Source organism: Oreochromis aureus, linkage group 7, assembly GCF_013358895.1.
Source record: "Oreochromis aureus strain Israel breed Guangdong linkage group 7, ZZ_aureus, whole genome shotgun sequence".
In the NCBI taxonomy this organism is placed as follows: Eukaryota; Metazoa; Chordata; class Actinopteri; order Cichliformes; family Cichlidae; genus Oreochromis; species Oreochromis aureus.
In genome coordinates this window covers 10202329-10263276 of record NC_052948.1, presented here as the reverse complement: position 1 = coordinate 10263276, position 60948 = coordinate 10202329, and the positions used below count along the sequence as shown (strand labels likewise).

At 38.6% G+C, this 60948-nt stretch overlaps 1 protein-coding gene across 1 annotated transcript; it reads left to right on the top strand.

The window, feature by feature from the left end:
- Positions 1 to 3801: 3801 nt before the first annotated feature.
- Positions 3802 to 33006, top strand: sema3d (sema domain, immunoglobulin domain (Ig), short basic domain, secreted, (semaphorin) 3D). The gene is made up of 18 exons (XM_031737260.2): positions 3802 to 4113; positions 10225 to 10482; positions 13096 to 13256; positions 15983 to 16045; positions 16174 to 16293; positions 16389 to 16482; positions 16831 to 16959; positions 18740 to 18876; positions 20808 to 20922; positions 21166 to 21235; positions 21320 to 21464; positions 21981 to 22203; positions 22423 to 22511; positions 22703 to 22744; positions 24142 to 24299; positions 26708 to 26772; positions 27287 to 27426; positions 30998 to 33006. Exons 2-18 carry the CDS (start codon positions 10260 to 10262, stop codon positions 31460 to 31462), a joined length of 2439 nt encoding a protein of 812 aa, XP_031593120.1. The 5' UTR covers positions 3802 to 4113; positions 10225 to 10259; the 3' UTR covers positions 31463 to 33006.
- Positions 33007 to 60948: the final 27942 nt, after the last annotated feature.

Genomic DNA, 60948 nt, shown 5'->3' with positions numbered 1-60948 from the left:
GTATCGTTAGCTATCTGAATGTTTGCCATAGTGTTTGTGTCCACCCATCCACAAATCATTGACACAGAAGTAGTAAGTAAGCCTCTTTGTATATGTAGAAGAGTAATAGACATGAATGGGAATGATACAGATTACCATTCACAAACAACTTTCATTTAAAGAAGCCTTAGCCTTATATGAATATTGTATACCAGCGGTCCCCAACCCCCGGGCCTCGGACCGGTACCGGTCCGTGAGTCGTTTGGTACCGGGCCGCGAGAGTTGAGGCTCAGGTGTGAAATGTATGTTTTTCAGGGTTTTTATCGGTTTTCAGCGTTATTTTGTTATCGTTTTTATCGTTAATTCGGTTTTCCTGGGTCTTTTCAAGTGTGTTATGAATAAATCATCTTTTTTTCCAGTACCGGTACTAGTTTTATTTTGTTGTATTTATCCGCGACACCTTAAAGGCCGGTCCGTGAAAATATTGTCGGGCATAAACCGGTCCGTGAGGCAAAAAAGGTTGGGGACCGCTGTTGTATACCATCTCTGGGGATCAGTTTGAGTCTGATGTGCTTCTGTATAGTTCAATTTTCTTAGGCTATTCAAATCCTTACATTGCTTGTTGACATGTCTAGTTGAGATCTAATTAATGATCCTTATCCCTAATCATCAATAAGTAACAATAGTTGACAATTAACTCTGCTCGAGTTGTTTAAGAGCACCACAAGCCTGGTGGCAGTTTTGTAATCAAGATTAGTTAATCAGTTCAGGTCTATTGGAACTAAATCTTGGAGGCCTCCGTGTGTGTCCGAAGTAAAATAGGAGCTGCCTGTGTTTACAGGCCTGAATAACTGCCCTATTGCTGTAGATCTTCACGATTAGTGTTAGAAATTACTCACAGATTGCATTACATTCTGCACTCTGACAAACACTGTGTGTGTGACTGTGCACACGACCCTCTCGCCAACTAATACCACAAGCATGCAAGAAAAAGCCATTTCCTTTTCTAAAAACAAGTAAGGATTGTGAACCTACTAATGGAACTTTAATGTCACAGTTTATAAGACTTTTAGCACTCTCACCTCATTTGACTTACCAAAGAACTTAGCCTTCCATCTTACACCAACAGCTTCTTTTTGTGCTTTAGCAAAACCTTTAAGAAACAATAAAAATATATAACCCAACACTAAAATGGGACATATTAGCCATGTACATATCCCAAACACACACTTTCCCAATGAAAGTGTTTCCACTTTTAAAGAATGGTGATTTTGCATTCTTGTAGACACATTTATGCAAATTGTTCTTCAAATAACATTCTTTCTCCTCCATTGCCCACAAGCTTCTGTTTACATTTTGGCAATAGATTATTTTTCAGGATAATGTACACTGTTCAGTGACGAGATCTGATGAGATGGCTGCAGCTTTCCACCTCATCTGGATTGAACATCTGATGCCCCATTAAGAAGGATCAATTAGAAGTGAAACCTTTATACATAACTTCTTATCCTGTAGACTTAAGTGCAACACTCTATAATCAGAATTATAGTTATTGCTGAAGTTTTTTTTGGTATTACTTGTAGACTGTTGTTGTGTGGCGCAGCCTCCATTTTCCTGGGACAAGAGTCCCAGTGTAAGCTAAAATAGGCTAGCTCCAGCTTGTATAAAGTGCTCTACTCATAATATTAATTGGAACATGTATAACGCTCTGGGCTGTTTTTTCTTTGTTTCTTTTAAATAACTCAGCCAGTTTCTAGGAAACTTTCCCACAGTTTGTTAAACTGTCCACTAAAATCATGTTCTGGTACTGAAATCACTGTCAGCATCCCTCAGATTTTAATTTGTTTGAACATTGTTTAAAATCCCACAAAGGGTCTCGAGTTACTTAACATATGTGCTTCTGTTGCTAATGGGTTAAGCTGACAATCGTGCACCACAAAGTCTCCAATTTGAATCTGAGCAGGTATTATTGTTGTCTCTCTCCTGCAATTTGAGCAATTTCTATACTATGGTTAAATAACAGGATATAATGGTCCAGTCCGTGATAAATAAACAAACAAACATTTGGGTGTTTTTGGGGACAAATATATGTGCTTCGAGTTTGTGAAATGTAGTAATGTATTCCAGTATGAGGCTAAACTCTTATGTCGCTCAACCCAAATCCCAGGGAAAATCCCAAGGAAATCAATCAATTTGTGCAAGTATTTTACTCGATGCAGGCACACACAGTTGTTTCAATCACTTCACACATTAACTTACATTAATTTCCCAATCATTTACCCTAACCATACCATGTCATTTAACCACATCTCGTCATATAACATATGTTCCAAACATTTTCCTGACCTAAAAAACAAAAACAAGTTTACATTACAAGTACACACACACACACACACAATCACAAACATACACACACACACACGTTCGACAAAGCTCTCTGGAGAATGGGCAGGGATCAAATGAACATTGGACAGCGTGCACCCTTATGTCGTCAGTACAAGTCATCACTAACTGCTTTCCGCTTGTGTATGTGTATTTGCGTGAGTGTGCGCAAGAGAATGATATCCTGAGGAAGATCACACCCTGACACTAAACCTCCCAACAGTGCGGGCGGATACTCTTTTCACCTGTTGACCTTTAACCTAATCCTCTTGGGTAACCGGGACCCAGTCGAATTTGTTGAAGATACACACCCACCACTGGAAAAGTGATATAATCATTACAACCAAAAATCAATAACAAGCATTTTCATCTAAGTTTATGGGTGGGACAACCTGCAACTCTCTTTTCTTGGTCCAACATTACAGCTCTGTTCTTAAATAAATTCATTTTTTGTGCATGTTTGGCTCTAACCCTTCCACAACTCACACGAAGTGCAGATTTGGATTGACTCACGTCTGTGTGTACATAAATAGAGAGTGCCAAAGAAATCCATGTTTACTTCAAAATCAACTCCTCCATTCGTTGCACAGTCTTTCGTGACACGGCCAAGATCTGCTGCCTGAATCAACATTCAGCTCTTGGTTCTTTCTGCTTGTTAGTAGATCAGGGAAACCCAGAGTACACACAAGTCTACAAAAATGATCCGCATAGACTTTGACTGGACACAAATCCCCATATATATCAAAACACTGACAGTTTAATCATTTCCCAAGGGGAATACGACATATTTTCGGGATTAAATCGATGTGAGTTACTCCAATTTACTTGAAAACAATGTAAAATTAAACAATTAAACAAAGATAGGTCCTAAAAAGAGATAATCATCTATTAACTGGAATGTCATTGGTTTGATCCCCACCTCCTACTGTACAGTTTGTAGGTGGACGTGTACTTAGCAAAATACTGAAACCAGGCTTGCCCCCAATGTATTCACTGGTGTGACAGATAAATTGATGCATGCTTAAAAAAAACACGGGTGAGGGCATTTTTGTAGAGTGAAGCACTGAGTGGTCAATAAGAAGAGAAAAGCACTACAGAAAAATGTGAGGCAGTCCTCAGTGGTTAGGTCAGTCCAATGAGCTGACTGCAACTAATATTTTCAGTCATATTTTTGCCACTAATAATTATAAAATACCACATGATAATCACTAACATGTTTTACAGCAACACGAGCTGTGATTGGTGAGTCATGGGTATGAATGCTTTTCAGATCAGTTTTAAGCCATTTTTGATCATGCTAGTACATACCCGTTATCAAGGCCCATCGTAACTTTAATACTCTGAGCACTTTCGGAGGGATGAAACTGAAGCTGTGGAGCGCCCAAAGGACGGCGATACAGATGCTGAGGGCCCCTCCCCTCCAGCAGCAGCAGCAGCATAACTGGGAGTTTGCCGTCTGTCTTTCCCGGGGCGTACTGCCACAGACTACCCAGTCACCCAAAATACACACACGCAGTGCACCAAGAGTTCAAGAGCGCTTTTCAGTTTAACTAACATTACAGGGAGTGGAAATATCTGCAGGAAGACCTCATTTTATCCATCCACTTTCCTTTCGGTCGGGTTGAGGTTGTGCCAAGTGTCATACTTTTGGTCGTTTTTTTTTTTTTTGTTTGCAACGGACAACTTTCTGAGACACTGCTATTCATGTGGTGCACTTGCACGCGAGAAGAGACGAAGTCAGCGAGCGAGCAGGTGAGGAACACACCATAATAATAACGAGGGTAATAATCTACACCAAGTTATAACCGTGTGTCAGGTGGACCACAGTAGAGTTTAAATTAATAATTTAACACTGCAGAGTTTTAAAGAGGGTATACCGTTTTATGTGTATCTGTACATTTTATTAAGCTGGATTTACAAACTTAAACGTATTAATCGATATTTAAGTTTATTAATTGTTTTCTTTTCTTTTGATAGACCGTTTAAAGTACAGAGACTGTATATGGATATATGAGAAGTTGGTAAGAGGGAAAATTTTTGGTTTCTTTGCACAGTGTTTGGGGAGGGGGTCTGAGTGTGTGGGACTTCTAAATGCCCTCAAACTGAATGTGACTATATGGACTTAAGCCAAGTACATTTCCACTGTCTGAATTAATCATACATACAGTAAAATGTTGAAGTGGACACATTTGCCTCATTGAGGTCATTTATTTGTGTTTGTGTATGTTAGTGGTTTACAGTCCAGCAGAGAAGAAAACAAGTAGTGATGTAGTTCTTTTGACTCACTGGTCCACTCTCCCCATATTTTGTTTTTAAAGGTTTACCTAACTTTGCACTGGGATCTGGTGGTTCTGAGAGAGGCAAACAAGGGAGGGAGGGAGGGGAGTTTGCACTTGTGTGGATGCATTGATTTCTCTGGCAGTGTTTCAGGGGTTTCGATCAGCATGACTGAGGTAAATAAATGACTTCTGCCTTGGGCGACAGAAAGACAAGACAGAAAATCTTGTCTGATTTTCTCCTTTAAACAGTGTCCAAACATTGCGTCATTGAGATGCTGTCAGGCATACCTAACACATACACACTGCTGTATACACACACATCCCCATGTTTACTTGGCCGGGAATGGGGAAGGCTCAAGACTGCTGCGGCTGTGATGGAAACCTTCTATGTGAGAAAATAAGTTACTATGTTGGACTGGTTAAGGGGGTGTATTCCATTGTTTGCTATGCCAATCAATGCCCTTCCCATGCCGTGCTACAGTTGAGCCTCCTGTGTGCGCTAATTCATTCCAGTCCTATGTGGCATGTCTGGACCAATCCAACATTTCTCTAAAACAATCACAGCATCAATATTGAGCTGTGTTTTAAATGGCCTACAGCAACACTTCTGAGCTCTGTCAGAAGTCGGTGCAGTCTCATGCTGAGGCTTTTTCCTGGACAGTGATGAAAACTAAAACCTGAAAGGGGTCTTTCGCAAAACTCAACAGGTTTTGGGTGGAAAGTGTTATTAAAACATACTTGTATGCTGCACACTATTCTGACCTAATATGCTCATGTTTGCAAAATCCCTCAGTGCTGACAGACAAAGCAACTGGGAAGACACATTTACTGCAGTGATGTTAGTATGTTTAGAGTGTCTACAACAGCTAGGTGCCAGTGACTTGCAGACAGACTGACGGGCTCGGTTTGGCTGTCTTTCTGCGGCCTCTCTGTGTCCCCACTTTGTAAATGAACTGTGCTTAGGCTCATATGGAGATAAACTGCATAACAGAGTCTTTCCAGCACTTACAAAGAACAATACGGTTACTTCTCAAGTGTGTAGATGACAGTTTGGTCTTGAGAAGAGTTGTTGCGTAGTCTAGATGGGTGTACCCCTATATCCTCAGGCCATGAGGATACAAGTGGGTGCACTTACAAATGTCAGTCACTGTTTTCATGCCCTATATTGCTCCCATCTGCCTCCCTCAGGATAGTATTAGCTTACACGCACACATTTGTTCATACATGCAGGCACTCATACAGATTCTGAGTGGCTTTCCGGCGTCATGACCTGTCCTGAGTGAGTAGAGTTACTTGTTTTGTTGTCAATTATCAGCAAAACTACCTGTACGTTTATCTTCATCCAACCGTCTCAGTTACATGGACTGTTCTCTCTTTTACATATTCCCTGGCTTTGTTTTCACCTCATGTTTTTTAATTGCCATTTTCTCTGTTGACGAGTTAAACCATAGATCAAGTATCACTCCTTGCTGCTTCCTCCCAGCTTTCCATTAACCCTTGTGTGTGACAGGAGACCTGAGCTGGCTCTGTGACAACTGCATGTGGTTGTGAGGAGCTGTGAACCTTGTCTTCTATTGTTGAAGACCAACAGTAAACAATAAGTGAGTCTTTAATAACAGGTGCTGGAGCATATTATCTGGCTTTGGTGTATTTGGTTTCCATACCAGCAGCCTCCAGGAGTGTTCCCTTTCCAGTGTTTTGAGATACAGACAAAATGTAGACAGACAGGACCTCAGGGTTGGAATTTAATCCATCTTCTTTGGTATTCCCCACAGACGTACTCTTCACTTCCAGAACGGAAGGAATTCAACTGGAATGTCCTCTTGTAGGCATTTCCATTCACAGATTTCATGCATAGTGGTTTAGAGCAAAGTGTAATTGTCAAGTGGTGCTTTTTACTTGCATATGGTGCTTTAAATGGGTTTATATGGTTTAAATTAAGGCCTGAATCATTTACTCTGGGAAATCCTCACTTAAATCCATTGACCAGGGCAGTAGAATCAACTGTCTGGAGTCCATAGAGTCTAATTTTGTGTAGTTATGTGAGAGATTTGGTAATCAAACATTTTAGAAGTTATACGATATAATTAAAGGTAACAGTTTCAGGAAATCCAGGCTTTCCTACTAGTAAGGGATCAACCCTATTCTGTTGCATGGAGAAATATTTGGCATCTTTACCAAGCATGGTTTGCACTGTGTATTCCTTCATTATTTGGGACTAATTTACTACAGTGTTTTCAACTTCAAAGCCCATCTCTGTCTCCATTGCCATGTTTTGGATGATTAAATGTTGCATGTAAGGCGATATTTTGGCAATTTATTTTGCATTCAATTTCTGGAGCGATATCTAATTTCCCAGGAGATGCACATGCTGCGCTGTTAGATATTAGGTTTCAGTCAGATAATGTGGGATCACGTTAGTGATTAAAATGCTAAATGAATCACAGGTTGTGGCCTTGATGTCTACTTAATAAAATGAGTAAACAAATTACACAAAAAACTTGCACATTTATACTATGAAAGTTCCCCAAAAGCTTTAATTTATAAGCATGTATTCTAGCTTGGGGGGGTTGATCTGTATCCAGAATAATGTTAACAATTATTGACAGCTTGTGGACACAGATCTGCTACTGTTATTTTCATTTGGTCATAAAGTCTAACATAAAAATAAAAGAAATGACATCTTATTTAAAACACGAAGCGTAAGGCTGATTCCTGTCTTTTTGGAACATTGATGTATTTCCCTAATTACTTCCATCTATACCTGGAGTTATAGTTAGTAAACCCACTTTAAAATGTAATGTTTCTTCCATATTCTTTGTAGTTTGTATTTTTAGCATTTTTCCTGTGAGACATTAGCTCACACACAGGGGGCGGTTGCATGCTTGCTTAAATGCAAGGCTAAAGAAAAGATGATTGACTCTTGCCAAGAAAAACAATTAATGTCTTGAGAACTAGAAACAATTACCTATGTTGTTCTGCTAGGTCAGTGCCTGTGGTCAGGGAATAAAGACAAATAGCTGTGCTAATGCACTCTGTCCTGTAGAGATGGAGGAGTTAGATAATAGTGTACTCTACAGGGCACCTGGGTGTTGCTAAATGCCTCATTAGGGGTGGTCTTGGTGCAAGCATGCCCATAGCCAGAGCACTTCTTCACCATCTGCTCTTTTCTCATGACTGCTGGCAACTTCTGTTGTGCATTCACTTGAGCTAGTTTCTCTTTACAGTTCTTGTATAGCATGTCAGCTTCTAGATTCACTGATAATACTAACTGAGTAGATGTTTTATGGCATGTAAAGACTGTATTGTTTAAACCGAAACAGAAGAGTCAGTATATTTAAAGGTGCTTTGTGTTGGTGAGAGATCAGAAGCCAGGAGCACTTGGCTGCTAGCTTTAAATCTGTCACCATCTCTATCAGGATTATTTCTCCTGACACCCTGCACTGTGTGCTGGCCATGCTGCCAAAGACAACAAGGACTCTAGTCACCAGGAAATAGGGGTGTTAGCTTAACTCACATGGCACAAGAAGGTTGTTTCCCCCATTACTCACATCTCTTGCACACTTTTTCCCTTATTTCTCTTTTCATTTCCGTTATTGACACTTTCAAAGTACTGACTTACGCTGGTATTCCTCCTCCGGTGTGTGTCATCTATTACTCAAGAAGTTGAGGTTGTTTTTTTTTTTTTTTTTTTTTTTTTTTTTTAGTTTTTCTTCCAAGACTTGTACTTTTCTTTTCCTGGGGGTCATTCTTCTAGCGGGGTGCTGCACATGCCTGGGCTGCCGAGAGATGTGGGCACTCAAGCTGTGAAGAGAGATGCATTACTGAAGTGCTTCTCACTTGAGTGAAATTGTGTCACTGCTCTCCTGAAAATACTGTAGGGAGGATAAGCTCCACCATCAGCACTATCAGTGTCGCTCACAAAGTGCAAAGACTACATGGATTTTAACCTCCTAACTTTCTCACTCTCTTTGCTGATTGCCCATCCATCACGCAGAGCTCTATATCTGTATTTCTAACCCTGAAGGTGTGAACACGTCTCAATTTGTCATCCTAAATAAACACCAGTCTGTTTATCAGAGTCTAATCCTCTTCGTTTTAAAGCTATGGGGCACTTGGAAGGGTGCCGCTTACCCCTGTTTCTGCACAAAGAGCTACAGTTTTAAACATCAGATGACTGAAGAAAGAAATCAAATAAACTTAACTGAGTTGTAGTTGAACACCTAATATCTGTTTCACATTTTACCCTGCAGTACAAATCGATGGGCAAAGACCCGGGTCAGTATATTTACTCAGGATATCACCTTTTTTTTTTCAGGTGCTGCTTACACATTATCAAATGGCTATTCTCTGTATGTGGTGGACTTTTAAGGAGCATACATGCTGCCAACATTAGAGATATAGGAGTGTGAATGTCATATCTAATCTAGCTTTAGCTTGACATTGTTTATGTTGTCACTTGACAGGTTGATGTGTGCTTTCTGAAATTGGGTGGAAGGAAAGTAATGATGGCGGCAAAAGGTCTCAAGGGGAGGCATTCTTTCAATGCATTCATTAATTTCTCCATCAATAGTCTGGTTAATTAGTATCCTAATGGCTGTGGAATCTGCAGGAATGCAGGTTAAAAACAGGGACGATACTCAGTCTGTGCTTAGAAGATGCAGTGAATGCATCAACGGTGTAATAAAGGGCACAGATTTCATGAAGCTGCAATGTGTGTAAAAAACATTTTGTATGATTCTACACTCTTTTTGAGGTGGTAAAGTTAATCTGAATATTATCTTGTATTGTATGAATTGTGCTGACAAGCAACTTTAATTTTAAGAAGGAAAATTAGTATCACGGTTCACTGACAAATCTTCATATACTAGTTCCACTGCTTCCCTTTTTAGGTGTCCGAATACCACTGAAAAAATATTAATTTATTAAAACACAGATTTTCAGAATATAACAAGTAATTAGTTAATTTTTAGTTCTTGCCTTTTTTCCTCCCTACTTCTTTTTTAACTTAAAAGATTAACAGTCTGTGCTCCTGCTACTTATTCTAAACCACACATTTATTTAAAAGCACAGCTTTTCAATCCTAGTCAGACAGCTAACTTTTCAGAATGTGAACTAATGTCTGGGCATTTTTAATTGATTGTGACGTCCTAAACAGGGCATGGCCCATTTTTTACATGGTATAAAGGAGGAAGTGACAGGGTCATCAACCAATCCTTAAACTACTGGCAAGTATCATTAAGGCAAAGAATTAAGTTGAGTTATCCATGTGAAAAGGATATAGGAGGAGAGAGAAAAGCGGAGACGTGCCTGATGAAAAGTAGTAGAATGCAACTGTTTTGTTAGTCTGACCTTTGTTTGGGGCAAACAGATTTAAAGGCGAAACAAAAGGAGAGCCGGTGACAAGCAACAGCTGATGTAGGATGGGCAAAGGAAGGGGACATGCCTGTAGGGCTCCATGGCGAAACAGCAACAGAAGTTTGTGTATATACCCCCTCTCTGGAGTTAGATGAGACTGCTTGCATCCTCATACACTTATGATTGCTCCTCCCTAGCTTGACTCTTTACACTGCTCTCCCTCCAGGGTTGCAGAGAAGCACAAAGTGAAAACACTACAAGATGACTCCACACAGTATGAAGAAAGAGGACTCTGGCAATCAGAGCTGGAATGAGGTTGGGGCTATGTTCTGCTTGTCTGGCAGTAATTATGGAGGCAAAGGGAAGAGGTTTATGGCACTATTCCATCCAGGGGTCACACTGTTTGGACTGATTTTGTTGGCCATCCTCCCTGTTGGAGCAAGCATCAAACAGAGTGTCCCCAGGGTCAAACTCAGCCATAAAGGTAAGAACTAAATATTGCTGATGTTTGTTTTAATTCAAACAATATTGCTGTTTGACATAGGATTTTATCTTTTCATTTTTTCTTTCTTGTCATACATCTTTCCATCTTTTAGTGTGCATCTTTTTTGTCTTACTTGAATGTGACTTGAAGAGAAGAGAATTTTGTAAAGTTTATGTAAATGATCTGTAGCACATAAACGTGAAGCAGAGTGAAAGGTTTCTCACTTACTGATCCATCAGTCTGCTGCGTGGATACTATCTGATCTTATAAATGTGCTCTGTGTCCATGTATGTGGCTTTGCATAAACCAAGTGTGTTTGCTTTGTGCCACCAAAAGTTAGGAAGTTAGATTATTGCATTCCTTAAACCTGAGTGCAAACTTTACTTCAAAGTCTTCATCCCTCATGCTGTGTATCAGCTACAAGGAACCACACAAATTAACTTAACTTTTGTTCCATAAAATTGAATCCCCACTGTGACCTGAAAGCGAACTCACTCTGACTTCAACCTCCAAAAGCTTTTGGTCTTTTGGTCAAGGCTTCTAAAACCAACTATGGCTGGAAATAGATACATATGCATGTCCTATGTGTCCAACAAAAACATATGCAAGTAGCTGCAGGAATAAGGATTACTGTGGACACTGTTTTTTCAGCAGTTAGCCTAGTATTTAGCTCTACGGTTTGTCTCATTTTATGTTTCTTCCATGCCAGTAAAGTAAAGTACTTTATCATGTTATGTACTCTGATTGCCTTTAATTTGACTACGTACTACTTTAATCTTCTCAAAAGTGAATGGCTATTTGACAGCAATATCCATATTTGGTTCTCTCAGTGAGAATCACTGAGGCAAAGACAAATCTGTCAAAAACAACAAAAGCTTAACCAAGTGCATGCATCCTGCTCCTCTTGTCATCATTTCATTAGTGGACACTGTTCAAAAGCAACACCACCCAGCAGTGAATTCACTTCCAGCATCTCATCAGCTTTACTTAAGCCCAAATACAGATTCAATGACTAAAGGGTGAAATTATAAAAAGTAAAAATCCCTCATTGAGGGAGTACCTCTAAACCAACTGCTTTAAAATGAAAACCCAAGAACTTTAGTTTTCATTTAGTGAACATTTAACATTAGCTTCTAATCAATTTGACTGTCTGACCTAAAATATGATAGTGTCTGCCATGCCCCTCTGAATATTCTGAAACCAGAGGCATCCTACATTGCATATTCATTCCTGAGACTGTAATTGTTTCACCATAATCAAGTTCTGGTGGAGTTACAAGTGAGAACAGAAATGACCAGATGGATCATTCAATAAATGAACGTGTTACCCTGGTAGCTACAAAGTCTTTGATTTCAAATGGGAATTGAGCAGGATAATTGTCTGGATAAATCATAGCAAGCATATGGGTGTGATGTGCCCTGCATCCTGCACACCCCTACCCTTCACCATATGAAGTATTTTTAGCAGTGACAATGTGTCTGATGCAGTTGACCTCCTGCTGTGTGCTACATGTGAGAAAGGGCAGGTTCAGGCATTGCTTACAGCTCTAAAGAGGTATCTAAGTCTAAAGCTTGATGATGTCTTACTCAAATAACTGTGTGCATGACAGCAACATTGAGTTCCAATAATTAAGCTAATCAAGAGGTTTTCATGGTGTTTAGGGCTCTCCTCTTTGAAGAAATGTGTGGAGACTATGCTAAGCTTCAATAGGCTCATAGTGCTGTGTGTTTACAGAACAGATTACTGCTCACCACACCAAGGGCTAGCAGGCCTAATCTCTTTGTGAGTTTTAGTCTGTTTGGGGCATGATATGTGTGTAGGAGGGAGATACATCAGCACGTGGGGGTTCAGTATGTGTGTGCAAGAGAGAGAGCTTGAGTAAAGGGGGGGTATTAAGGGAGATGGTGTGGTGAGCAGGGGTCCCAAAAGTTCAAATATTGAAGGTTGGTAACCTCTCCAATCATTCTTACCAAGAGGGTAATCACAGTGTCAATCCTTTCAGAGTGACTCCCACAGGACTCCTCTGCACTGAGCCAGTGTTTACTCAAGGCATGTGGCAAGTGTGGTGCGCTGAAAAGAGCCTCGTGATAGAAGAGAGTTCCTCTGATGGAGATCAAAGACACAATACTGAGCTAAAAATGTCGACCATATTCAGCTTTCAGAAACCTATGGACCTTACAAGCTGCGAGTCCAGATCTAAAGCAAGCAAACTGTATATATAATTTCATATAAAAACAGTACATGTACTGCATAAAAATGTACAAGTGAATAGCCAAATTGTACTATTGTGTAATGGATGAACAACAGGTATTCCTGTCTAAAAGTCTACCTCCTGAGATACTATGCTATCTAAATTGAAAAAAAAAACTTATTTATGAGCATGTGTAGCTAAACAGGATTAGACAACTTCAAGTCGAGCCTTTTTTCATCTCAGTGACTGTCTTTGGGATTATACTGGTTTTAAACTGCAGAGAATAAATTACGTCCCACAGTGTAATCCTGCTAAAATGTGTTTTTTCACTGTAATTTAATTTGAGTCAGGATACTGCATTTTACATGTCACTGGGGATATTTGTTAATGTGTTTGTCTGTGTCTTTCTCATACTGGGACAGAACTGCTGCAGGTGGGCAGTGTATCTCTGTTTTTGAGTCCCTCCAATGGCCTTCATTCGCAGTCGCTGCTGTTGGATGAAGAGAGGGGTCGTCTTCTGTTGGGAGCCAGGGACCACATCTACTTGCTTGACCCTGACAATCTGGCTGAATCACCTACAAAGGTATATGTATATGTATGCATGTGTAAATAAAATATGGCATAAAGAATACTCCAGGTTCAGACGTGAAAAGACAAGATACTGTAATAAGTAAAGAACAGTGCTTATTTTTGCAGTTGTTCACGCCATTTGTTATAATGTAGACATTTATTTAGGTACACGTCAATATATTTACAGGGGTATTAAGTAGAGCCAGAATTATATATGAGGAGGGTCAACATATTTATAGATATTAGCTGTTTGCCGATATATCTGTATTAGCATTTATAATAGACAAAAAATGAAAATTATAAAAATAAAGAAGAGACCAGATACACGACCTTCGTAATGAGTGGTGATGTTGCATAGTGTGTCCATCAGAGGGCACTCTTCAACTTCCTGTTTGAAATGCCACAAACAAACAACAAAAAAGCAGAGTTGGGTGGAGGATAAAAGAGTAAATTATCGAGGACCACTTGTAAAACTAAAACAAGATTACTTCAGTATTGGTTTAAAAACCCTATAGTACTTGAAGAAATGTAACTTTAAAGCTTTCACACACGTTAACTGACCTGTTAGTGTTAATGTGAACAATGCATTATGGAACATTTAGCTGCTACCTGTTTGGCCATTAAGTGGGGCGATAAGAATCGTTTTTTCCTTTAGGATTTTCCTGAAATGCACTCAGCTATGTATTGTTTTAGGGAAACACTGACCTTTCAGTCAATAGCAGTCTGAAGTTATCTGTCTGGTAAGGTCAGGGTCATCAACTTAGAGAGTCCTTGATCCCACCCACACGCATGAAGCACACACACAATTACATACATCAGGTATGTACACATTTGATGGAGTGTGCATGCTCAGACTTTACACAAACACACAAATGCATTTGGATGGATGCCATATGTTAACGTTTGTAGATGTTAGTGTGTTTATGCAGCTGAGGTTGATCCACTGGTGGGAAGACAGTGTGTTTATTTGATCTTTATCTGGTTGTTTTAACTCTTAGTCTTGCTCTTAAAGTGTTGCATTTCTGTTGCCTCTAGGGGTCATTAATATAGATGCCAGAGAGATATGAACTGAAAGTCTGACCCTCTGAGCCCTGTGAGATCAACCTTGACAGTGAATGTGATCTTCCCTGCAAACTCAGTGTTTATCAATTACTGAACACGCATACCTGGATTGGGACTAAAAGCCCCTGAAAGTCAGGGCTTTATGATGCTCACAAGCATTCCAGGTGTTTCTACCTCTTATTATAAAGAGGGCCACATGTTTTAAGTCTTTAAAAAACTATATATGCTAAAGCAATGCACTCATTTTTACTAGGTGAAACAAGGTCAGCCATCACATGAAACTCTATCCAAAACTAATTAAAACCCTAACACAGGCACACTGTTCTCGGTCAGCACATCGTATTGTAACACTGCTTTTCTGTATGATAATTCAGCCATGAATAAGTTTGGGGATAGCACTCCATGGTAGGATTTAGTGGAGGTAACACGCTAAGCACATAAGCCTGTTATAACACATGTATGAATATGGTGGCGTACATTAAAGGGAGGCTGGATGTTGTACCTCAGCTAATCTCTTACCACAACACCTACAGGTGTTAAATACTGTAAAAATGCCATTTGTTATTTAGATATGGATAGAGATGAAGGGGAAATTGTGTAGTTATTATTCTATTATTATTATATCATTTTACTTTAAGCACATTTCAGTATAGAATAGTGTTATCAATAGATTAAAAAATTAACTAATTAATCTCAAAATTGTCTGTAATTAATTGTGATTAATTGCTATTACTTGATCCTGATTACTTGATTTTTTCAACTTTATATTTAAGCTTGTAACAGACATTTATGCAATATAATGAAGTTAATTCAGAATAAACAAAGAATCTATGCTTAAATTCAAAGAGAATTTGAAAAGTTTTCTTCAATCTTTTAACACAGGTTCTCCCAGATGCTTTAATTGTGTTAAAGGTTTTAATCGTGATGTGGATTAATTAGTGTTAACTCGTTAATTTTCGGCGACGCTGATATATATACATATATATATATATATATATATATATATATATATATATATATATATATACGTATATATATATATATATATATATATATATATATATATATATATATATATATATATATATATATATATATATATATATATATATATATATATATATATATATATATATATATATATATATATATATATATATATATATATATATATATATACATGTATATATATATTCACAGAAAAGTTTCAGGTATTTTGAGTCATTGTGCGCTTCAGATGTGTTAATCGCGTGAAAATTTATAAACGTGTTAAGCATGATAGTGGATTCATTTCCATTAACGCATTCTTTTTGACAGAACTAGTATAAAAATAAAATGAAATGCAATACTATTTAATACAAAGAAAACAAAAGTCTGAGAGTTCAGGGGTCTGCTTTTGTTTTTAACTTTAAGGATTCATTAAAAAAGAATCAGGTTAAAGGATCTAAAAGAAATCCAGAAAATCTTGTATCCTACTCGATATTCTCAAAAAGTAACAGTTATTCATGGAATGTTTGTCACGAATAAAACGTTTTAATCTTTACAACTTAAATATTTTAGCATAGCATATAAACTGTAAAGAACTGTAACAGGTCTTCTGTAAATTGAAGCTGAATGCTCACATTCTGGTTATATTGTAAGAAGTGAAATATTTCTGATTTATTTATCGGTTATTAGATTCACTGGCCTGCTCTGAAGGAAAACGTGGAAATGTGCAAACTGGCTGGCAAAAATGAAAATGTAAGTGTTTCTAAAGAAAGCCATTCAATCTATAGATTTTAAGTCTCTGTGATTACTAAATGTACCTGTTCAATCAGTCTTTCCAGTGTACATCATACATGTTCGTTTTCTGTCCCTGCTTGTTCCAGCTGGAATGTGCAAATTTTATCAGGGTCCTTCACAATTACAACCGAACACATGTCTATGCCTGTGGGACAGGGGCCTTCCACCCCACCTGTGCATTCATTGAAATCACTGGCCACAAAAAGGTAAAGTGGGCATGAGTGGATCTTAACAGGAAACATTTTGACTAGAGTCGATAAATAGGCTTATGTTTGTGAATCCTCTTAATTTTGTCTCTCAGGATGGCGTTTTGAAGCTGCTGTCTAATACAGAGGAGTCTGGCAGGTTGAAATGTCCTTTTGATCCCTTGCAGCCATTTACATCAGTCCTCACAGGTAAGATAACATAGGTGACATTGTACAAAGCAGTCCTCTACCTGCCTTATCTTTTATTGAGCGAGAATTTTATAGTTGCAGAGCGCCACGCTTCACTTCACTCAGTTATTTGCAATGAATTTGTATTCATGTCTTTGTTTGTCAGCCCTCTTCTCCTATTTTTTGGGGGCCAAGAAAGACACAAGCTTACGTGTCTCTGCAGCAACAACAAAGTTACTTGGCAGACAAATACAAACAAGTGTGTCTCTTGCATGTGCTTGTTTCAGTATGTTAATTGAAATCTTACTCTGTGTATATAAAAAAAAAGCTGTAAGATTTGTTTTCTAAGTCTACTGTGCCTCTATTTAGATCAGTACCTGTATGCGGGCACATCTTCAGACTTCCTGGGCAAAGATACAACGTTCACACGCTCCCTAGGCCCTCCTCCTGACCAACACTACATACGCACAGACATCTCTGAAGACTACTGGATCAATGGTACACACATGCTTGCACACATCCACGTTAACAGGCTGACTGCACTCCAAACTTGTTATTGCTTTTTCTCATAACTTCTGGCCTCTCTACTGATACAAAGAGCCTCTCTGTGCCCTCAGGATGGTTATTGGCATTCCAGAGGGAAGGAAACAGCCCACTTACTCATTTAGCTGGAACTTTTATATGAATGCCATAGCTGAGCCGGGACCACGCCTATGGGGGAATTTACAGTGTGCCACAAAGTTCACAGTCCTAGCCACACCGCATGTTAGCCAGGGGTATGCACAGTCATCACTGGGGACTGAGGAGTGGCCTTCTCTGCATGCATCATCTCCTGTTTGCAGTGTTTTATAGCCACTGATGGACTGTCATGTATCAACAGTTGTCACTAGGACCTAAATCCTTACACATGGTATCCACATTTCATAACTACACAGTCAGAGATATTTGGAGTAATGCTCTCTCGCTCTCTCTCTCCCTCTCTGTCGGTGTGTGTAAACAGTGAGTGTCGACACAGGGCGGCCGTCTCGTTTTTCCATTTCTTGGAGTGTTTCGGTGTTTCAGTGGAACATCTTTTCATGACTAGCAATGACCTTCTGTCCCATGTGTTAGCTATAATGCATTAAGCCGTTCCAGTTGGGGAATCACCCTCTAGTGGTTGGCTTGGCTTCTAGGTGTTGAGCTAATGTTGATGTAATGTCACTGTAACGTTTAAACTTTTGGGCCTGCTCCCTCCTGATGGCAACATGCTGTTGTTTCTCCTCACTGCTAATTTCCTACATCATATGTAGCACTTACTGTTTTAATACAGTGTCCAGTGCCGTAAATGCAGTTGAAAATTGTGCTTACTAATAATTCTTAGTAGCTTGAACAGTTAAAATCAATCCAAAAATAACCTATTTGCCCTCCAGTAATTTTCAGATGCAAACATGCTTTCTGCAGTTTAACTGTATTGTAAGTATTAATTATCCATTTGATAATTAGCAAGTGTACAGATTAAATTTTGCACATACACACAGGATCATCACATAAAACATAATATATTCTTATTCATAGGCTCTTGACAGTTTTATTTTTTAATTTTTCACAATCCCAAAAATTTTAGACATAGAATTATCTCCCAACTCTTTTGTTCCGTTCAGATGTCTGGACTGTTTGAAGTTTTTTCTGCTGTATCTTCTTTAGCAATTGTTGCATTCACAGCTTTTCTGCTTTACTGTCAGCTTTTGCATCAGCATTGTGTCTAACCAAAGCAGGTATTTCCTTTTGCATTATTCAGTTTTTAAATGTTTGCTAACACATTTAGAAGTATTGTGTCAGTTTCATGTTGATAGATTGCTTTCATGTCCCAGAGAGGCCAAAAAAAGTAACAAAGACTTTATATGCAGGACATATACACTTGTCATAGATGCTCACATATAAATCAAATGTTTAACCCAGGGTGTGTAAGAGGATCTTTATGCTGCACTGATGCATAATTGATACTGCCTGACATACTGAAAATCATGTAAATTTAAACAAAACTGCTTTTAAAGTCAATTAAATCTTCTTTTACAGTTGCTGCATGTACCTAAGTGCAGTTTATGTTCAGCCCATTTCAGCTTTACACTTAGTAAAGAGAGAGTAATACATCAAATCTCTCTGCAGAAATAGAAGACAACTGTAAATAAACACATGCTAAGTGTAGTTTTAATGCTACCTTAAGACTGCAGTTCATGCCAAGACCATTATGACTCATTTTAATGCTATTTCCTCTGTCTTCTCCATTCTGTGTCTTCAGAGGCCAGGTTTATAGCTGCTCATCCCATTGCAGACACCTACAATCCAGATGATGATAAAGTATACTTTTTCTTCCGCGAGGTGTCCTGGGAAGGCAACGACAAAAGCATCCTGTCCCGAGTGGCTCGTGTATGCAAGGTGAGATATTACAGGAGAGAGGTGCGGAAAGTAGGAGATATATGGTGGAGGGGTGAAGGGGATGGTGCAGTATAACTAATGAGCGACAGCAAAGCCGATGAAAGAAAGTATGATGCTGTACATGGATGCTGAGGGCCAGGTAGTGATGTGGTAGTAGCAGAGAACTGGTGCTTGAAAAGACAGCCTGAAGTCGATAGGACTTTGTAAAATAAGAGATGGTGTCCTGATCGGGTGTGAATCTTTGGCTGGGAGGAACCGTTCCCAATTTTTTCCCAATTCTTTTGTCGTCATCCAACTCTGTCTGGAGCAGTAAATCATGGTTGTAATTCTTATGTTTGCTGTGTTTTTACTACCTAGTCAGTCACTGAGGTCAATATAGATCATTTCTTTTCTGAAAGACCTTTGATGATAATGTGTCACTGCCACTTAGGTTCTGTTTGACAGCACGTCAAAACAACTATAAGTTTAGCTGCACCGCTGACTGTGGGCAGAAGCGGGGCAGATGCATGATCTGAGGCTCTCTGTGCACCACACGGTGTGTCGCAAGAGGCAGACTAAACACAACAAAAAGCAAGCCATTTATTATGGCTGATGAAAAGTCCATAAATACAAAGTGCATAAGAAAAATATCAAAATAGAGACTATAGAAGTGGAGACAGCTGGGGCAAACTAGACGGATATAGGCAATCAAGAGAGGGAGACAAGAGAGGAAGTAAAACTCAAGACAAAAAAGAGACAACTAACTAACAAAGTAAGAGGAAATGCACCACAACTTTAACCGAAACAAAGAATTCTGAACCTTGAATGAATCATTCAAAACCACAGAAAAGGAAACATAGGGGACAAATAGCAAACCCGCTCTAGAATATATCACCTTTTCAAAGATGCTTAAACATAACTGTGAGGATGAAAAATAAAATCAAAACAAGAATCAAGCCCTCAACCTATACTTAAAAAACAAACAAACATGGAGACCAAACAGAAAACAGCTAATAAGTGACAAAATCCAGAAATCAAAAGATTCAACTCTATGTAACAGACCAGGCATTATAACACAGTGTCCAATTAGTTCTCCAAGTGGAACTAGGTGACATGGCAGTTTAATATTAGCATGCGCGATCCAGGACTGCATTCTTAGAAAACAGCTTTCAGTGTGGTTATGACTTGAGAATAAGCCGTAAAGCAGACTGGAAGGAGATTCGTCTGAATTACGGCCCTTTCTTCTCTGAGCCATGTGTCTCTCATGTACTTTGTACTTTGGTTCATATTCATTATCTGCATTGTGAATGACAGCTCCTTACATCAATCCTCTTTGAAGATTATCACCATTGTGAAAGATCCCCATTAAGTGCTTACATTTTGGGGGGTCTCTTAAGCACAAGTGTGTTTTTTGTGTGTTAAACCATAACAGCCCTTTCTACACCACTTGGCTAAGCTTAACAAGGGGGGTCTTTTAAGTTTTCAATGCGTGACAAGGAGGTACACTTGAACCCTCTTACCATACCTCAGTCAAAGGTCTCAATTTAAAACAGCAATTCATATGCTAAAGTAAAACCTGCATTATTAATCAGCATTTGAATTCTCCCCTTCATCACGCTGCACTTCCCCTTCCTTCGTTTTCCTTTTATGTTTTTCACCCTTCTCAGTGTTTTCCTTTCACTTTTCAGTTACTCCTGACTGAAGGTCTTCTTTGTGCAAGTTAAACAAGCAAATGTATTCCAGAGGCATGTGGTTCACCTGTTTATTTTCATAATTAGTGAAGGAAACCTGAGTCAGTCTATGATGCTGTGTGTTGTCTTTCCAACCGCATTGGCTGGATTACAGTGTTCATGCTCAAATGTATATTATTAATTACAGTTCGTGTTTAGCCGCGTTGGACAGCTGCACTCTGCCGACGATGGTTTGTTACAGTGTGTGTGGTTGTGTTTCAGAATGATGTGGGTGGGCTGAGGAGTCTGACCAATAAATGGACAACCTTCCTCAAAGCCAGACTTGTGTGTTCCATCCCTGGGCCAGATGGCGTGGACACACACTTTGATCAGCTCCGTAAGTGACTGTAAGATTAAAAACTGAAAATCTGGTCAATAAAAGTCAGTTATATGTTCTAAAAATTGTCTTCTAAGAACATTTCATAAAAGGACGAAAATGCATCAGCAGTACCACATGGCTAACGCTGCTACCGACTGCAGTTCTTCAATACTGCAATTTATTGTGGGATGCTCGCCTAAATCTTTTATGTTTGGTTATTGATAATAAAAAAATACTTTTTCATTCTTTTTTATTTTGTAGAGGATGTCTTTCTACTCCCAACCAGAGATGACAAAAACCCCATAGTGTATGCAGTCTTCACAACCTCTAGGTATTATTTTTATCAACACAACCTCAGGTCCTTTCTTGTTTCTCCAAGCATTAACCTGACCTGTTCTTTTTACTTTTCCTTCAGTTCCATTTTCCGTGGCTCAGCAGTGTGTGTTTATAGCATGGCAGACATAAGGGCTGCGTTTAATGGACCGTATGCCCACAAGGAGGGGCCTGACCACCGCTGGGTAGAATATGAGGGGAGGATACCATATCCCCGTCCTGGAACGGTATGTTGTATGCCAAAGAGAAGAGCATAAAGAAAAAAAAAGAAAAGAAATCATCTGTACCTTCTGTACTTATCACTGTTAGCTATTCTGTTTTCATATATTAGATAAGGTGTTTAATTTTCCTCCTAATTGCAAAATTATAAACATGGCTTTAATGTAAAAGTTTGCTGGAGGGCATACTTAGATCTGCACATGCAGCCTGATAATGTATGACCTTCACTTACACTTTGATGAGGTTACTTGACAAGTTAATCAGATTCATGTTTCATTTTGTTTAAAAAAAAAATTAATTAAGCGAGGTAATGTGATGGACAATTTGGTGCTGACATCAGGTGTGAAACAGATGTTTCACATATGCTTTGTCTCCTGCAGTTCTTATTTTAGCCTCTAGAAGGAGACACATACCAATAAATTGTCTGAGTGAATCTGCTCCATGGTTGAACTGGTGGAAGGAAATATAGGAAACACGTCACTAATCAGCTGTGATTTTTTTGTCCCTATTCTGATCCATTTTAGTGCCCAAGCAAAACATATGATCCAAGGATCAGGACCACTAAAGACTTCCCGGATGAAGTTGTCAGATTTATTCGATTCCACCCTCTGATGTATCGCTCTGTCTACCCTCTCACTGGTCGTCCTGTGTTCACACGTGTCAAAGTTGACTACACCTTGACTCACATTGTGGTGGACAGAGTTTTGGCAGATGATGGCCAGTATGAGGTTATGTTTCTGGGAACAGGTGAGTCACACCTCTCCTCCTAGTTTTTGTGAAAGTCAACATTTGACCAGCAGAGGGCAGTATATTACTTGTTGTTTTCGTTGGCATTGGACAGATTTTGTGTAGGGTGAAATGAACATATACAGTCTATGTTTTAACATCGATATGCTTCTCAAACAACTGTCTGAAGATATTCTGGTGGTAATTTCACCCTTCTTTCTTTCTGTCTCACTCTCCTAGATGTTGGCTCCATTCTTAAGGTAGTGAGCATCACTCAAGAAAACTGGTCAACAGAGGAAGTGGTTCTTGAAGAGCTTCAAGTGTTCCAGGTTTAGTTCAAAACACAGTTATTCAAATAAATACAGACATACGTTACACACTGATTTGCTGAGTTTTTTTTCCTCATAGTGTAGCTGTCGGTGACTTATAAGACAGTGAAATATTTATATATATGAAATACCTCCAATAATTAATATCCATTAGCTTTTAAAGTTGATTGAGTTTGTGTTTCTTTTTGCAGAATCCCTCTCCTATCCTTAGTTTGGAGATCTCGTCTAAACAGGTTTGTTCTGCACATTCTGCGCAATTTTTCATGCAAATTTGCTCTTCGCTTCGATTAAGCCACATGCATTAAATCATATGCACATGGCTTGTGTGGCACAAATCATATAGTTTTTATCTTGTTATTCATATTTTGGTTTTCCTCTCTGTCTGTAGTCTTCCCCATTTTCTTGCAGCTCTCTCACCCTTACGCCTCATTATATAAGGGTCAGGAATGTCAGTAGACACTTCAACCCCAATCACAGCTTCCATTAATCACCAGCAGTGTTTGACCTGTGTCTGTGTGCCTACCCGCTAGAGTTTTGAGGCGAGTCAGACTAGATCCAGTTGCAACTGCGAAATTCAGCCTATTCATTTTGCAAGCCAAATGTCAGCCTTCACAGAAACCTAAAAATATCTTGGAGTGTTCTTTAGGTTATAACCTGATTTTCAAAAAGTAGTAATCATTTAAGAAACTTAACCATGTGCTTTTAATAAAATAAAAAATATATCAGACTCATATCTATATGCAGCCATTCTTTCAGCAGTATACGCTATCCTAAATTGGTCCTACACCACAAAGGAAACCATAGGAAGACTATGCACTAAAGCATACTAGATTAATAGCAACCTTGCACCTTAACTTTTTAGAGCAACAAAGATTTCTTTAAGTTTCTTGAAGACGTTTCACTTCTCATCCAAGAAGCTTCTTCTTCAATTCTAAGCTTAGAGCTGACGAAGCTGGTGAAACATCTTCAAGAAACTACCAGATCAGTTTTATATGAGCTTGTTTCAATGCCAACTCTGTAATTACATCCCATACTACATTGAAGCAAAAATGCCTTCAAATCAGAAGTATCACCTTACACAGTTCACTCAAGGCCTTCCGTCTGTAGTCTACTGTTCTGTGTAGGTGTTTATGTTTTGTTGTCCTAGCAGCCTTGTTTCTGTTGATTAATGCCAACTTCGTTCTGTATTGTAATGTGATTTTTTATCTGCAACAGATCAAGAACTTAGTGGAAACCGGTTTTTACTCACTCAGAGCAGTTTAAATGTAGTGCATTTAATGTTGCGCAGAATCTTTTGCTTTATAAAAATAGTACATGGTGTACAAAGAAAATGTTATCTAAGAAGGGGAAATCTTTAAATCTCTGTGTGTTTCATTTAAAGCAAACAACAAAGTATATTCTGTTAGATGAAGCATGTTAATGAGGAAAGAGGAAAATGTTTTAATGAATATAATTTTAATATAGAACAAATATTTTTTCCATATATAAAATAGTTTTAACTTTAGCGGACTTAACTAATTAACTATTTAAGCAAAATAGTGATATGTCCTCTGTGGATGATGCACAATTGTTAAAGTTGAAGGTGCTTGTATGTTTGTATGTCTTGAAGCAATGTTGTGTTTTACCATAGCAACAGCTCTACGTGGGTTCAAGAGAGGGTCTAGCCCAGGTTTCACTCAGCAGATGCCACCTATATGGCCAGGCTTGTGCTGAATGCTGCCTGGCACGAGATCCCTACTGTGCCTGGGATGGACACACATGCGCACGATACATCCCTGCCTCTAAGAGGTATGCACATGACACTTGTAGTACTTTTGTATTTTTGAAATGTTCTCATGCATTAATTCAAAGCAGTAAGCCTGAAACAAGTATGTGAACAAACCCCAAAATAAAAGGAAATCATTAGAGCGCATATGTGGACCGGTGAACAGTGACTCGTTGGTTCCATAGTTTGCCAGGGGGTGTGTCTGTTTGTGTGTGTTTCCAAGGCTAGTTCTTTATGCTGGAACTCTCAGACATTCATAGCTCTCGCTAAATGTTTTTTTTTCTGTTTTCATTCTCTTCACCTCACAATATTTTCCAAGCCATTAGGTAATTATTTTTCTCAGGCAATGATTAAAGATGTTTCAGCGTGTTTTCAGCTGACACTGTCATTCCACACTTGCAGAGTGTGGTCCTTGAGGTGCAAATCAAATCCTGTTCTGTGTTTTTGTTTGTGAGCTTGCTTGCATGAATCCAAGCTCTGAACAAACTGTGCCCTACAGTTTGGGTTCATAGTGCCATATTATTGCCCGGTGGGGATTTTGTTATGGTTTGTACAATAGTGAAGGCCTCCGGGGCTCTTTGAAAGCAGATCTTCAGAGTGTCAGGGAATGTAGGCTACAGATGTCCCACCACACAGGACTAGCAGGAAGTGGAGGAAGAAATCAATACAAACTGAAGGAGCCCAAGTGAGCAACACAAGTCAGAGGTCAAAGAAACTTGTTTCTTTCTTCTTTAAAAAAAACCTGGTACACTCTAAATGTTATAGCAGGAAAACAGATAAAAGTACCAACAAGATGATGCCCCCAACTCTGTGTGTGTGTGTGTGTGTGTGTGTGTGTGTGTGTGTGTGTGTGTGTGTGTGTGTGTGTGTGTGTGTGTGTGTGTGTGTGTGCATATGTAACCAGTGTGATTCTGCGTTGTGTCTGACAATAAAAGGTAAAAGAAAGAAAGACCTCCAAGTAAATAGCTTGCCCACTCCAGCTCCTCTCCCACAGGGGAATTGTAGAAAAGGGCTGGCATTTATTTTTACATTAAACATAAAGTATGAATTTACACATAACATATTTGACATAAGATTAAAAAAACAACAACACGAAATCCAACATACCTGACAATAAAAGGTAAAAGAAAGAAAGACCTCCAAGTAAATAGCTTGCCCACTCCAGCTCCTACGACCAAATACAAACAGTGGGGAAGAGGGTTAGCTCAACCCACCACAACTTCCAAGCTAGCAAGAAGTATATATTCATGCTAGCATTTATGGCGCCTAAAACACATTTATGATATACACATACTACACACTTATAACATCTAACAAAAAAACAGGCATAATAATGACAATAATTGAACTAAAATCACAATCAGAAACATCCGGGTGGATAAATATGCATTATATGAGCGTTTTACAGTGTTGGGAAAGAAATTACACCAACCTCTCCCACAGGGGAATTGTAGAAAAGGGGAGAGGCAAAAGGGGTACACTGTATTTATAGGGTTGCACCAAAGAAGAAGAAGAAGAGAATGAGGAGGGGCTCTAACTGATAATGAACATAACTACAGGCTTGGAGGTCCTAAAAGTCAGGTATAAAAGGAACGGTTTGGGGGTTTAGAACACATTTTGTGTAATTATAACAATGTGATTTATTACCCTGTTACACATATATATATATATATGTCCTATTGTAGGACATATCCTATTGTAGTGATAGATAAGATTATCTTATGGAATACAATGGAGTGGTTCTTATTCTTTAGCTATACAACTATAAAGCTGCCTCCCTACATTTTAAGTGCTTTTTAAAAAATAGTAATTTCTTCACGGGTTTATCACAAGTAAAGGCAAATTTGGCATTCATGTGAAGTGTGTCAGAAACATTCATTTTAATAACTATTTGGTTGACTGATTTACAAAATGCAGTATTGAGAAACACAAAGAAAGGTATTAAAAACCCTTTTTCTGATTTTTTTTGTTTTGTTTTTCAGTTTTCACATGTTGCAGTGTTAGCATCAATATGGATTTACTTACTTTAATGACTGAAAATAATTTCACATAATTTTCATATAACATTGTTATTACCAACTTTGATTTCGGCTTTTTTGGCTAATTATGGCTGTTTGTTTTATAATGTCTGATTCCTGTCGAACCTTTAACTGTGATAATATGGTGATGCTAAAATTGTAATTCATAGAATAGAATTCAGATAAATGTCTAATAAGGACTTCATAAGTGGATAATCTACGAATATAATGTACACAATGTATATTAAATTAGCTGGATGCTAAGGTTGTGAAACTCCCATTGTGGAGAATACTGGATTGTGAGTGTAAAGCATAAATGTTCTTTATACTTTAAATTCTGCATCTCGATACTGAAGACTGAAGTGGTCATACCCCTCTTTGTTTTTTGCTTTGTTTCTGTTTTTGCTTGTAAGGCGAGCTAGAAGACAGGACATCAAGAATGGAGACCCTGCCATGCAGTGCTGGGACACAGAAGACAGTATGTACACTTTTTGTCTTAAGGGGTTCGGCCGCTGTTTGTTTTTGTAAAGCATTTCTTAAAAAAATCAGGAAAGCATCTGATCACTTCAAATTCTGTCTGCTTGATAATGAACCCAAACCCGCAGACAGATTCAAGAAGAACTATAAACAGTGACAAGAAAGACAAAAAATCCTGCAACAGATGGTATGGCTCCCACGGAGCTCCGATGTCAAGATTACAGAGTCAGTTTGGGATCACATGAAGAGACTGATTCAACGGAGACAGCCTAAGTTATTCAAAGAAATATGACAATATGTCCAAGATACTTTCATGTTGGCTGACACAGCTGAAATTTGTGTGCTAGTGTATCCATTGTTGGGGTTTTCATGTCATGAAACAAACAAGTTTCATGACAGTGATGTCCTTTGCCTGGTACTGCATAATTGTCACAAAAAATAATCTAATTATGAGACATGCATCAGATACTGTATCTTTGTTAGAACCTGAGAAAAGATACTTTTGGTTTTTACAGGTCATGGTACTGGGAGTGTGGAGGAGAAAATTCTCTTCGGGGTGCAGAGCAACTCCACATTTCTCGAGTGTATCCCCAAATCTCAGCAGGCCCGGATTCGATGGTACATGCAAAGACCGGGATCTGAACGCAGAGAGGAGGTTAGAATATTACTGCATTTTTCATAGATTCAGCTCTCCTTCTGTTGTCTGAAAGTCTTTTGCTTTTCTTGGGTTCATGTTGAAGGGGTTGCATTTCTTTTCTTCCCACATCAAAAAGTGGGGAAGGTTAGAGTGCCTAGGAACAGCGTTTGCTACACAGAAATGCTTCAAAACATAAAAACACACCACAGTGGACTTCACGTGCACTGCTTTTGGAGTGTTGAACTTCTCAGCAATTATTTGTACTAAAAATCTCTGCATACCCATGTTGTATAATGTTTAAGGCCTTGACAGCGAAGTTTCCAGCTATTGCAAAAACAATAGGGTGGGACCAGAAAGGCATAAAAGCAGAAAGAGGTAATGTATTTGTATTTGAGGTGTGGAAAGGAACTAAATAATGATGACAGTTGTCTCCTGATTGAGACAACAGAGATGTGCTTACTCAGCACCTCAGTGCCTTCCCCTCCCCCTATCCAAACATACAATCTATCCTGCACCCACTGCATGTGGCCCTTTTATTGCTTAACCTCTCTACTTCCCACTACACTAATTTACTCCTACCACTGTCCTCTGTCCTCTCTCTCAGGGGTGAATGTAAGCACAGTGACAGGTGCAGAGGCCACTAAAGACCCACGTGCTTCTTTATGGGCTCACACTGCACAAAGCTCTGCTTTTTGTCTGTTTGTGAATGAATGCATGTGTCTGTGTTTCTTTATGTACCCCTACAGTGAAAAACTGTAACAGAGAACTCCCCAGGGACAGCCACGTGTTTTGGTGCAATAAACACAATGTGGTGTTTTCTGTGTTTGTGTGTGTAGGCATGAATAATATGTGACCTGATGCACTGTATACAAAGTGATGGCGGCTTGAATGCTGGAGTCAAATAAAGAAAAGTGATTTAAAATTTCAGGTGTTTTGAATTTGAAGTAAGCACATAGCTCCTTAGGATTCATACCTTAAAAGTACTTTCCAGTCAAAAGAGTTAAAATACAAATATAATGGAGATAATTGGGAGTATAGTTTGAAAACAGGGATAAGAGAAAAACATGATAATAAGATAATCATGACAAGGATTAGACAAATAAAGGGAAGCTATATAAGCTAAAAATAATAATAATTACAAAAAACGTGGCCAAAGCTGGAGCATGAATATGAGATTATTATGTTACTATACATAGTTACTATATATTATACTATAGTATTTTCAAATACGTTTGCAATCTGAACAGTGGAAGAGCAAAGTAGTTTATGAGCAATATTGCCTTAAAACATTTTTTTTCTCATTTGTGAACTCAGACAACATAAATTACTGATATAATAATTTCTGGTACTTAAATTATTGGCTTTTTTACTTCTTTGTCATGTCGGTTTATACGTAGAATTATAGTAAACACAAGATTGTGCTGCCTCAAAGCAGCAGACGTTGAACATAAAATGAAGGAGTTCAAGTGAAAAACAAGCTGGAGGTCAGAGAAGCGCACACTGTGTGAAGCTTTTCAGATGTTGGAATTCATAGTGAGTTGTGTGGGCGATATCTTGAATATGTTCAGATAGCATTCTTGCAACTAATGCTATTTGATTTCTTTAACTATCTTAATTTTTCTCTTCGTTTTAATCACCTAGTGGCAATGGTGTGTTTGCTAATATGTGTGTTATTTATAAAATTTGGGTCTATGTTTTAGGCCTTTTTTGGATGCAGAATTGAAACTACATCCCTATTACATTAGTTGGGTGTAATAGTTGTATCTTGGCCTTCTAGTTGTGTAAGGTGGTTTATGTGTTCTCACAGCTGCAAAGCATGTGATCGTTTAAGTGTCTTGCACATTTCAATCTCTTCTTTTCTGCCCACTCTGTTTTCTTCTGTCATCCTTTTATCTTCCCTGGCCGTTAACTTCCTCCTCAGCCCGACCCTAATCTTTGCTCACGTCCTGCCCCAGTACTCCTTGCCTACTTAGCTTCCTCATAACTTTCATGCTGTGTCCACAATTTCCCACAGTTTTCCCTCCTGTGTTTCTGGGTTTTGATAAAGGCAACCTCAGCCAGCTGTTCATAGCACCTGCAGCCCAGTCTAAAACTTACTCTCCTCATAATCTCCTCATTCAGTCCCTCCTCTTATCTCCTAGTAAAACTCAGCTATTAAAGATGTGAGCTAGAAGAAATTTTGCCATCTTTCTCACATCATGTTTGTGCACACGCGTTTACCTCCTGGAGCCTGGAATGCTAGCCCATTAGGTAATCTCTAATAAGAAAAGTATGGAAAAGGTTAAATGTGATGCACAATGCTCATTAGAGCAAAGCACCTATTTCTCAGTTTAGGTGGGAATTTCTTAATTTGATACTTAAAGTATCAAATTAACTTAGAGGTAAACTGCAAAAAATGCTTATTCTCGCCTGTGTTTCATTTAACAGTTAAATGTTCATCATTGCGTTACTCCACATTCATGCAAAGTTGTTAAAACAGAAGAGCATCCAAGTGTGTTTATGAACGCTATACACCACTATACACTATACACTGGATTGCTTTCCCTTGTAGGAGTTGCTGATGTGATTGCATGCCCAGACACACACAAACATATCCACACACAGGCATACAAATAAAGACAGACCATCTGGCTAAGTTTAAAAGCCTGGCATTGCTATTTAGTCACAGATGCCTTGGTTTTAGATGGAAGAGTGCAGGCGACTTAAAAAGCAATCAGATAGGCACATGAATGCTAATTGGATGATTTTAAAAGGCAGAGGACAGAGAGCCACGTAAGTGTGATTTTTATGTTTTTAATACATATACCATATGTTTTGTCGAGTCAGTCAGGTGTGTCAGGAAATGAGAATGTGGTATGAGTCTGGCTAGTAGGTCTAATGTGTGCAAAAGACAACATCCAGAAAGACTCTGAAGCCTGTGTGTCTGCCTCTGCCTTCACTACACATCATTAGTGTCAGATCTGGAAACCAACACAGAGCTATCCAAACACACACACAGACATAAACACACACAGAGACACCTGTGTATGTAAGAAAAAAAACGGCCTTTTGCACATGGGCAAAAGGCATGGTAATATTCTGCATCTCTTATCAGTTACACCTCCGGGGGTCAAAGTGCAGCTGTGGGAGGTATCCCTTTGAAGCAGCCACACTTTCACACATGCTGGACTCACTCCCTCATGCTCTTTCTGTGTCCTCTTAACACAGCTGTGTTTTTTTTAGGCTCTGACAGCAGTCACATCATCTGATGAACCGTGGTGGATGCTAGACGGACATAGGGCCAGAAACATTAGCATGCCACTTACCTTAACGACAAGCACATACATTCCCAGCAGCGCTCAACGCTTACTCTCATTATGCATCTAAAGATCTCTCATCACATAATGACCTGTGCCCACCCACGCCGTGAGCTATACTCGCCACACCTAATTCCATATGCTTCCCGTTTTAGGGGTCATTACCTTGTTTTACACAACTTGGTTACAAATCTTCAGAAATGTATGTGTTTGAGGAGGGTGATGTGTTAGCTGGGGTTTGTGGTGGTGGGTTGTCATTATGTAGCCCTTATATGTTTCTTGTTGTCTCTCAGGTCAGATTTGATGATCGAGTAATTCACACGGAAAGAGGTCTCCTAATTCGCTTCCTTCATGCTTCTGATGCCGGTGTGTATATCTGTGTAGCTCAAGAGCACACACACTTCACCCACACTCTCCTCCGTGTCACTCTACAAGTTGTTACAAATGGACAGCTAGACAGAAAAGCCAAGCCGAGTGACGACTCTGCCGGTGGGCTACACCATGGAACAGAGTCACGTCAGCGATATAAAGACTACCTGAGAGCGATGAGCTCTCCCTTCAGCTCTCTAGAGGAGTACTGCGACGCACTGTGGCTGGATAAGAGGCCGTTGAGGGTTCGAGGGCGAGGCTTAGGAAATGGCAAATGGAAACACATCCAGGAAATGAAGAAGAGCCGGAACAGGAGACACCACAGAGAGAATGTGGAAAAGAAAGAGAAACAGAAGCAAGGGAGGGTAGTGAGGACAGCAGAACAATAGGCGACAGGATATAGAAACATTAAGGATGTTTATATTTACTGGTTTAAGGATCAAACTAATGTGACTCAGAACTGTGAAACTGCAGTGTCAGATGAGCAAGTAAACTTTAACTCTTAAAGTGACATGAAAGACGATCAGTGAAACATGCAGTGCAAAAATGTAATATACTTTGCAAACAACTTGAAGTAGTAGAGGTATGCTACAGGAAAACGCACAGTTAACTTTGTAAATAAATTATCCATTGACATCACTCAAGCCTCAGTACTGGTTTGATGAAAGATTGCTACATGACTGCTCTTTCCAATAGTTTGACAGACTGCTGTTGCTCATTTTACTCCAAAGTTTCATAGGGCTAATACAACATTTGGTCACTTAATGAGGTTAAAAGTTAGGATTTGTAATATTGGAATTAAGATGATGGCATTACTTTCATTATGTATGACTGTAAATATTTATATGACATGTACAGGAGATATAGCATGCTCAGTTTAGTCTTATTACTGACCTATAACAGTAATCATTTATGATGTTATTCTAAAATGACATATTTTTGTACAATCCTTTTTACTCTTGTGTACTGTAGGTGCAATAGAGGGTTTTTTATTATAACTGTTTGTGAACGTTATTTAAATAAATGTGTCTTGGAGCCTCTGTTCCTTAAATTTATTGCATACTTATATTCTGTGCACAGATAAAATAAGTATGCAAAAACTTTACTGCTGCAGTTACAGGCAGTCTCAAGTATATGAAAGGCATACTCAGAATTAGTTAGGGTTAGCTCAGCTGAGCCTCTCCTGATATAGCAACACGAGTCCCTGTACACTGTATGCAGATGTCAGAATGATTCAGGACCAGCTGGTTTGTTGTTTCATGTGTGTCCCTGTGTGTGTGAGTGTGTAAAGGTAAAAGTGTAAAAGACAAGAGAAAGTGGCATTTTCAGTAGAAACCATTCAAAATATAAAAGGCTGTGATCAAACCCAGTTACAGATTTCCCAAAATAAAAATAAAAAGTTGAGATGGCATCAGTGTCAGAGGCATGAGCATGAAAACCAAGCATTATGCAACCTAGTGTGCCTGACCTGAATTTTATGTACAGACTTACATAAAAATGGAAGTAATATGATACATGGTGCTTGTATTTCAGGCTGAAAATAAAATGACAAGGCTCTTCTGTAAAAGGCATCATCACAGTCATGGGAGTCCTGTTTTAATTGATTTAGTGGTAACATCTTAAATTGAATTTTGAGTGAGCTGCTGAAATACTGGAAGAAGAGTCACATAGAAAATTAGTCTCAAACTCAAATATATATATATAAAAAATATGACTTTCAGAAATATTATTATCATTGTCTCATAGACCATAACTGCACCATAAATACCTATAACTGCCTTTATGATGGACACTGTGTTTTTCTTACAGAGACACATTTTATTGTGCTTACTTTCTCCCCATCTAACTGTATAAATAGGTCTCCCATTTTGTGCTTTTCCACAGTGATTTTCAGAGCTTCTTGTAACAACGACAATAAATATTTCAAACGCTTCCTCTATGTCTATTGTTTATTTATCAGTCTGCTGTAAAGAATAAACTGCATCTCCCCCAAAAGGAAACAGCAAGAGGACTTTAGAAAAAATAGAAAATAGAAAATCTTTTCTTCTAAGTATTATTACATTAAAAAATTATATATAATTTGTTTATCAACTTATTTCACATAAACAAATGTAAGTGCATGTTTTAAGACAATGTATTTTCTTAAATCAAAATTAGTTCAGCTTACTAAACATTTATTTATACTTCACATTATCCTGTACTGTGGCATAATCATTTCCCCTCTTTAGACCATCACAGCCAACTGCCACAGTACCACCACGCTCTCCAAAAAAACAATTTGAAAAACCACTAAGGGTAATAACAGTCAAAAAATATCAGCTCACTGCTCAGTGTTGCCATTGCTAATGGTTTAATTTCAACAGCATCAACTTATTATTTATTACAACTTATTGTTACTTATTTATATTTAAGGCTGAATGATAATGTGCTATCCTGCATAGAAGATCTGTTGTCAGATGCCATAAGAGATCGTAATTGTAGACATAAGCATACTATGTGTGCTCAGAGTTAACTTGACCCTCACATTTGGCTGGAAAACAACCCATGAGTGAAGTGATTTGCTGTTCTAGACAGGCAGACAGAAACAGTGGGGGTTAAATGAGGAAACAGAATCCATGGAAAGGAACCAGAATGTCTAGAAGAAAGTGGTTAATTTGATGTGATTGGTGAGCAAGCAAGTGTGCTTAGGATCCCCTGGAGCGAAGCCTTACAGTGCATTCACACACAGACAAAGGCACACGTACACTTTTCTCCATCAGTTACATTTGTAAAAATTGGTTTCTCTGTGATCAGTGATCCACATGGACAACTACAGCAAGAATGGGTTCTATAGACGGGATCTAAAGGTTAGAACTGGTCTACAAAGCTATGTAGGTGTTTTAGTGCTTGTTTTAGTGTCTTTACCTTGAAACATAAAGCACCTACAGGTGGCAGTTGTTGTAATTTGGCACTATATGAACTAATATTGACTTGTGCAACAAGAATTAATCATTACTAGTGTTAAAGGATAAAACTGTCAACAGCAGTGTTTTTCCTTTTTTTATAGCCTGGGTCAACTGAACAGCACATTCCAGTGTTTCAATTGATTTAAAGTGAAAATACGCATCAAAAACAATTATTAATAGTGTAAGTGACACTGCCTGGCGTTAGTTGGGACCAAGAAAAAAACAAAACAAAAATCACATAGCAATACCTGTTGACCTGAATCGGTCAGCTTCCATTATCCTGACAACACAGAGCAAGTATTAAAGTCACTTTATGCACATGTGCCCAGGTGCAAGACTCCTTTGCAAAGGTGTTTTCTAATGAACACCGTTCCACAACCTCCACAGTGCCATGCCTGAATCAAGATATCAAAAACTTTGACAGGAAGACTAGAGGGAGAACAGAGCGGAATTGAGATGTCAGACCAAGGAGGTGTTTCTGGTTCTATATTACAGGGCATTTACAGCTGTGCAGATGTGTGTTTGTCAGGCGTTGACAGTGAACTTCTGAGCATGGGTGGAGACAGCCAAGTGGTCTATGATAGCTGTCGGGTTGGGCGGTATTGATGGTGGCCTGCGGGTATTGGAAGGAGAGAGGTATGTGAGTAAGAGGTAGAAACAGTTGTTTCCTCTGAGTAATGACTACCTGTGCTCCCTCAGCCTCATTTACAGACATAAGTGATCTCTCTTCTCTCCGGGATCTGTGGCAGGACATGCAATATTCTAAACACCCCCTATGATAGATGTTTTCATCTGCTGTACAAAGAGCTCCTTTGAACCTCCTTGCAGAAGAGATGTCTGTCTCGGCCCTGTTGGTCTCCCTTGCTGTGGCCAGTTCTTGTAAACAGGGCTCAGCCAGGATGTATGTTTACCTGCACTGGCTGTAGTGTGTTTACTGCTGTTAAATATCATATACCAAACATACTGTCCTAAAGAGAGATTTTAATCAGGTCACAGTTTTTCTCAGAGTCTAAAGGTCCCTGGGACTGTAGAGTACTGGCAAGTTCTTATTTAGTTGTTCGTACAAGTTTCTTGAGTAAAATCATAGAAGAATTATATGAAAATAAATTATACAGTACATGGCTCACATACTGATTACCAATGGTGAATATTTTTTATTTGATCTGTCTCTTATAGCTTAATCTAGTTTATCTGGCAGTTGGTTTTCACTACCAGAACATGAGAAAGACACAAATCTTAAAACTATTCAGAATTTTCCACAATTTCTTTAACTTGAATTGCACATATATCACAAAGAAAGCTTAACGTGCAGATCCTTAGTTTACAGTGAAAGGGGCTGGAACTCCAAAATAATAACTGAAATGGCACAATGGGCGAACAAATGCCAATGATACCTCATAATATTTTCTATTTAACACAGTGAGAAAATGTTGTTAGATAAATGTTTTTGGCAAGCCACAAACTCTGTGTTGCAATCCTTGCCCTGCTAAAGAGTTTTGTTTCCTAAGCCTAACCACAGATGAGGCGATGATCACAAATCCAAGTCTTCAGTGAGAGAAAGAGGTTTTTGTCATGTCCACCACACCATGCTGTCTCTGACGCAAGTAAAAATGAAAACAAAACAAATGAGCCAGAAACTGTCTCTGAAAAGAATTCATGCTCCATATTTGTGGCGTTAAATGTAATTAAAAACTCTTTAGTTGTATTTTTAAGAGATAGCACCAATGCCATTAAAGTAAAAACAACATTTATTCAACATTTTCTGCTTTGTTTTTCCATGTCTGGTTTATGTAAGGTCTACTGGTTACCAGAGTTTTACAAATTAACTTTACTCACCAGCATGTTTTGGCTTTTTGCTCCCCTCTCATCTTTCTTCTCCCTTTTTTGGTGTTTATCTGTGTAGGTTCATCTGTTAAATGTGAGACTGTCATGTGTGCCTCGGTTTGTAGAGGAAGAGAGGAGTCCCAATGAGAGTAAAGAGAAACTGAAATATTACATGAAAGGGAAGAGACACTGGACTAATGTGCACGACTGGAAGCAATCGTCTCCAGTGTCTGCTCTGTACTGTGGAACCCCGAATCAGCAAGAGAGTTGATGAGCTTAGTAAACATGGAAAACCTCCAGAACATCTGATGGAGGGTTTTCAACAGTTTTCCATGCTGGGGTGTCACGAAAGCACTCAGATTTCAAGCTTGATTTTTGAGATCAATATACAAATGGTCCCTCTTGCTTTCTTTGTATTTTCCTTTCAAACAGCCTTCAGGCTCAGCTTCCAGACAGGTTGTCAGTGTAATGAACTCAGCTATGTCAAAACATAGACAGTGTGTGTTTAAAGTGTCAGATTCTTGTCAGTTACTCTGGGTAGGCATTGGCACAGTTTAATACTTTGTTGACTTTAATCTATTGCTGAAAAGTCTTGCACTGATGTATAAAGGTATTACTATTCAATATGACTGGGTGGTTATTTCATTCATCAAGTTAAAAAAAAAACCGATTGTTTGTGGTTGAAGTTGGAATTTAGATGACTGGGAATGTGAAGAAAAATAATTCTTGAAACTTTTGTTTGTTCTTCATTGTGCTAGAACAAATTTGCTCTAAGATGCTTTGTTGTAACTTTTTTTTCAGCATACTCTGAAATCTCTTGGATAAGCTTTCTTGTTATTTCTTTAAGTAGCCTCCAGGAATAGCTCTCTGGGCTTCTTCAAGGACTTTTAATTGTCCTGGTTTTTCTTGTATTCGCTGTCAAGATAATTCCACACTGAGGTTCAGCCTCTGGGGAGGCCAGTCCATGACTGATAGTCTTCCACTGTGTGTGTTTCTTTCCATATATGCTTTCACTACATTGGGGATGTGTTTGGGATCTCTGTCATGCTGCAAAATGAATTGTTGCAGATTGTGTCGCAAAATGGTTTAAAATCTGTTTATGTTTTTCTGCCATCATAAAGTCATCGATATAGAAAAGCTCTCCAACACGACTGGCTGACATGCATGTCAAAAAACAATGACCGAGTCTCCACCGTGTTTTGCAGATAGCTACAGATACTCGCGACCTGCCAAAAATTAAAAACCTGGAATTTTCTGTGCATAAGACCACTGATTTTCAGTCCAGTTCTTGTGTAATTTGGCATACCATAGCTTTTCTCCCTAATTCCCTTCCTTAAGAATGGCTTCTTGACAGCCATCCTTCCACTGAGACCATTTTATATGAGGCCTGACAAAGAGTAGATGAATCAACTGATGAGCCAGATGCATCTCTCAGGTCCTGTGTAAGTTCTTTGCTGGATTTTTTCCCATTTCTTAAGGATATGACTTTCAGATATGATTCATCTTAGGTTGCAAGTTTTGTTTAGGCCTGTATTTTCTTCTTTCGTCCTCGGCTTCTCCAATTTCTTCAGAAGGACACACTGAACAGTATGCTGAGATATGGCATATTTTTGGCTAATAGCTCTTGGGGAATCACATTGTTGGTGCAAAAATACATATTTTATGTCCGTCAGAATCTCTTATCTTTGGTATTTTTCATAGGTTCTATTAAAGAAATGAGAACAAATTATGTGTTTTTGTGATGCACTCCTAGTAAAAGTGCCTATAGGTACAATTTGAAATTGGTACCAAGTTGTGTAGACACGGCAATAAATGTAACACTCAACTTTTTATAGTTTTTAAATACTAATGAAAAAAATCCTTAATAATTTCCCTTGTTGACTATATTGGTATAGCTAATATTCCCAGTTGAAATAAAGATTTACTCCATGAATTTTGTCATTTCGATTGAATGGCTACTGTGAATAAATCAAAATTCACAGACTATTTAGAAATATTAAAGGACCATTACTATGTCTGAATCTACTTTACTCATGTTTCATATTTGAAATTCTAGATGCTGTGTAGGTAGAGAGCTGGAGAAAACATTTGTTATACAGTTCATCATATGTGATTAATGGCATGGCAATCTAAACCGAATGTCTATATCAGCATGAGGCTTATTGAATTAGGGAATGCACAGTGTCAGTATAGCTGTTTGTGTATGTAACACCAGAACAGAAAATCTTCCTAACTAGTTGCACGTAGATATGACTATGTGAGTTTGCACCGTGATGTGTGTGCACACTTGCTTGTGTGTGTGTCTCATATTGCTGCTGGTATCCACAGATCCCAGGGGCCACAGTGTACATATCCATGAAATCGATATGGCTCTCAGTGCAGTTTGATGCCACACCTCATTGACCTTTAGCCTTTTAATCTGGTTTTCCAATTGGTCACATATCTTTACTTTATCCTTGTTTTGCTGTCAAGCCACATGACCTGCCCTGAATTCATTTGGAAAATATTTTCCTGATGTAATAGATATCGACTGTAAGAAAAGGATGCGCAGATGTCTACTCTCATTTCTTTTCAGCCAGTTTATATTTCATTTAATCTACAGAAGTATGTTTGATATTTGTGGCCTCATCCCTATTGTGTCTCATTTTATTTGTCTATTGCATTACTGTTAGACAGAGTTAGGAGTCATGGACAAAATGCCAGCCATCAAAGCGCGGTTAAGCCATGAGTGTCAGTTTGTCCCCCACACACATACACAAACAGAAGTAAAGGTAATTTTGATGCTTTTGTCTGACAGTTGGAAAACTCTTGAAAAATAATTCTTGGACTCCCTAAAAAGAAGGAAAGAAAAGAGTACATAAGAAAACCGTGAGAGCTTTTTAACATTTTGATTTTAGAGACTGGGTAGGATACCTGATAAGTGGTCACAGCTATCAGGTGTTAATGTGAGGAAAGGGAGAGGAGGCAGCAGAGCAAGAGAGAGGTGAAAGAGAAAAGTGGATACTTTGAGGGAATTACTGTAGCATACCTCTTCTGCCTGGTGGCATGTAATGGCATCTCCTCCTTTATCAGTCAAACCACATGACATCATGCCACCAAGGATTTGACAGCTGACACCAAACACCTTGCAATGCTCCTCTTTGACTCTGCCTTCGATCTACTCCATGGTAAGACATTTGTTGCAGTTGTTAAGGAGAATAACCAGTGACAACAGGTTAAAAAAAAATCACATTTAATCTTGTCTTGCTTACTCAGTGACAGACCTAAGTGTGTGTAAAACTGCTTCTTAATTTTCTTTTATTTGTTTTTTTTAAATTAAGTTTCATTTTTGCATTTTCTCTGTGATTGATTTTGAGTCATACACAGCTGATATATTCTTAAGCTGGTTCAGCTTTTATGTGAAAAATCACCAAACCTGATAACAGACCGTTGCACACCTTGACCATGGTTTGATTGGTTCAATTTCAGTATATCAGTGCTTTACAGCTATTTGGACTTAATTTCATATGTGCTTAATTGTTATTTTTATTGTTTAAACATCCATCGATATTGTTATAGTTCTAAATGCACTATATTCACTGATCTGGATGTTTGCTGTACTGCTCTTGTTATATGTTATGTTTAATTATTACAATTTTCACCTGCACTGAACTACAAATTACATCGAGCTAAAGAAAAAAAATTGCAATTTCAGTGGTTGGTATAGGAAGAGTAAGGACCTTTGCAGTGGAAAAGTATCATTGCCCTTTTTAACACATTAGCAAACAAGGTATGCGTGTAACCGTGTATGTGCATGCATGGAATGATCTAAGTATTTTCCAGAGGTGTGAATGGTGTTGAGCTGCCAGTGATGGGAGATCAAAAGCTTAAATAAAATGTTTGTCACCATAACAGCTGTAGCGCTGTGGATTTCCACTTGGTTCTGCTAAGCACAATCGAGAGTACTCACGCCTCGATTTTCATGTCTCTATTGAATGAATTTGCAGAGTCTGTTTACTTAAAGGCAAAACATTTATGCAAGAACTTCTGCATGCTTACCTTGGTTTCCCGCTACATTTTTACAAGGGCCACACTGGCCTTTTCGCAGAATCAGTTGTTCTTTCGCAATAGCACGCACAATGTTCCTTTCTGTCTCACAGTGGATACGTTCCAAGCAGAACTGTTTTATTGAGACCAAGGGGAATTTGATTTAAGCCGCCAGGTGCCGAGCCAAATTCACAACAAGATTACATAAGACCAAAGCTGGGCAAAGTTCACTTCCAGAAAAAGCAATAAAATGAGAGACCACATGCTTAATAATAACAAAAATCAGGCAATCTCAGTAGGTATATTGCAGTAACCTTAATGCACGCAGAGTGCAATATTAAATCGACATATATTTGATGTGACACTTTTTTCTTTACAATTGCCAACAGCGCATGGTGCTGGTATGGCACTGTAGTAGAGTGTAAGAAGTGAATATTGGCATTCTCAGTATTAATCAGCTTTACTTGTAGAGATAAATGGTGGGCCATGCTGATATTGAGGGAAATTCCTTTTCCCGGTGAACTTCCATTCATTCAGATGGCTCAGAAAATAACAGCAATCAAAGGAGAAATGGTCCAGTCTGCAGGCCTTTTGTGTAGATATGTAAATGAAAAATGACATCCATTGCTCTTCAACCCATGCATTACTTCATCATTCAAAACACTGCTGTCATGGCCTGGTGATCACAGCAGGTCGCCACACAGCTTCCTGGTTTTTTAAACAGATTTGTAAGACGGATGATTCAGTGCTTTCATAAAGGAGAAGCTGCCAGTGTGTCTTTGACTGTGATAAGCCTCAGTCTCCCTGCATTTGTCTTAATGAGCTCATTCTACATTCATTGCAAGCTAATTACTTTCCTTAATCATCACCAGGCACATGGTAGTCTATTATGGTTATTATTTATATTAGACTGTAAAATGAATTGTGTTTTTTATATATATATTTATGTGCTTTCTTTCATTTCGGCTTCCTTCCTGCTGTCTTCCTTCCTGTGGTTTTGGTAACCCTACCCATATGGCTCAGTCTTTGATGTCTTTCTGAAATCCATGTGCATGTCGGTTGTCATGTTGCTTCATGGCAGGCACATTCCTGCGTTCCAACATGAGGGCCAACCAACACAAAACACACAAATGCCTGATGGATTAACATTTCTGCATGTGCTAAAAAAATTGCAAATATCTACATATGCATATATATATATTGAAAGGCATAAAGTTGCCTATTTATTTAGTTAAAGGATTTACATCCAAAATCGTCCTTAGGATCAGCAAATGGCCACCTTAACCCTTATCTGAACACCAAATGCTCACAATCACATCCAGTGTCTGCATAATAAGGAGGTACCAAGGCACCAGTTTTGGCAAGCATGAAGGGCACTGCTATCATCAGAACAGACAATGTTCGGTAGCCTTCTGCAAGTGACAGATGACTGCACTCACTGCATTTTTATGGCTCTTTCGGCCATGCTTAAAGTTGAAATATGTGAAGGAATAAGCAGAGAATATATTTCATGCAAGAAATGGAGGTCACATTCAACCTGCTATGAATTTTATGGTGGTTCAGATTCCTGCTCCCTACAGTATATAAGTATGTATGCATGTGTGCGTGACTGAGTGTTATTAAGAGAAAGAGAAGAAATAAAAGTCTCAATAAATTTGATAAATGGCAAAGCATTCTCGATGAAAAGTGTCATTTTATACGATTCATTCAGTCTTTCCAGTTTTTAACTGCTGCTCACTGATACTGGCTTTGCTGTCACTTGTGCCTGACACCTATCTAGGCAATGATAGAAAGTTTCAAAGACTATGGACTCAAAGTTCATTCATCTGGGCTGTTTACCTCATTTACATCACCAATGTTGAGATTGCAAATAAAATATTTTCCTATAATAATTTTTTTCTGCATCCAACCCAACTAGTATACATGCTTTATCACCTTTAGTTACAGATAATAGAGTAAATTCCCACATGCCCATGATTTTAATAGCCCACATAAAAACCCATGGCATGTAATGTCAGAGGGATACATTTGTTTAGCTTGATAATATTTTACATGGACAAATTTGCAGAATAAACTTTATAGTGCTTTCGTTTTTGCGAAATGTGCGCTAATGGTCAATTTCTCTTGTGCGTAAATGTGTGAGTGTGTGTACATGAATGGGTGCAAGGGAGAGATAAAGAGAGGGAGATTAATTACAATGAGGTATTACTCCGCTGTGAGTGTTGTAAGGGCAGCACTATTATGCAGATGAGAGGGTTAAATGTAGTTGGCTACCACACAGCATGTCATTAAATCTGTAATAGCAGCGGGACCATAATGTTAGACTGCTATGGTAATGCGTTCTGTCTTTCCCTGTGTCATACACTAAATAACCCCGAGTCCCCATTAAACACCTGGCAAAGCATTTTGGTTGCTTTATTTATTTATTTATGTTATTGAGCTCTTATTCTGCTTATTGTATTTAGCTCTTTCTTTATTTTTTTCTCCTTTTCTCTCAAATCCCTTTCTTCTATCTGTCTCAGTGGTCATTCTCTGGTCTGTAAAATGAAAACAGAGGCAGGCACTAATTACCTCTAGCTCATCCCTTTATATGCCTGGACAGCTAGTGTAGATGGTATAAATATAACCTTCCATACCTGTTCGAAATGATGAGCTCAGAGTGGACCACAGTGAAGTCCATTACCCCAATTACCCAATTATCTCAAATGACAGGTGATTATCAGACATCACTACCAATACTGCTGTAGCACCACCCCTGGAGTAGCTGTTTTGCTGGGATGAATATAGCTATTCATGTCTCCATTTTCTTAATGTCAACACCGACACACAAAACTGTACACATATGCATTTATTCCTTGGCGTGCTGCCGTGTACCTATTTTAACAGGTCACTCAGTGCAGCGTTTCCTTTTTTGAACCATTCAGAGATCCTGGAAGAGGTTCTCATATTCAATGGTAAAGGAAACAGAGCTGTTAGTGCAGGGTCACAACCTCTCACCTGACATCTGAGAAGACTGTGAGTGCATATGTGTCAGTGTGACATGTGAGTAGCACAGATCACACCGTATGGCACCCAGAGATGTTGTTTTTGTTGTTCCTCTGTGTCTCTGTGTGCCCATCCATCTATCTTCAAACCCAGACACTTGTAAAAAATGAAAAAATAAGAAGCAAAAGTGAGCAAAAAGAGCCCTGTTGGTCTGTTATAGAAGCACACGCTGGAATTACAGCAGTGATCAAGTAGTAATGCAGCTTTCATCTGTCTTTTAAAAAATGCCAATAATCCTGGGTCACTACAATTCTAAAATCAAGAACTTTTTCCTCAACGTCTGGCCACTATATTCCTTCATGTATCTCCACCTACATGCTACACGCCATGCCACCAAACCTAACGGTATTGTGCATCTTAAACACCACTTCCTCTTCCTCAAGCAAAAAAAAAAAAAAGCTAAAAATTACAATTTAATTTCCAAAAAACAAAAGTTAAGGATTTCTGACATGTAAGGTGCCTAAACAGCTTGCATATGTGTGTGTTTGCGTGTGTTTGTGCGCGTATGCATGCATTCTTGTCTCTGAGAGGTTGGAAGGGTCATTGGTTAGGTCATGTGTATATACTATCTGTGCCAGGTAAAAGAGCTGTCCTGCAATGGACTAAGGCTCCTGTGTCTACTTGTCATCTCCCATGCGGCACAGTTTCACTTGCCCCCTTGCCTCTTTCCTCTCCTTCCAACTCACCCTTATCTCCCCCCTTACAAGAGGTAATGCAGCCAGGGCTATTCTTAGCTTCAGTTTCAAGCCTGTCTCTGGGGAGCAGTTAAGCGGGGCTCTGTTACATTACACACAGACGTTCATGCACTGACGCACAAAGGTGTCTTAAGACACTTTTAATAAGATAATAATATCTTAACTGCGAAGCCAGTTTGAAGAAAGACATAAAGTACAAACTTATGTTCCTATTGAAAACTTAAATTAACTGAGTGTTATGCTGATCGTGTTAACTAAGCAGGCTGTCTGTACTTGAAATATAACTGGTGACGGCCTCACATCTGATGCAATGAAGAGAAAGCAGTATTCATCTTATTATATTTTTCATCTTGCAGAAAGCTGACAGCTCAGTGGGATTTTTATGGTATTGTCAATAGCATCTGCATAAATCAACAGTAGCTCTATGTTACATTAAGTAGTAAGAATGATCCAGGACATAACTTCAATTTATTGTAAAGCAATATATTTTGTACCATGCGTTTCCCATTTCAGATAGGAATGCAATCATATATTTACTAGCTACAAGCTAGATCATATTTCTCTGCTGTTTTAGACTAAGAGCTTAAATATCTAATTGCTTGTATTTTTATTCTTTTAACATTGTAAAACAAAAAAGATTATAGCTCATTTTAAAGGTAGCTTTTAGGGTAACGTCAAGGCGCAAGGTCAAAGAAAAGGTATCTGGATTCTTTCATAAAGAAAAAAAGGCCTGTACTTGTGCTTGTATATCTTTGCTGTTCCTGCAAACTCTCTATTTAAAAAGTGGAGGTAGCAGCTCTGCATGTGCTACAGGAAACCCAAACGTGATGCTATTACCTCTTGTTTTCCACTAAGGTTAATCAAGCCTCTCTCTGACAGCTTCATAACTAAATGTTTCATATATATACAAAGCTTTAAGCTATTTTATGTGACTATCAGAAAATGCCTCCTTGTGTTTTTTCTTTAAGTTGTAGCCTGTGTGTGTCTATAGTATGTGTATGTGCACATTTCGAGATCAGCGATAGAGCTGAGCCTCCCCCATCATATATTGCCTATAAAGGTTAATATCTTGGGCACGTACCACTTCATAATGATGGTATTGTCTTACAGACCACATGCAAAATTGGGAGCCAGCTTCAGCCTTATGGAGTGTGTCTGTGTGCGTGACAGAGGAAGAGTCAGGAGGACAAAGATTTTATTTAATTTTATCATTGTTGTCCTAACAAAGACTGTGGCCAAGCATTCCTGTTTTCCTCCAAGTCACTTACACTTATGGAAACTATAATGGAAACACTACAAGGAAGTTAACTGGGGCGCTCTATTCTGGCACCCATTAATTTTGAGTAGGACCACACCTATCTCTCATTTACACACCTGCAAACATTTGTGACCACAGCTCAGTAGGTATTGAATATGCAGGGCCAGAAATCATTTGAAGTATGGCTATATTTTGTGCTGGTCTACCACATTGGGCTCATGGCTGTGTAAAGGAATCTGCAGTCGTTTGCACTGCAGCAGAGCTGTAAGACAGCATTTCTGGTGGTTAATGGCCTCCCATGAGCCTGCATGCTCCTGTTTTACTGTGCAGCCTGTGGGAGGGAGGAGGGGAAGAAGTGATGGTGCTTGAGGGAAAAAGAAAAGCCCAGAGACAGAGGAACTGAAGTAAGGACAAGGAGAAAGTTAGCAGGATGAGGGTAGGTAGGAATAAAGAATTTATATGATGTTGTGTGAGATGGGGAATAAAGAATTTGACATGGATTCAAAGGCAAGCAGGGACTCAGGTTAGAGTCATGGCGTAAGCTGCCCCAGACCTTTGCACACATTCATCAGTGCATGAAAAAGAAAGATTTCTGCTGAATATGAAACTACATGATCTTGCCATGAATAGTAGCAAACTCATTTTCTATTAACATGGTCTAAAATTCTGTAAAAGTGCTATCCCACTACAGATACAACTCAAACTATACACACCACCCTCACGCTTGAGCTATTTATTTCTTCCACTCTGTGTGTGGTGTCTGTGCGTTTTTCACTAGTGTCTGCATGTGGCCTCCAGTGTTCAAAGGTGAGCCATCAAGTTCAGGTTCACATTCACACCCATTAATCACCAGCAGGACCCCGGATTGAAGTGCTGCCCTAGCTTCTCTTATATTATCTTCCATTCTGGCAAGCTGGAAAGAAACATTCATCCATTTTCATCACCTTTTCCAGTGAGGCTGTAGCCTATCCCAGCTGTCATGGTGACAGCTGCACAGGTTAGCTTTCTATTGCAGGGTTAGGAAACAAACAAAAATTTGCTTTACTTTTGCAAAAACATGGACCATTTAATGGGTCCATTGCAACAAACACAACATGCTCCAATGTTTAAAAAGTGTTGCTATTTATAAACTAGGATGTGGTAGTGATTATTTCACTACTTCTTAACAAAGTACTGGAACAAGCTGTATCTAAACTCTTTGGTGAAGTGAACAAAAATCATTTGCTTTTAAAAAATTACTTGTGGGAAACCTGTTTATTTGGGATCAATTATGAATTTATGAATGGTTCTGTAAAGCCAGCACAGCTTTCAGTCTCTGTGTAACTTGGGCTTTAATGAAAGGTAAGAGGAAGTTGTGGTTGTACTATAGTACATCTTTAGTTTATAGAACTGGAGTCAGTTATAGGGTGAAGAGATGAGCAGCCACACCAAAGTACCCTCACTGTAGTTATATATAGTTTTTGTTCACCCCACCCTGCTTCATTGGTCCTACACAAACGCAACAGCTTATATGACCTGTTTTCACACCCATGTCTTTGGCTCTGCTTTTCTTTTTCCTCTTTCTGGTTTCACATCTCTGATGTCCATCGTTTCTGGTTAGTGGTTTGGCAAAGCAGTGTATTATGTGGTTTAAGAGAGGAAAAAAGTCTATAGATAAATTATAATGTTAATCCATCAGTTAATTCCCTGCTATTATTGCTGATATTTAAATTTATATAATTATGTATATCCTATTTAGCTGATAGTTTTTTTTCCTGATTAACTGTTAAATTGCTCATTTTCATTCAATAAAATTGAGCAATTAAGGTTAGAAAGGTTTTCAGTGATTTCAGTGACTTCTAAATATTAGGAGCTGAAATGAGTCTAAATTCAAGGAAAGAATGAGAGAAAGCACGAAACAGAGAGAGTGAGAGATGAAAGAGCACTGACAGCAACAGGATGCATGGACAGTGTCACAGGGGCCAGTATTGTGTGTATTTGGTTGAGGCCTCCTGCAGTGCTGTGAATGTTTTCTCCATGCCGCCCTGGAGTGTGTGAGGGGTCAGAGCCAAATGGACACTGTGGCCATTGTCCTGAAATGGCTAACTACTCATTTGCTCTTAGGCTAAACAGATGACCAGGTAGGAGTCCTGCATGACTTATAATCTGTGTGTTTGTGTGCAAGTATTTTTTTATAAACATGTTGCAACATTTTACCAGTTACAGTCCAGGTGTTAATACCATAGAAATCTGTTTACTTTTATTATTCAAGATGTGATGTTTTTACTATAAAATGTGTAAAACTTGTGTAGTAAAACTAAGGAGAAATTAATTCCAGCATGCTTTGATTGTAGTGGGAAGACCTATGGTTCTCATTTTGTTAAAAGGTCCTGTCAGGTAGTAAATGCTTAAGCTGCAATAAAATATTACATAAACATGTCTTTAATATTAAGCATGGATAAAAAGACAGTAAGTGCTAATATGTAAATTTATGTGCCCTCTCACTCCCGCTTGAGCTCCAACTGCCCCCAAGCCCCCCAAAATGTTTGTAATATTTCACTCTTAATTTTCAATTTTATTCATTACCCTTACTTTTTGTAGTTCACAAGGTTGTTTTGGGGGTTTCTTGGTCCTACCATGGCTACCATGTGGCACTCCTGCTTTGAGTATAAATCACCCCTTTGTCAGACACAAACGGTAACCACCTGTGACAAAATGCCCTGAGGGAGCGGCGAAACTAGAGTGGAGGAATAGATGACATGGCTTCTTTTCTGCTCTTTCATTGTTCTTTTTTTGTTGGACAAAACATTCATTACTTAAAGGAAAGAATTATTTTATACCACTGTGAAAATATTCCATTGCTCTTTTGTTTCGTGAGGATCCAAATGCAGTATACGCAGTAGTGAGGACAAAAAGTAACAGTAGTGAAAGTTACTCATACATAAATAACATATAAGCCAAATAAAAGAGAATCCATCCATTATCTTCCACTTATCCTTATCAGGGTCACAGCAGGGATGGAGCCTATCCCAGCTATCAATGGACAGGTCACCAGTCTATCACAGGGCTAACACACAGAGACAGATGACCATTCACACTCACACCTGTGGGCAATTTAGAATCATCAGTTCACCTAAACTCATTAATGGTATGACTTTGGGAGGAAGCCTGAGTACACAGAGAGAACCCACACAAACACAGGGGAGAACATGGAAAATCCACACAGTACCAAACTAAAGCACGGGGATTTATGTGTATGGATAGATAAAGATTTATTTTCATTCTGGGAAAATCAGGTGATAAAAAAGCCAAAAAAAACCCATTATTATCCATGCCGAACAAGTTTTGTCATCTGAGTTCAGGAAGTTCCTCTCAAGTTGTCGTTACCTTATACCTCAGTGTAGAACAAACAGACAGGGCTCACTTAGATTAATCTTTCTGTGTTTGTTCATTTTTAGACATTTCTTCTTGTTATTCTATTTTTTTTCTTAATTTTAATGTATGTATGTATGTATGTATTTATTTATTGACCTCACTGTTGTTGACATGCAGCAGTACTTGTGATTAGGTGTTGTGTGATTTTGACTTTGGTTGGTTGACAGATCCAACCAATCAGAGTAAATAAAAAAGAAATCCAAGAGGATTCTTCTATGGTGGACTGGCTGAAGACCAAGAGAACCAAGTAGCTGTCTGGTATCAGAACATGGGTGAATTTCTGAAAATCAAATTTAGGAACAGAGGAGATGACAGTTTATTCTGACTGTGAACCATTTGAGCTCACAGCCAACTTGGAATTAAGAGAGGTGTTAGTCTGTGACAAAGCTGACAAGACACTGACACTTTGTACCAGCCCGGCGACTAGTAGTCTCAGGCATTGGAACAAGTGGGCTGGATTAGGAGGAAAGACTGAAGGAAGCTTTAACTACAATTCACTGAGCGATACATAATAATAGTTCTATAATTATACACACATAATTATATAGGACAAAGGACAGAAGCAGTAATATTTTTCAACTGAAACAGAAAACAACACAATAACCCATATTAAATAAACTCTTAACAAAACAGCTAACATCATTACAATCAGTGTAACTAAGTGTACTGTAATCACATTAATATTAGATAATGCAATTATGTTGTTACTTGCTTTACAGAGGTTCTTCAGTTATCTGCCCATAAGGCAGATGAACAGAAAGAGAACCCCAACAAAATAGATTCTTTTGTCTTCCTGACCATTTGCTACTTCAGTTTGTCTGCTGGAGGAGGAAAATGATGAAGTAGTCAACAGCTGTCGAGGAGTGGCGATATGGACATTACTTTTATTTTTGCTCCACAAAAGGATAAGAACACGATGGTAAAGTGCAAACTGCATTCAGGAGAGAAAGAGCAGCGACACAGCTCCAGCTCTTTTCAAGCATCTGCACAGACCGCATGCTAACACAAAGCTAGCCAAGAACCCAGAGTGATGAAAAAGCTGAGCGCACGCTGACCACAGCCCAGCAGAACTTCAACAGGTAACAATTGTCTGATGAGCAGACAATTCCCTGTTTCCACCTTTTCAGACAATGTTGTGATCACCTCAAAGTGTTTTTGGGCTGTTTTTTTTTTTGTTTTTTTATCTTTACTTTGTGTTGTCAGCTTTATGTTCCTAACAAAAACTAAAAGAAAGATTATATGTGCGTCCTTATTGTGTTGGTGTGTAGGGCCTGTAGCCTAAGGTTTATATTGTTAACTGGTAATTATGTGACAGCTTGTTTTGGGTAATTTTACGGAGTAACGAGTAAGTAATTAGTTTCTCTGGCAATTAATCAAGTAATGCACTGCATTTTTTTTGTAGCAACAACCACGACACTGATCACAATTAGGACTTAGTATGTAAATCTAAGAGTTAAAGTAATTAAACCAAGACCATTTTAAAACAAGCTTCTTGTGCTTTTATAGCAGCTTTTTGTCCAAACACCTGCTCGAGGCCCAAAATGGCTATTTTAAAGGAGACTGTAATTGCTATCAGTATTGGACACACCTAAACTCCTCAGTTTCTAGTCACCTACAGTCTAAAAAGTCCAAAAGTCCACTGCAGATTCAGTTACCAAACATTTCCGTCTCAGGTTAAAAAAATAAACAGTGAGGCTGAGCAGGCCAGATTAGAGAGAACAGTGTGTATTTTTATACAGCTGAGGACAAGAAGTGCATACTGAAGCTCTAATGCCCTACAGATGGTTCCACTCTAATGAGCTACATAAGGTACCCTCTCTCTATCCCAGCAATTTGATATGCTGAAGCTGGACCAGACCTCTGATATGTCTGCGTAAACACAATGGGAGGATGCACTCTAAAAACTTGAGAGGGATTTCCAATGCCAAATAACAATCTCCCAGCCATATTTTACATCTCACAGACAGCATTTAAACTGAAATAAGCAACAACTTTTCTTTTTCCTCTATTGTTTTGTTTAAATTTTTAGGGTCCGTGTCCTGCATTATAAAGTGCCTTGAAGCGACAGTTGTGAAGTGGCACTATATAAATAATACTGAATAGAATTAAATTGAATTTAACTTAATTTAATTGAAACTGTTCTTAATGAGTAACACTGATGAAAAAGTTCCCAGTAAAGCAAATACCATAAAAAACACATGGTCTTAAGTTTTCCAGTTTTCACAGGAGAAGAAGTATAACAATGGTACAGTGTATATACAATGCATACTGGCGTTCACCAAAAAGCAACAGGAAAGGTTAGTTTAAATTTTAAAAAAGCAAAAAGGTTTTGGGAATTGGGTGATTGTGACACCAACTACTCTATCTCCTGAAGTGATGCTTAAGGAGTATTCCTGTGGGTCAGAAAAGACTCTAGGTGTAGCTTTTGTATTTGTGAAAAGTTGGGAATATGAATGTCTTGCACATGGATATAACAAATGGTGACAGGTAAGATGTCCCAAATCTTTATTAAAAGTTTTCACTGGCATACTTGGAGAGTTTTGTTTTGTTTTATTTTGTTTTTAACGGTTTGACTTGAGATTATAAACACTATCTTGACTATTTGATATACTGAAGCTTGACCAGGCTTCTGCTAATGTCTGTGTAAACGTTCTTGGAGGAAATACTTTATGCAGCAATTCGTCAGAGATTAACTGTAAGATAATAATCAGTTTGTCATGCTCTCAAATTTCCAAGTAGAGGAAAGAAGAATTTGTCTCAATTCATCCAGGATTATTATATTTGTGTGCTGTGCAGTTTCAGTGCTGCAAGTGATTAGTCCTTAGTATTTTGTTGATGCTGAACATAAAGATGGGATGTAAAAGACATTTTCAAATGTTGTCACTTCTCCAAAAACTATTCCATAAGATAATTTGACACTATACAGGGCTCTAGACTAACTTTTTGCCATGGGCGCACCGGTGCACCTAACTTAAAAAAGTTGGGCGCACCGGTGCACCTAACTTAAAAAAGTTGGGCGCACCGGTGCACCTAACTTAAAAAAGTTGGGCGCACCGGTGCACCTAACTTAAAAAAGTTGGGCGCACCGGTGCACCTAACTTAAAAAATTTAGGCGCACCGGCAAAAAAGTTAGGCATACTCAAATGTTTCAACCGCATCGCTTAAACCACAGTTTTACATGTGCACATTTTTTGGGGGGAAGTTGCAGTCCATACAGACAATATTCATTTCTAAATTATTAACTAATAATCTTGTGCTTAAAGTGCTTTGTCAATATTGTAGAAAATGTTAAACTTAATCATCATCTTGGCCTCCTCTGACGACCTGTTTGCTGCTGCATGCTGCTGAAAGGCAGTGGGGAGAGGGGACTCTTGGGCAGTGCATTTATTGCAGCATATAATGTGTTGTCTGGATACACTGCTGTTTTTTCAGCATTCAAAGATTGATGGCACCGTGTCAGAGCTGGCTATGAATTTCAGACGGATCAGGCCTTAACTTAACAAAAAAGTTATCAATAGTTCTTTTCATCTTTTCTTATTACCCACAGCTACATCCACTTCTGTCAGGCCTAGGCTGCTCACTAGGGCTGGGTATCATCACTGATTTCTATAATCCATTCGAGTCCGGTTCTCAAAGTCCTGATTGGATTCAATTTAGCCTCAGACAGTCAGAAATATTATAATCATCAGAATTGTGAACATCACAGCAGATGCCTTTGTGTCAAAGTAACAGAATAAAACACAGAAAAACATGAAGGAGATTTTTCTGACCTGACTTTTTATAGCAGATAACCTTAAAAATATTCTGCAATATTCTGTAATTTTGCATAATTTTAAAAAGTTTAAATTTCTTCAGTATTGAACAGCAGAAATTAGGCTTTCTTGTCCGAGGTCATTTACGTGAAAAAAGAAAAGAAAAAGACAGCGGCCGACAGCGCTGTAAACAACGGTAGACTGGTGGGTAATAAGCAAATGAAAAATGCAGAAAACAGAGATTTGAGACGGGAAACTGTTCTTGAAGTACACACAGAGAGCTGTGTATGAAGTGTAATTTTTATCGTGGTGGAAGCAAAACAGCAAAAGTCAGAGGGAATTCATAACGACATTGATCAAATGTAAAGCGCAGTTTGCTGCTTCTTTTGCTGCTGACTCGGTGAATTTTGGTTGGAGAGAGACAAAACCTGCAGCTCAGAATTAGCGCAAAAAAGACGTAAACACAGCGCGGACGGTGGGCTCAGTGAGCTCCGACAGCGTGTCCGTGTTCGGGCCGTCGGGTGAGAAAGCCGAGAAAGACTAAGCTGATTCTGATGCGTCGGGTCGCTCTGTGTTTACGTCTTTGTGTGGAATCCGTTAATGAATTGATATCCCCTTATTCAAGCTACTCACCTCCCTCTTTCACCTGCACTTTCAACTGGAACACAGCCAATCAGAGAGGTCCCGCCCCTGACTATCTCTGATTGGTTTAGTCCAAGATAGGGGCATAATGTGTGTCTGTTGTTGACCACATGGAGAGTTGCAGAGATTTTTTTCGTTTTGTTTTTTTTTTGTTACCCGAACAGTTGGTCGCACCGGTGTGACCAAATATCTTTTTTAGTTGCACCACTGAAAAATTGGGTCGCAAATGCGACCAAATTGGTCGCAAATTGGGTCGCAAATGCAACCAAATTGGTCGCACTCTAGAGCCCTGCTATAGGGAAAAGGATAAAAGTAGATAACACCCCCCAAAAACGTACAAAGTCAAACCTTTAAAGCAGCTTTTTCATTACATACAAAATAATAGTTTATCATTTATCTCATGCATCCTCCTGTGGATCCCCAAATGGATCTTATATCCTATTGAAGCTGCAGTTTCAAACTACGGAGTACCTGGAGAAAACCTACACGGGCACAGGGAGAACATGCCAACTCCAGACAGAAAGGTTAAAAGTTATGTCATCACAATTTTATCCCCCTTTTTAATGCCCGGTCGCATTCATTTCTCTCTTCACTTTTCCATTACCAAGGTAGTTAAAGGCCATCTGCAGAATCTTGATTGTGCGGTGCTCTTTTACAATGGAGGTCGGAGAAATGTCACGTATCCGAAATGGCTGAACACAAATATGCTTTATTACTAGTCAAAGGTCTGCTATGGTCCGTGCATGTGGAATCCGCAGAGTATTTAAAAGTTCACATTAACATCCTCACACCAAAACTCTATTCATTCAATCAAAACTGCTGATTTCACAGAAGTTTTACTTATAACTTTAATTACTCAACAGTGTCCAATTTAGGCTATTAAGTTTAATTTTAAGCTTGTAAACATTCTAACGGGGTCTACTGCTCTTCTGTTGTTAAGCCACAAATCACACTGGAGCCTTGAGTAGCTGTTGTTTACCAAGTGCACCGACACTATGCTAATCTGTGCAGACATACAATTATCTCTAAAGACTTTGTACTGTCTCTTGGCTATTTGTTCCTTGATTTTCATTAGACTCGTGACTTTTTGGTGAGCTTAAATTATCCTGCCATTTGGAGTAATTTGATTTAAATTAGACATTGCTGATGGAATGGGTTAGGCCTCAGTTCATCAACTCATCATGCATTTATTCTATTATAAGAAAAAAAATGGGTCACAGGCGATAAAGGATTCATCTGTGGTTTTTTATGTAGTGCTAGATTGGATCGCTCTTTTTGGCGCTGCTACATTATGAAGAAAGGCAGGAAAGACAGTAAAACAGTTAGTACAGAGGGGCTTTGTACAGGTAATCAAGAACACACACATTCATCCATGTATTGACACACACACACATCTCCCAGTACCATGGCGGCAAGCAGTCCCACTCCATTAGGGGTAAAAACACCAAAATTAAATGCTGCGTGCTTGTGGTTTTTAATTTAGCATGCTGACAGCCATCCAATAGTCCTGTGGTGACACTGGATAACTTCATGACCCTGGTGAGCGCAGCCTGGGACAGGGACCAGGACAGACACCCATTTCAGCTTCTACCCACTCTACATAGACACACATTTAACTGGAAATGAATCTGAAAGCATTGAGTCACTTTTGCAGCCATTTGATCAATCATTTCATCCATTTATTGTAGGGGCATAATTGAGTTGTTTATCATGTAGTGAAATCATTCATGTGGTTAAAACATAATAACAATGGTAAAAAATTTAACAGTTACTCACACACCTTATGCCAAGTCTGCATTGGTTGCTGTGGTCTTAGTAATGACCTGATTTTAGAAATAAACACTCACACTACTAGACAGTAATAATACCAACCACAAATGACTGCATGCATATATACATTGTTGGAGACAACATAAGCAGAAATGACTGCCTAGTACTGAATAAAAACATAGTTTTAGACTCATTATTTTTGATGTTTTATTCAAATGTGCTGCAAGAGACATGCATAATACCTGGCAAAAGCTTTGACCCACTCTTAATATTTTTCTGTAAAGGAACCAGACTTTCTTGTAATCTTTGTAAAGTGGTCTTGAATAATAATTCTCCAGACTTTCTGAACGTCTTTTAAGATTTTTCTTTTCACATTAATTGCTTTTTTATTCATTTTCAGTCCATTCCTTGTACCTTGTGTTTGTTAAGATACTTCACATTGAACTATGAATCATTCCAGCATGTTGTGTTTATACATAACAGACAATATAGAATAGAGCCAATTCTAAATTGTATACCTGTGACTAGCAGTTGCAAAAACCTTTTGTAAAAACGCATAATTATGTCCCCATTTCTCTAGTTGATTCTATGAACAATGCCAAAGTTAACACAGTTTGACAGACATAAAATAGTATTTTGCTAAGCAGTATCTGAAAGTCATGTCCTTAAGAAATGGGAAAAAAAAATCTAGAAAAGACACAGGACCTGAGAGGCTTGTCTTTTGAGAGCTTATCAGAAATAGCCTCAATGGAAGAAGCCATTGTTAAGGAGCTGAAACAGTGATCAGTAGCAACAGATATTATGGAGTGACGAACACAAAGAGAGGTAAGACGGTGAGTGTCCGCAGCCATCTGTAAACACGGTGGAGGCTTTGTCATGGTTTGAGGCTTTATTTCAACCAGTTGTGTTGGAGAAGAAAAGAAAACTTATGGAATTATAAATGTATGGTCAGATATTATGAACCATGCATTATCATCTGGAAAGTGACTTGCACTAGTGTCTTTCTTCACCTCAACTGCAAACACATTAATGCATGGATACACAAACAAAATGTAAGGCACACCCAAAGCCCTGACCTTAATATTATTGAAGCAGAGTTGGATCTTCTTGACAGAGAATACAGCAGAAACCTGGCTGGCTTCTGTTGTATTCAGACTGTATAAAGAAAGCTTTGTATTATTCTTCATAAGCCTAGGTAACTATTTGTGAAGGCTACCTGAAGAACTTACAAGCTTGTCCAAAAAAGTTCTGACTGTGTTAAAGAACAAAGGCGGCCATGTTAGCTTATGTTTCCATAAATCACTGTACTTATTTAAAAATTTCTTAATAAAATAAAGAGAAATGAGGGGTGGCTCAAGATTTTGCACAGTACTGTATATAAAAAACAATTACCTTAGTTCCACTATTGTGACATGATGAAAACAGCTCTTTTTCTGTCTTTGTTTTAGAGTGAAAGCTTGTGGTGGAGTTTCTTTACGTATCATTGGCTAAATAGTAAAGTTCACAATACTGACATGCTCTCAAGTGTCTTACAGGGTTTATGAACTTGTCAGGTCTCACAAATGTGGGTTGGGTCAAAAGCTCGAATTTGAATTTTATTGTATTCCAAAATGAATCTATACTCCTCTCTCACATCTATTTGTAATAATACAATAGGAGTACTGTACTAACACATAAGACTCTCCATAGTTGTGACATCCTGTATCATAGTTTTTGCATCTTTTGATATTAATTAAGAATGCAAACAGACAGAGTTAAATAAATCTAAACCTATAAGATTACATGTGGGTTGACAGAATTTTCATGCACAGTGTCGTCCATGTGTTTTTACTTTTATGAGACTAATATGTGCAAATAAATTAAGTGTAGGAAATGCTGCCTCAGAGGTGGCCTTTCTGGGATGTGAGCTATTTTAAAATTGCTTGCTCTGTAGGTGCAGGAGATGTGGCTGTTCCATTGCCGCATGGTGGTGACAGTGGATGGTGATGAAAACCACATGCAACACCATGACTTTATGTGGTTCTATTTCTGTGTGTGTGTGTGTGTGTGTGTGTGTGTGCAAGCTAGTAAGCTCAACGGATTGCAGTCTAGGCCCAGTGGGCATAACATTAATGGTCTCTGACAGAGAACTATGCTAATTTGATGTCATGACACAACTCTGCTTAATAGTCGTTGATATTCTTTTATGTGTGAGTGTTTTCTGAATGAGCACTTACAAGAAACAGTCACATGAAGTCATGAGTTGGACAGTTGGAAAGGAAATATTTGCTGCTCTGTTGGTATATTCTGAATGGTTACCAGGCAGGCTGTTCTACTGTGTACAGCACTTTGGAAAGTTGTAAATCTTTGTCATTTGGGAACCACAAGCTGTACATACTGCAGCCTTTTATACGTCTGTGGCATCTGGAACTCACAGTCAGTCACACAGACTCCATGAATGATTTACGGATGAGTCTTTTTTATTGGTTCAATCTCAGTGGTACGTTGTTTATATCCCATCACGTTCTTTTTCCTTTGGGAGGCATTTGCCTGTACAATATAGTTCCCAGTGTACACTCTTCATTCACCTGCTTACCAGTCTCCAGCTCTTGCTCTTACTCTAAATACTTTGTACTCTCAGGTTCCCCAAGGAGTTAGGTAGCAGGAGGGCATGCCCAGTATCAACCCTCTTCTCCTTTGAGACTGGCTGACGTCACCACTCTTCTCCTCCCAGGTGCTTTTGTGACACATAACAATTTTACACATTAGTATTCTTTTTTTTTTTCAATATCGCCTTGAACTATTGAAGAAAGATACACAAATACAAGTGCAGTTTACCTTTAAAAAAAACAGAGAATTAGAAATAATAATGATCAGCAATAGTAACGTAGAAAGGGCTGATATTACTGCTCGTCTAAACCCATCTTCTGTTACTCCAATCCCCAACACAAAGCTAGACTCATTGCACACTCATCCACATGCGCTCTCATTCACACACCCTGAAGGCAAAGGTTTTCACACACACTCTTTCAGATACCATGGACTCGGAGGAAACATCGATCTGGATTAATAATTGTAAGTGTACACCCTTTTGTTTGTTTCAACGGCATTCTTCCAGCATTATTAGAGGAGATGTGATATGTCTGTGTTTGGTAAGAGATGGGACACTTGTTGTTAGTTATGCAGGGAAAGGTCTATTGTCTTGTCGTCGCTAATGTCACGCTGTCGGGGAAAGGAGTTCAGTGATCACATCTTTTGTCATGGCAATAAAAAAAGTCTCATTTACAGTTTGTTGGTGTTGTTGGGGTGATGGAAACTGAGCCTGAAAATTTAGCCTGGGGGGCAGAAGACGTGCTGTATGATATCATAACAAAACCTGGTGCGTTTCTGAGTGTGTACATAACATCATCATGGTAACCAGGAGAGCAACACTGTGTGTGCATGATTTATGATGCCCGGCCAGTTAATGGAATTGTGAAGAGTTCAGTAATAAACCGGAGGCTTTTATGAAGTCTGTGCATTCTGATAATTAACATATTGTTCTGGAGTCTGTTGTTTATAAAGGAAAAGTATCACAGTACTAAGGGCCAAGACTTTGTGTTCACTTAGCTGGTCATTGCTTATGTTTGCAGATAAATTAAAAAAATATCAGTGGAAACTCAGTTCTCGTTTATTTTGCATTACACATAAACACTTTACCTGTATGCAACCAAAGCTTGCTCAAATTTGATTGGTCAAAAAAGGATTCAAAGTTCTTTAAGTACTGTAAATTGCAAATGGACACCAGAACAGATTTTCCATAATCACATGCAGCTGTTTGTGGAGATTATTTACCTAGTAACCTTCCAAAAGTACAGTGTCTTTGCATTAGTTATTTGCTATTTTAGTAATCTTTCTACTGCATACTATAAGCTTTGTTGAGCATGTACATTAAACTCTCCCTTCCACAGACACATACCCAAATCTGTAAGTCTGTTCCCATGACCCATCCCCCATTGGGTATTTTTCAGATTGTTAAAGGAATTAAAACTGCAAAAGACTATATGTTGTGTAAATTCTGCAGTCCTCTGGGCAGTATACCCCATGTTTTTGTGTGTTAACAGTGGTCTTTTAAGTCTCTAATTAAAAGCTAAGTTCAAGTATGTCTTTAAATGAGTGGCTGAAAGGCAAGGAAGCTTATTTACTGTCATGTTGCACGCTGGGGACTTGTTAAGAGTGCTGACAGTGGCTCAAGTTGGCCAAATAGCATGCCCAAATACTCTAACACAAAAATCCATGTGCTTTGTACACTCACACACACAGACACGCATGTACACACACAAGCAGAGAGCAGAGCCTCGTGTTATAGAGAGCTAGAGATTGCTCACAGCTGCCTTTCTTCAGAAGAGCAAAGAGGAAAACTGAGACAGGGACACTTGGACCACTTATTTCAGCAGGACCACTTATATATTTGCACGCGGTAACACAAAGTAACAATTAAAAACTAAAATCAAGACTCAAATAAAGCAAACACCATTATTAATGTCCCAGCGCCTGCAAAATTCTAAATGCACTCTCATTCATTCACAACGTGCTGATTCTCCACTCTATTTGGGCCAGCATGAACTGAAAACACATTGTCTCCTGGCATTTGGTCTAAATTTTTCCTCTCACATGGTCAGCTGTTTCAAAGTCAGAACCATGCACACGGCACTGGTTTCTGTGGGCACAATACAACAGAGTGCCTCTCATTAAGTGTAGCTGACTGTTACCACATGGAGGTGAGGGTAAAAGGGGTGAATTTAATGCATCTGCTACTTCTCAACCAGGTTTAAATGGCTCAAAAGTAATATCACTATAAAGTTCAAGTTTAAGAAAGCAACTCCATGAACACCAGACAGAACAGCAAAAAGCATTGTCACTTGTTTTCTGTCACTCTTCATACAAGTTGCTAAGGCTTAGTTATCCATGGGTTTGCTTTTACCCACAAAATGATATGGCAATTGACCGTGCAACCTGCACAAATGTTTGATCGTTAACAGTTAAACAATTCTCTCACTGGAGACCTTTGTGAACCTTTCTTAAGCGTTACATCTGTTGGATGTTTTATAGAAAGATGTATGCTCTAAGAAGTCAAAGATTAATCAATATACATTTCACTATGTTTAAAGGGCTTGCAGATACTGGTGGATTTACCATGATAGAAACATAAAACAAGATTTGGGTAATCACCGGTACCGTTAATTTAGGACAGCTGTGCCATAAACCTTCCATTGGATGGTGGTCTGATAGATTTGTTAAGCACTCTTTCATTGAAGTAGTTTCACTGAGACTAAATAATATTTAATCACACAGTTTAACTTGAACTTTAAACAAGCAATGAAGGGGGTCTTGAAAAATTGGTCCATTGTGAGTTGTCTCCGGGTTTGTTTCTGAAAAGTGTAAACAGAGGAAATTGCCAAGAAATGCTTTGGGGTTTTGCTATAATCTACATATAAAGCTCAAAAGATAAAATGATTTCCTTGTACATAAGTCACAATGCTTTTATTAAACAGCAAACCTCCTCACTGTGCGCACATTATAACATGGCAATTAAATGTTACTACATGAAATTGCTGTAGATCACATGATAAATAAATAAATGACAACATAAATTTAAAGGGGGTTTACTACATTGTTGATTTACAGCCCAGAATACACTGAAATGTGCTCTGCTTTAAAGTACAAACATCAGTTAGATTGGGATAACTGTGCTTTCAAGTGACAAAGACCTTTAGCAGGCATATTAATTGTGATGTAATGGTTCAACAGTCTGCATCATGTGGAAGTCAGGGAGGAAAAAATGATCAAAAGGACTGTAGGACTGTGTAATGACAAACCATGATCTTGCTAGAAATACTGTCCACAACTCAACAATCACTCATCACATCCCGCTGATAGGAACATCAGTCATAAAAATGCTTCTGTGAGTCATTCTAAAGCAACAAAGACACAACAGATCAAGTAATGAAATGCATACAGTTCTGAGCAAAAGTTTGTTAACAAAGAATGCTTTCAAAAATTGTGATGAAGTGTTAATCATTTATTTTCATCAATCAATAAAATGCAGTGAATAAACAAAAGAGAAATTTAAATCAAATCAATATTTGGTGTGACCACCCTTTGCCTTCAAAGCAGCATCAATTCTTCTAGATACACTTACATACAGTTTTTGAAGGAACTTGGATGGTAGAACTAACCACAGATCTTATGGGGATGTAGGCGTCCTCGCATCCTTCTGTCTCTTCATGTAATCCAAGAAACACTCAATGACGTTGTGATCAGGGCTCTGATGGGGCCATACCATCACTTCCAGTACCTCTTGTTCTTCTTTACGCTGAAGATAGTTCTTAATCACTTTGGCTGTATGTTTGGGGTCATTGTCCTGCTGCATTGTCCTGCTGCAGAATACATTTGGGGCCAATAAACAATCATTTATATTTCTGAAAGCATTCTTTGTTTACAACGTTTTTTCACACCTGCCTAAAACTTTTGCACAGTACTGTA

Excerpts from the sequence above, each read along its gene's own strand:
- sema3d (XM_031737260.2), top strand. The coding sequence starts at position 10,260 with ATGACTCCACACAGTATGAAGAAAGAGGACTCTGGCAATCAGAGCTGG. Across the intron at positions 18,877-20,807 it reads GAGTGGCTCGTGTATGCAAG|AATGATGTGGGTGGGCTGAG; the intron begins GTGAGATATTAC and ends GTTGTGTTTCAG. Across the intron at positions 22,512-22,702 it reads AAGAGCTTCAAGTGTTCCAG|AATCCCTCTCCTATCCTTAG; the intron begins GTTTAGTTCAAA and ends TTCTTTTTGCAG.